Consider the following 72,089-nt stretch of genomic DNA (forward strand, 5'->3'; position numbering starts at 1 on the left):
AGCAAGAAAAAGATTCTGTCATTAGATCAGGTTAGAAGTTGCTGAGTCTTACTAAAGAAATATTACACATACAGACTGCAGGTCTAACCTTTAGCTCACATTTTTACAGTCCTGTGCAAAAATATCAATCAAGCCCTTAAGCTTTTGGGAGAGGTTATAAAAATTATGGAGATTATACTGATTTCAATATTTCTTGCAGACACAATAAAAGTTTACTGATTGAACAATGTTAGATGGAAATACTTAGGGGGGGGGGGGAAAGCAACTTCAGTGATTGTGTGTTGCTTGGATTTCCAGCATCTGCAGGTATTCTTGTGTTTGCGATTGGAACTTCAGTGATTCATTTGTTTCAGCAATAATATTGCAATCAGTTGACTGAAGGGAAACTGAAAGTACATGATGGGATTTGTAATGTGAAAAGCTGACACAAAATTGTGGCAAACATGGCAGCAATGGAAAACTAGGTTCAGTTATTTATTGAGACACGGCGTGGAAAAGGCATTTCGAGCCACGCCGCCCAGCAAACCCCACCCCCCCCATATTTAATACCAGTCTAATCACGGGACAATTTACAGTGGTCAATTAATCTACCAATAGGGGCGTTTTTGGACTGTGGGAGGAAACCAGAGCACCTGGAGGAAACCTACATGGCCACAGGGAGAATGTAAAAACTCCTTACAGGCAGTGGTGGGAACAACTAGCATGCTACCTTGCCACCAATTGTGAACATGCTACCTTGCCACCAGAGGAATAGATATATATATATAGATGGAGGGGATATGACTTCTTTCACTGAATAGTGGGTAAACAAACTATAGAATGAATTCTTTAGTTTGCTTTTTAAAATTTATTATAAATTGTGTAATATTATAGTATGCTCATTTAAAAAAAACAACAGGGATAATAAGCTTGATACCATCACAAGAAGCAGGACAAGTCCAACCCGTCAAATTACTGTCCCATTAATCTTCTTTTGATCGTCAGCAAGGTGACAGAAGGAGCAATCAATGGTGCTGTCAAGCTGCTCTGCCTTCGTGACAGCCTGGTGACAGAAGCTGGTGATCTCTTTACGGCCAAAGTCCAAACATGAGCAGAATAGCGAACTCCGAAGGTGAAGGGAGAGTAACCACCCCCAGGAGGTCAAAATTTATGGGGAGAAGGCGGGAGAGGGATAATAAATCAGCCATGATGGAATGACAAAGCACCCTCGATGGGCTGAATGGCCTAATTCTGCTCCTATGTGACCAGTGACATTAGATTTGGATTCAGATTTATTTATCACATGTATGTCGAAACATGCAGTGAAATGCATCATTTTCTTTAACAGCCAACACACGAGAAGGTGTGCTGAGGGCAGCCCGTAGGTGCCGCTACACATTCTGGAACGAATAACGCATGCCCGCCATGCTTGGCAGAACAGCACAAAACCGAACACTGCAAGCAACTAAACAGCAACAAAATAAGCCCCTTTCCTCCCGCCCGGCCACACGTACAGACGGGCCTCCAGCTCTGGGAAAGGCCTCTGGATCTCCATTCTCTGGCCTCCAGTCATTGAGCTATGTCTTCCAGATTTCAGCTTTAACAATTCAGGCTTCAATCTTCAGTCTTGACCCTCGGACCAGCCGACAATGGGACCCTGAACTCCAGGCTCGAACTTCGACTTCAAGGCAGCATTTAATTTAGTGTGGTATTTAGGGGCATTAAAGTGGAATCAACAGGAACCAGAAGAAAACTGTCCACTGGCTAGAATCATCATTTTATTTATTTATCTATTTATTGAGATACCATGCGGAATAGGCCCTTCTGGCCCTTGGAACCACGCCTTCCAACAATACACGATTTAAACCTAGCCCAACCTACCAGTACACCTTTGGACTGTGGGAGGAAGCTGGAGCACCTGGAAAAAACCCATGTGGTCATGGGGCGAATGTACAAACTCCTTACAGACAATATCAGGTGGATATGAACCTGGGTTGCTGGTACTGTAAAGCGGTGTGCTAACCACTATCCTACTGTGCCTCCCCAGCACAAAAATCAGCACCAAAGAAGGTGGTTCTGGCAGCTGGAAGTCAATCTTCTCATCCTTGGGACATGTCTGCAGGTGCTTCTCAGGATGGTGCCCTAGGCCCATCCACTTTCAGCTACTTCATCAGTGACCTTCCGTCATATCCGAAATAGGGATGTTCACAGAAGGTAGAACAAATTTCAGTAACTCTTGTAAAACCTCAGAGAATGAAGCAGTTCCCAGTCAAATGCAGGAATACGTGGATAACAACTAGGACTGGGCTGTTAGGTGTTAAGTAACTATTGTGCCACGCAGAGAGGATATACTACAAGGGAAAATCCAGGTATCATCCCCTGACTCTCAATAGAATTATCAACATTGCTTAATCCCCATTATCGACAGAAGAAAACAAACTGCCGGAGGAAGTTGGCAGGTCAAGGAGCACCTCTAGAGAAAAAGAAATTGTCGCTGTTTTGGGTTGAAACCCTGTGTCAGAACTGAGACTGAAGAGGGAATATGACCATTATAAATAGGAAGGGAATTTGAGGCACGCAGGCTGGTAGACCGAACCGAACCCTTAAGTTGTCTTTTCATGTTCCTGCACGCCCCCCACCATTCCCACAACAACCTGTCTTATCTACTTCTCGGGTGAAGCTGGATGGAAAATGGGGGCACGGTACCTCAGACTCTGCCTGGGTGGTCTACAGTCCAATGATATCAACAATTAATTTTCCACTTTCTGTGTTTGCACCTCCCTCCCTACTTCTGTTTCACCTCAGCTTTAAACGCATTGCAATGCACTGGGGGCCTCTGTTGGTCAGAGCTGACCATGGATACTGCCTCCTAGACATCTAGCTAGAGAGATACTTTATTGATCCCAAAGGAAGTTACAGTGTCACTGTAGCATTACAACTGCACGGATATAAATATTAGAAGAGAAGTAGAAAGAATAAAAACTAAGTTACCACAGATTGTCTAACGGGGTGGGGGGGGGGTTATCACATCCCTGACTATGAGCTGACTCATTACAGAGCCTAATGGCGGAGGGTAAAAATGACCTCATTTAGCACTCTTTGGAGCACTGAAGCTGTCTTAGTCTATGACTAAAAGTGCTCCTCTGTTCAGCCAAGGTGGCATGCAGAGGGTGAGAAACATTGTCCAGAATTGCCAGGATTTTCCGTTGGGTCCTTTGTTCTACCACAGCCTCCAGCGTGTCCAGTTTGTCTCCTATGACAGGGCCAGCCTTTCTAATCAGTTTATTGAGCTAGCTAGGTACGTACGCTTGGGCAGTAATGACATGGAGAGCAAGCTGTTGCCCATGTAGCAAACTCCCCCTCTCCACGCAAATGAAGACCCAAAGAGACAGTTTGATAACAGCAGCGATGCAGGAGTTGCCGGTCAGCATTGAACTCAGTGTAGGACTGCCTTAGGGACTCCGGCTCTGGACAGTTCCCTCAGGGTTTACTCCTGAAGCCTTCCCCATGAGGGGGTATAGCTGCAAGGCAGAGGAGGTTTAAATACACCATTGGAAATATTTGCCAGATAGTGGGAGCTTATCCCCATTACCACCCCTTGCTATAACAACCTTGAGGAACCGGCTTTAAATTACTACCCTCACATATAGTTAAAATATCCCCTTTTCAAGATTTTCCCACAAGTGGAGCTTCAAAGAGAATTATTATTTGCAATTTATTCCTTTAACTGCTAAATATTGCCAGTCTTCAATCATACCTTTCAATGTACTTGCCCAATCAACCACAGCCAAACACTCCTCTCACACACCATTATTTTGATTTAAGACCCAAATCTCATATTAAACTAGATCACTTTCAAACACAGTGCCAAATTAAGTTTCTGCTGCAGACTCACTGTTCCTTTCATCAATTACCATTCAGGGTAAGTCATGAGTAGCACTTGAATTATTTGAGTAATGGACTGTTTAAATGAATTGATACACTCCTTAGCATCTCGTCAGTTCTATATGTCATTCTTGCTCATGAGAAAACAACAATCAAATTTGACCTATTAATTGTTCAAAACAATAGATGTATTAACAAAAAAACCAATTTCAATATTAAAAAAATCAGATGATCTAGAACTTTTACAATTGTTCTTTTAATTCAACTATCACCTATTATTACCTCAATTTCTTCCCATTTCCCATTTGGCTCCCCTCTTACCCCTTCTTTTCTCATCACCTGCCCATTTGGTACCCCTCTTCTGTCTGTTACTCCCATAGTTCACTGTCCTCTCCTATCAGGTTCCTTCTTCATCAGTTCTTTACCTCTTCCACCTATCACCTTCCAGCTTCTTACTTCAACACCCCTCCCCCACCCACCAACCTATTCCCTAACCTATCACCTGCCAACATGTGCTTCTTCCCTCCGCCTCTGCATCTTCTGACTCTGATGCACCATCAATAACTCTCGGAGACGGGAGGTGAACGATAGGCTTTTATTAGCTGCAAGAGACCATGACACAACATCCTGGAGACTGAGGGAGGAGCAGTGCCTCCAATCGCCTTTATACAGGGGTCTGTGGGAGGAGCCACAGGAGCAGTCAGCGGGGGGTGCGTGTCCAGACAGGTATACATAGTTTACCACATTCATCCCCCCTTTGTTTTAAAAGAGGGTCCCCATGGGGTGAAGTTTCTTACAAGTATATTTACAGGTTAAGTCTATCAGGTGGTCGAATCTGTTGCTGCAATCTACGTGGCACCGGTGATGATTGCACCGGAGACGGTGGTTGTGCTGGTTCCAGCCTGACTTGAGGTGTCAGCCCGTTAGGCGTCAGTGATCCCTCATGCGTGTGCAAGGTGCCCGGTATGGGAATGTTGTGAGGAGTCTGTGTAGGGCTTGGTGTGCGTGGTGTTTTGTGGGTATACACCTTGGTGGGTACGGGGTTCATAGTCACCGTGGAGTGTTCAGGGTAGGGGTCTTGTGCTCCTGCGGGTGCCAGGTCGTGGACGGAGACCGTGTCCTCCCGCCCATCAGGTAAGACCACGTAGGCATACTGGGGGTTTGCATGAAGTAGGTGAACCCTCTCGACCAGCGGGGAGTATTTATTGCTCCTCGCATGTTTCCGGAGCAGCACTGGCCCTGGGGATGTCAGCCAAGCCAGTAAGGTGGTCCCAGTGGCAGACTTCCTGGGAAAAGAAAAGAGTCGCTCGTGAGGGGTGGCATTGGTGGACGTACATAACAGGGAGCGGATGGAGTGGAGTGCCTCAGGGAGGACCTCCTGCCAGAGAGAGACCGGCAATCCTTTTGACTTAAGGGCTAAGAGTGTGGCCTTCCACACAGTGGCATTCTCCCTCTCCACCTGTCCATTCCCCCGGGGATTATAGCTCGTGGTCCTACTAGTAGCAGTATCCCTAGCCAGCAGGTACTGGTGCAGCTCATCACTCATAAAGGAGGACCCTCTATCACTGTGGATATAGCAGGGATATCCAAACAGAGTGAAGAGCTGGCGCAGGGCTTTTATGACGGACGTGGCTGTGGTATCGGGGCAGGGGATGGCAAAGGGGAACCGCGAGTACTCGTTGATTATGTTGAGGAAGTAGACATTGCGGTTGGTGGAGGGAAGGGGGGCCTTAAAGTGGACACTCAGTCGCTCAAAGGGGCGGGTGGCCTTGATAAGTTGTGCCTTTTCAGGACGGTAGAAATGCGGTTTGCACTCAGCGCAGACTTGACAGTCCCTGGTCATCGTCCTGATTTCCTCAAGGGAGTAAGGCAGGTTCCAGGCTTTTACAAAATGGTAAAGTCGGGTGACCCCTGGGTGGCAAAGATCTACATGAAGGGCGTATAGCCGGTCGAGCTGCATGCTGGCACACGCTGCTCCCCGGGATAGGGCATCAGGGGGCTCATTGAGCCTTCCAGGCCGGTACAGGATATCATAGTTGTAGGTGGACAGTTCCATTCTCCAGTGCAAAATTTTATCATTTTTGATTTTGCCCCACTTTTGGTTGCTAAACATGAATGCAACTGAGCGCTGGTCGGTCAGCAAGGTGAACCTTTTGCCGGCGAGATAGTGCCTCCAGTGCCTAATAGCTTCCACTATGGCCTGGGCTTCTTTCTCCACCGTGGAGTGCCAAATTTCAGGGCCTGGAAGGGTACGAGAGAAGAATGCTACCGGCCTTCCTGCCTGATTGAGGGTAGCAGCCAGCGTGAAGTCGGAGGTGTCACTCTCTACTTGGAAGGGAATGGTCTCGTCCACCACATGCATCGTTGCTTTGGCAATGTCCCCTTTAATGCGGCTGAAGGCCACGCAGGCCTCGGCTGAGAGGGGAAATGTGCTGGACTTGACCGGGGACAGGCTTTGTCTGCATAGTGAGGGACCCATTGGGCGTAATGAGAAAAGTAGCCCAGGCACCGTTTGAGGACTCTGAGGGTGATGGGAAGAGGGAGTTCCAACAGGGGGCACATACGGTCGGGGTCAGGGCCAATGACCCCGTTCTCCACGACATACCCAAGGATAGCAAGTCGGATGGTTCCAAACACACACTTGTCCCTGTTATAGGTAAGGTTAAGAGCTTTGGCCGCTTGGAAAAATCGTTGGAGGTTGGTGTCGTGATCCTGCCAGTCGTGACCGCAGATGGTGATGTTATCCAGATATGGGAACGTGGCCTTCAGTTGGCATTGGTCCACCATCCAGTCCACTTCCCTCTGGAAGACAGAGACACCATTTGTGACACCGAAGGGGACGTGCAGGAAGTGATAGAGCCTGCCGCCTGCCTCGAAGGCGGAGTAGGGGCGGTCCTCCGGGTGGATGGAGAGCTGATAGTAAGCGGATTTCAGGTCTATGGTCGAGTACACCTTGTACTGAGCTATCTAATTGACCATATCCGCGATGTGGGGTAGGGGTTATGCGTCAAGCTGCGTGAACCTATTGATGGTTTGACTATAGTCCACGACCATCCTATTTTTCTGCCCTGTCCAAATAACGACCGCCGGGGCCCTCCAAGGACTTGTGCTTGGCTCAATGATCCCCTCCCTGAGCAGCCGCTGCACCTCCGACTGAATGAAGGCCCTGTCCCCCGCGCTGTACCTCCTGCTTTTAGTTGCCACAGGTTACAGTCGGGGGTCAGGTTGGCGAACAGCGGTAGGGGAGGGATCTTGAAGGTGGAGAGGCTGCAAATGGTGCCAGTAGCGCGGCTGTCGGCATGGTGTTGGGTGGGATGTGCGGGTCGGTGTGTGTGTGTGGTCAGTAGCGGGGTATATGACGAAGTCCCACAAAACTGAGGATTTTTGACAGTGATTGGTGGGAGGGACCCGTCATACTCCATTGTCACACTTTTCAGGTGGCTCTGGAAGTCCAGCCCCAATAGCACAGGGGCACACAGTTGAGGCATGACCAGTAGCGCAAAGTCCTGATATTCTGTGCCCTGCACCATCAATGTTGCTACACAACCCCTCCGGATGTCTGTGGAATGCGACCCAGAAGTCATGGTGACCATCTGGCTTACCGGCCGTGTCACAAGTCCGCAGTGTTGCACCGTGTCCGGGTGAATAAAACTCTCAGTGCTGCCCGTGTCAAACAGCTAGTCCTGTGCCCCTCACCATCATTGACCTTGCAAGCTGGTGTGGAGTGCTTTGGTCGAGGATTACGGAGGCCAGAGTTGAATCACCGTCTTGGTGCCCGGTAAGCACCCATGGGTTGGAGGCGGGGCGAGGTGGCGCCGACAAAGATGGCCGCTCCCATGCCTCGCACGAGGCGCTGCTCGACCCCGTTCCTGGTTTAGACTTACAGGCCTTGGCGAAGTGGCTCTTCTTTCCGCAGCTGGAGCAGGTCGCTTTTCGGGCCGGGCAGTATTTTCGGGGGTGCTTTTCGAGTCTGCAGAAGTAACACTGTGCGGACTTGCGGCTGGCAGCAGCCGTGGTCGATTTGCTGGAGGGTTGCGGGGAGTTCACAGACTCGCAAGTGGCAGCAGCCGTGGTCGATTTGCTGGAGGGTTGCGGGGAGTTCACAGACTCGCAAGTGGCAGCAGCCGTGGTCGATTTGCTGGAGGGTTGCGGGGAGTTCACAGACTCGAAAGTGGCAGCAGCTGTGGTCGATTTGCCAGCGGGTGGCGGGGTCTGCAGCGTCCATGGGACCGGCGGGAGAACGCGCGGCTGGACAGTGCCAGGGTTGTGCAGAGCAGCCTCCAGCATGTCGGCCAGCTCGATCACTGAGTGTAAGGTAAGATCGGCGTTTTCCAGCAGCCGCTGGTGCACGTACACTGACCTGATCCCCGTAACGAAGGCGTCTCGTACCGGGAGCTCCGCATGCTGTTCTGCCGTCAGTCCCCTGCAGTCACAGGCCCGCATGAGTGTCTGTAGGTCTCGGACAAACTCAGCGCTCGCCTCTCCGGCCCGCTGCCGCCGTGTCGCTAAGCAATGTCTTGCGTAGACGGTGTTCAATGGCAGCAGGTACTGTCTTTTGAGGGTGTCCAGTGCCCCTTGGTAGGTCGGCAGGTCCCTGATCAGGGAGTATACCCGTGTACTGACCTTGGAGAGGAGGATGTTGTGCATGATAGCAGGCTCAGTCACGGGAATCTCTTCCAGGTACGATTGGAAGCATGCAAGCCAGAGTTCAAAGGCAATGGCTGCTTCTGGAGCTTGAGGATCAATGTCTAATTTGTCTGGTCGTAAAATGCTCTCCATGTTTTAAAATTGCAGCTAATAAAATTGATGCAGCATCAATAACTCTCGGTGATAGGAGGCGAACAATAGGCTTTAATTAGCTGCAAGAGACCACGATTAGCAGCAAGAGACCACCACACAACATCCTGGAGACTGGGGGGGGGGGTGGGGAGCAGTGTCCCAATTGCCTTTATACTGGGGACTGTGGGAGAAGCCACAGGAGCAGTCAGTGGTGGGGGGGGGGGGGGCATGTCCAGACAGGTATATGCAGTTCACCGCAGACTCTGACTTCTTCCCCCTTTCTTTCCAGTCCCGCTGAAGGGTCTCGGCCCGAAATGTTAATTGTTTATTCCCTTCCACAGACGTTGCCTGATCTGCTGAATTCCTCCAGCATTTTACATGTGTTGCTCTGGATTTCCATCATCTCCTGTATTTATTACCTCAATCTTATCCTTACTTCTGATTTGCGACAGGGATTGATTATAGTAAATACTTAGCTTTACTGTGCAAAAGTACCCTACCCTTCCCCCCCCCCACGTGCGTGTGCGCACACACACACACACACACACACACACACACCCACGTACTGCTAACAGAAAAACCTAATTTCATGACACTTGTGCATGATGATAAACCTGATTCTAATATGGGTCTCTGTTGTGGGCTGAGAGAGGGGAGGGGGCAAGGAGCGGGGTAAGATAGTTGGGAAAAGGGGAAGGGAGAGGGAGAGGAAGCAGGAAGCATCAGAGAAACATTCTGCAATGATCAATAAACCAGTTGTTTGGAATCAAATGACCTTGCCTGGTGTCTCAGGGCTGGGTGTATCTGCACCCATACCGCTCCCCGCCACTATCACTCCTTCTCAGGCCCTCCATCTTCACCGTTCCCAACATGCTTTCCTCCCACCAGACATACAAACTCCCCCTCTGCTCCACGTTGACAAATACAGTACTGTGCAAAAGACCCACACCGACCAACACACACACAGCTAAGACTTTTGCGTGGTACTGTATAAGGGTGGACTATGGACAATTAATGATCATAGACAGATCTGTACAAACCTACAGATTATGGTTGTATTTCTTGAGTCAAATTAATCTATCTGAGTTTTGGTTGAGCAGTTAATTGACTGCTTATTCACGTCAGGGATATAAAATGGCGCTGACAACAGAAGACTCGTTTGTTTGCGGGCGTCTGGTACTGGAAGCTAAAGGGCCCTTAGGAAGTATTTTAATTCAGCAGTGAAAAGCCAAGCAGAATTAAAGTGCTGACATTCAGAACACAGAGAAGACAAAAGGTAAGGTTAATATCAGTTTCTAAAGGTATTGTGGGTAATAATAGAGAACACTCTAGGTGTGTTTAGGCTGTATTTTGATTTGGTTGGTTCACTTACCTCTTGCTCTCTATAACTATCTCTCTAATCACGTTGATTAGATCCTTGACGCCACATTGTGAATTAGCTGTTCTAGCTTAAGATTAATCATTTAATCTGGGCCATTGGAATGCATTGAAAAGGGATGAGATGTTAATCCACGATTTTATTTTACCTTAGAGAGCAAAGTTTGCACTCCCCTCTTGGTATTACATTGTTTGCTTCTCTGCAGTACCAGGTTTGTGAGAAGGGAGCAAATGCATTTCCTTCATCGCACTGACAGCCAGAAAGAAATAAAACCAGCAAGGTTTCTTTGCATTGTGACTTGTCCTCAGTTAGCCTGCTTCTCGTTAACATGCACGCCTTTTCTCTTGATTTCCTTAAAGGCTGTGATCTCCCCAAAATACAAGTCTCATGCCAGCTGTATTTATGTGTCCAGAACCTGCTGGAAAGAGAATGTGTTCAAACCGTCTTCAGTTTGATTCTGAACATCACTTATGTCCCTGTAATCAGACTATTGAGCTTTGGAGCGTGAGGTGATTAAACTGGAGATTGGAGCTCTCTGTTAGAGTGAACAGCAAGGGACATTCTTCCAGGGCAGAAATGGCTAATACAAAGGGGTATAACTTTAAGGTACACACAAAGTACACTGCAGATGCTGGGGTCAAAGCAACAAGTACAACATGCTGGAGGAACTCAGCAGGTCGAGCAGCATCCATGGACGAAGCAGTCCTGATGAAGGGTCTCGGCCCGAAATGTTGACTGTTCGTTTCTACGGATGCTGCTCGACCTGCTGAGTTCCTCTGGCTTGTTGTACATATAACTTTAAGGTGTTGGGAGGAGACTATCAGAGTTAGGCTTTCTACACGGAGAATGGTAGTTGAGAGGAACACACTGCCAGTGGTGGTGGTGATGAAGGCAGATACATTAGGGACATTTAAGAGACTCTTAGATAGGCACATGGATGAAAGAAAAATGTAGGGCTATTGGAGGGAAGAGTTAGGGGTAGGATACAGCAGGATTTTGGCGACAAGGCCTGTAGTGTGCAGCACTGTTCCACGTTCCATGTCCAATGTTCTCAACATCTTTGGACCAAAACTTTGCAGAGACCTATGCTTTAAACATTCTACTCTAGAAATTGTGTCACTTGACAAATGTAAGGCAATCCAATCACCAACAAGATTATGGACATACCGTTTCAGAGCCTTGTGCATTTTCCCCTCCTTTTCACAGCAGCCGGGCCTAAACAGTTATCGATAAACACTTAGCACAAGTTCCTTGCTTTAGTACTCCACAGCAAATGTTAATACTGCTCAGGAGTTGTATTTGGGTAAACTGGAGGTGCATAAAGAAGCTGTGATTAATTTAGGCTCATGGGGTTGCATGCAAACTATCTCCCCGGAAGAGGTGGGTTGTCTCTTTCAATGAGTTCACTGGTGATATCACTCCAGTGTTTTAAGGTGCAAGCTGTAGGTAGGACCAGATTTCAGAAACATATGAGAGGGATGGGATCGCAGCTACCAGGAACATTGTTTAGGTTTGAAGTCTTGATCTTAGGTGCACAGGGTGATATATACATTATTGGGACTGGGACTTTGGCCAAGTTATTCATGCTGACCTCGATGCCTTGCTGAGCTAAATCCATTAACTGCATTAGGCACATATCTTTCTAAACCTTTCTTATCCACGTATCTGTCCAAATGCCATTTAAATGGTATAATAATAATACTGGCCTTCCCATTTCCTCTAACAGTTCATTCCATTTACACTGTGTGAAAATCCACGCTCCCTCCGACTGCTGGTCCCTTCAAATATATAACTTCTTTTCTTAAGCCTATGCTCCCTAGATTTAGACTTCACTGTTGCGTATTTATTATTTCAGTAATACTTGAATAATGTTGTAAGTTGTGGATTAAGCATTCTTTATTTGTTTAAATAATTCATTATGCGTTATATGTAAGATACATGAATTGCATACATCATACGCTACCACATGATCTGTGCATGCCTTGCTTAAAGTAAAATTAAGTTAGACTAACATTTCGTATTCCCGTCTTCTTCCTTTTAAGTTACCTTAATGTTTTGGGATTACAAAACCTTACGTTCACTACCCAGTGAGACCATCACCTTATCTATGCCACTCATTATTTTGTCAATCTTGAAGTGGTCCTCCCCTCAGCCTCCTTCACTCCAGGGAAAGCAGTCTATCCAGTCTCTCCTTAGATCCTCCAGTACTAGCAACCTCTGTGTCAATCGTATATTTTTTGCATCCTCTCTAGCTTAGCCAGCCATGACTGAATGGCGGAGCAGACATTCAGCCTAATCCTGCTCCTATATCTGAGGGAACTAGGGGCTTATTCACATCCTCTAACACCTTTTTGCTTGGTAGATTAGAGGCTGTGCTGGTGCATTGAAGATGATGGCGAATTTCGTTATCGATTTCTGTCTTCACAAAGAAGTGGTGACTGATATATGAGAGTGGTTCACTTTCTGCAGGGTCTTCCTGTGAACGTTTATTGTCAGAGGCCAGGCTGGTGCAAAGGCCTTTTGCACACTTCAGTAGATTGTAAAGCAATAAACAGTAAAGTGGCTGCTATAGATTGCTCAGTTTCCCATTAGTTCTGAAGATTAGATTCACTAAGGTGAGAGGCACCATTTTGCTGAGTAAAGTTCAGAAGAGTACTGGGGCAATATCAGAGCCTCGTTCAACATTAGTTTTCCGTGAGATTGCTTCTGATGATGATTTGTTGGCTAGGGCCAAGGCTTGCGTACCACCATGAAGCAAAGGTAAAATGGATTCAAATTTCTGTTGCAATCAAGTACGAAGATAGGATTGTGAATTCCGGTGAGGTCCGGAAGAGAATGCTGAAGTTAGTCAAGTGAATCCTGGCAAGGTTGATGTGTGAATATAACAAATATTCATTCAAACAAGAACCAGGCTTCAGTTCTCATTGTAAATGTAAATAAGTTCAGGAAACTTGCAATTAGCTTTAAGTTTTTTGTAAATTGCAAGCAGTAACTTGAAATTAAAAATACAAGCTGCTTCATGGACTAAGGAGATTACATATGCAAGAGCCAAACATCAAGACAATGTTTGAATGTTTGTGTTAATTAGTTTCTCCAAAAAGTACTTGGACCTTCAGAGATGTCATATCAATTGCAACGTGTTTCCACTATGTACCTCAAAGGAACAATTTGTTAACCCAAAGTATTCAAGTAAGCAATGTCATTGAAACTATTGAAATTGCATTAAATTACCTACGTTACTGTAGGTAACAGGTACTAAAAGAGTATTAGAAAATGTCATGTACCCTTGGGTTTGTGAACTTCTACCAAGAGTGTCTCCAGAATGACATTTGCTTGTTGTGCTGAATAAAGACTTTGATATCACCAGCTTCAGTGTCTCTATGGTGACTTCCATTACACTTACAACACTCCCTATATCCATCTCCCCTAAATCTTCTTTGGTTAGACACTCTATTCAATCTCACCTCAAAATTTTGGTAAATCTCCTCTGCATTCCTTCCAGGGTTATCAGATTCCCCATGTAGTACAGAGGTCAAAACAATATGCAGTAGTCTAGCAGTGGCTGAACTGATATTTCATACTGTTCCACGATGACCCCCCCAGTCTTATATTCTGTGCATATTTGCTGTTTGCTGACTAAATTACCTTAATTATCTCCTCATACTATCAGGAATTCTTGGACAAACATTTCAAGATCATTCTGCCTTTTACCCTAATTATTATCTTTGTGCATTCATTGTATGTCCCCTTGTCTTGTCCATCTTCCTCAAATTCATTTGCTCATACTTCTCTAGAATGAGTTCATTTGGCTTGTTTTTACCCAATCTCCTTGTCCAGGAGATTTCCCTGAAGTCTTGAACTTTCATTCTTGTTATCAACCACATTGCTGATTTTGATATTGTTGTTAAAGGTCTTAATTGTGGTCCTATGTTTATGTCTGTACATACTAGGAAAAGTAAAGGGCCTATTTCTGTCTTGCGTATCCCACAAGCCTTAGTCACTAGATTGGAGATTGGAGATTCCACATGCTGGAATTAAGGAGATTGAGAGGGAATCTGATTGCAACATAAGATTATTAAGGGATTGGACAAGATAGAGGCAGGAAATATGTTCCAGATGCTGGGAGAGTCCAGTACCAGAGGGCATGGTTTGAGAATAAGGGGTAGGTCATTTAGGACAGAGTTAACTTCTCCCAGAGGGTTGTGGGGATCTGGAATGCACTGCCTCGGAAGGCAGTGGAAGCCAATTCTCTGGATGCTTTCAAGAAGGAGTTAGATAGGTATCTTATGGATAGGGGAATCAAGGGATATGGGGACAAGGCAGGAACCGGGTGTTGATGATGATCAGCCATGATCTCAGAATGGAGGTGCAGGCTCGAAGGGCCGAATGGTCTACTTCTGCACCTATTGTCTATTTCCTTCTGACCACTGCTTTCTCCCACAGAGCTGCTAAAACCCAACTTCCCTCTTTCCCTGGTAAATTATAGTGACTTCCCTGTGATTTTAGTCTCGGAGGTTGATGCGAGAGCATCCTTCAGGAGGGTGAAACCACGGAAAGCTTCCAGCCCAGATGAGGTACCTGGCCAAGTACTAAAGACCGTGCTGATCAATTGTCTGGAGTGTTCATGGATATATTTAACCTCTCGCTTTGGCAGTCTGAGGTACCCACTGTTATATTTTGTAGCTTCCAAATATTAAACTAATTCACAGGAAAACTAGGAAATCCGAAATAAGAATCTTGGTTCATGTATGCTTTAAGTGAGGCATCATGTATGATGTGGTTATGTCATGAAGTATGCAAGTCATGTATTTTTGCATATAATCATAACAAATTATTTTATTAAACTAAGAATTCCTAATCAAACAATATATTTATAAGATTACTCAAATATTACTGAAATCTCAAATATGCAGCATTCCTTCCTGCTTAACTATAAACTCCAACTCAATAGAGAATGTACCTCAACTGCTGTATGCAACTACTATACAGATATCCCCAGCATTGTCAGTTTTTAAATTGAGCCATTCAGGTCAAAAGATTTAATCGCTGTGGAGGCTTGGCAAATGAGACTTGTGGGTTTGAAAACAACCTCAGGTTCTGAGGTGGTTGTAGGAGTTGATTCTGAGAACATAGGGGTGGTTCAGACAGCTCTTTCTTATTTCTTTTACTAGTTTTTGCATCTTGATCTTGGGAAGATGCACTTAGTTCACTAGAGTACTCTATTATTAATCCTTCCATTGCTCCCATTACGATCTGATCTCTCCTCTTGGTTTCTGCATCCATGTCACCTGACGAATCCTCTGTTTTTGTATCTCCATTGACTCCTTCTGTTTTGGCCTTCCAATCATCCATCTGGGCTTTGGTCTTTGCATCTACTTTTATAAGCAGCTGCCTGCCACTTGAAGTTTATACAATAACCTTAATGTATGCAAAGTAGATTCTGGTTCTTTATACACACAAAAACTGATTGCTTACAACTTTCCTGAAACTCCTTGAACTCTCTTCCAGCTTAAAACCAAACCACTTTTCACAAATAAATGCCTGATTTACATAAGCTCTCAGAATGTATCAGAAGTTCTCTCTGATACATTGCCTAGAAAAACTGTTGTAGTCAGATCACCGCTTTCTTCACTTTCATGATTCCTCTGAGCAGCATGGACCTTCCTTGCTCCAAAATGCTTTCCAACCAGAGGCACATGTTCCATTATGAAGAAAGCGCAGCAGCATCTCTCCTTCCTTAGAAGTTTGTGAAGATCTGAAACTTTGACAAACTTCTATAGATGTGTTGTGGAGAGTAGATTGACTGGTTGCTTCAGAGCACAGTATGGAAACACCCACACCCTTGAATGGAAAATCTTACAAAAAGTAGTGGATATGGTACAGTCCATCATAGGTCAAGCCTTCCTCATCATTGGGTACATCTACATCATCAAGGACCGCCACTGCCCAGGTCATGCTCTCTTTTTGTTGCTGCCATTAGGAAGAATGTACGGGAGCCTCAGGACTCACACCAGTTATTACTCCTCAACCATCAAGCTCTTGAACCAAAGAAGGTATCTTCACTCAACTTCACTATTCCTCCAACCAATGGACTCACTTTCAAGGACTCTTCATCTCATGTTCTTGATATCCATTGCTTATTTATTTATTTATTTATTTATTTATTTATTTATTTATCTATCTATCTATCTATCTATCTATCTATCTATCTATCTATCTATTTATTTATTTATTAATTATTACTTTTCTTGTGTATTTGGACAGTTTGTCTTTTGCACATGGGTTGAACACCCAAGTTCATGTGGTCTTTCATTGACTCTGTTATGGTTAGTACTGTATTATAGATTTATTGAGTATGCCCACAAGAAAATGAGTCCCAGGGCTGTGTTTGGTGGTGTATATGTACTTTAATAATAAATTTACTTTGAACTTTGAACCCTCATGAACTTTAACCTGCCTTCATTGGTTGGCATACCTAGATTGATATAATGCAGTTGATGGGGTTAGAAATTGCGTGACAGGAATATACCTCTAGACATACACGTTACCCTTCCACTTTCTGTTCATTTGTCTATCTTCAGTGAATCATGAACTTAAAATTCAGATCTACACCTCTATTTGTAAAGGCAAAGATGTCAGAAAGCTAATTTGGCACTCTGAAAATGTCTGCTTGCTTTAACCTGCTAATGCTACAATTTATGGTTGAGTTATTTTCATAATTCCCCAGTTGAGACTACAGCAATTTGGACTTCAGATTGTTTCTAACAGATTTCTTTGGTCTGTTTCTTGAGCAGTCTCAAGTCCATTTATTTTCACTGGATGAACAACTTCCTTGAAAGTGGCCACAGTAGCATAGTGGTTAGCATGATGCTACTGCAGCTCGGGACATCGAAGTTCAGAGTTCAATTCCGGTGACCTCTATAAGGAGTCTATACATCCATCTTGTGGAATATGTGGATTCTCTCCAGGTGCTCTGGTTTCCTTCCACAGTCCAAAAACAAACCAATTAGTAGGTTAGTTGGTCATTGGGTTTGGGTAAATCAGGGGTTGTTGGGAGTGGCTGGGCTGTGTGGCTCAAAGGGCCAAAAGGGCCTAGTTCATCTGCCTTATATCCTTAATAAACAAAATAAATAAGTTACACAAACGTAAAATGTTCAGACCTGAACATTTAAGTAGAATCATTGAATTATAGAATTATTATGGTACAGAAAGAGGCTCTTTGGCCTGTCAAGTCTATGCTTGGCTTTGTATAACAAGTTGTTCACTCTCTGTCTCAATCTCATACTTGAGCCCCATAGTCTGCAAATTATTTTCTCTTAAGTGCCTATCCAATTCCATTTTGAAAAATCAGATAGCCTTTGTTTTGACTGTCTTTTCAGTGGTAAATTCTGAATTAGAACCATTCTCTGCCTAAAGATAATTTAACCTCACATTCTTTTCATGTCTTTTGCATCATTTTGAAAATGTGCCACCAATCCTCAGACTAATGGGAGAGCCTTCTCTGTCTCTCCGTCTAAGCCAGTCAGTTTGTCCTCCTTAGAGCAAGAAAGGCTGAGGAGAGATTTAGCACAGGAGTATGAGATCAGACAAGATTTCATACTTGATGCACCATCAATAACTCTTGGAAAAAGGAGGCATACGATAGGCTTTTATTAGCTGCAAGAGACCACCACGCAACATCCTGGAGACTGAGGGAGGAGCAGTGCCTCCAATCGCCTTTATACAGGGGTCTGTGGGAGGAGCCACAGGAGCAGTCAGCAGAGGGGCGTGTCCAGACAAGCACATAGTTCACCACAATACTCTTTTGTCAAATCTCCCCCTAAGCCTTCCTTGCTCTAGGGAGAATAAGCCCAGCTTTTGCACTCTGACCTTGGTTTTGAAATTCCTTGTCCATGAAATCATTATACTGTTCCCACACTCTATAAACATTTCCCATTTAGTTGATTTGTCTTTTCTTGTTCTTTGTACCAAAATTTATTACTTTACATTTCTCTGCATTAAAATTAGTTGATCAATTTCTAGCTATTTTATTGTTTAAAGATTAGGTTTTTATTTGTCACATGTACATTGAAACATTGAAACTTGCAGTGAAATGCATTGTTTTGCATCCATCACCAACACTGTCCTAGGGGTAGCCATCTAGTATCACTGTGCTATCAGTGCCAACACAGCATGCCCACAGCTTACAAACCCTGACAAATTGATCATTGTAAATTGTCCAGTGATTAGACTCAGGTTAAATCGGTGGGTTGCTAGGCAACGTGGCTTAGTGGGCCGCAAGAGCCCGTTCCACGCTGTATCACTAAGTAAAAATAAAAAACGATGTCTTTGAGATGTGGGGGGAAACTGGAGCACCCTGTGGAAACATACGTGGTTATGAGGAGAAAGTAAAACTCTTTATAGATACTGGCAGAACTTGAATTCTGATTGCCAGCTCTGTTAAAGTGTTCTGGTATCCATTGCGCTACTGTGCCACCTTACATTGTCCTTCTTTTACTAACCTCCTTATTGATTGCTGTAGTTCCACCTTTGGCTCCATTTGCACATGTTGATATTTTACTTCCCCTTCCGTGTTCAACATGATTTAAATGATAAAATGCAGCGGTCCTCCTGTAGAGCCCTGGGAACACCAATGTCAACCATGTTCTAGTTTGAAAAGCAAGCATTAAACACACTCTGCCTTCTGTGTCTGAGCCAATGCTACCACTGACTGTGGGCCTTGTATCTGCTGGTCAGCCTTTATGTGGGACTTCTCACTGATTGTTTCCTCTGTCTCTGAGAAAATTAGGAAAAATAATTTAGGGGGCTTGGGCATCAATTCTCGATTGTTCAGGAGAAACTGGTGGTGAGCTGCCTTATTGAATCACTGTAGACATTGTGGAGACGATGAATAGCAATGTATTTTTACATTGCTATGTGACTTGGAGGAGAACATGCAAATATTCACATGAGCATGGTGGCATTGTCCTTGGTGCTAATGACCATGAATTTGCAAGGCGCAGGCAGTTTAGATCCATTTCATTAACTGCAACTGTAGTTGAGGAAGTCAACATTTAGGATAGTGGATAGGTTGACCTTTAGCTATATTGTTTTCTCCTGGATGGTATCGGGCTTTCTTAAGTGTTGTTACAACTGCACCAGGTTAAGCAATTCCATCATTTTCTGAATTTGTGCCATGTATGGAAATCAAGAGACAAGTCACATACTACAGAGTATTCTGAGCACTGACCTGACCTCCACTTTCAATTCAGGTCTGCCTTGTCCAGTCAAGTTTCCGATCCTGAACGGAGATGGTAGATGGTAGGTGGTAACATATGGAGTCCAAGGTTAGATGTTCTCTTGTTGGAAACAGTCATTACTTGACACTTGTGTGGAACAAATCTTATTGGCCTCTTAATAGCCTATAGCTTAATGATATCTGGGTTTTGGTAAAAAATAGAAACACAGGCTGCTGCATTTTCTGAGGATTTCTGATTGAAAATATACTTTGTTCCCACTTCTAACCTTACGATGTAGGTTAGGCCAGAACACTGAGAAAACCAAACAACTATTAATGGTATTTTATTAAATTTTAAATATTGTAATGTAATTATTGTGAATACTAATTTTATGCATCTATAGAGTCTTCCAATAGATGTCCACTGGCAGATTCAGATTCAATTCATCACATATACATCAAAACATGCAGTGAACTGCATTGTTAGTGTTAACACCCAAGAATCTACTGCAAGAGTTGTTTCACATTCCAGTGTCAATGTACCATGCCCACTGTGACCCACAGAAGATCACGAGCAGCAACAACAACAGAAGAACAGGCTCCTTACCCTGCTCTCACACAGCAAGACCAACCTCCAACCGAAGGGTTGCTCCCCCCTCAGGACACCAGTCCTTGTGGCTGGATTCTCAGGCATCAGGCCTCCAGCTTCAGACTTCTCCCCAGGACGCCGATCACTGGTTTGACCTTTGGACCTTGGGCCAGGCCTCTGACCCCGGTGTCCAGGCCCTTGTGACTCAGCATGTTTAGGATAGTTTTGGCAATCGTCACGTAGAAAAGATGCTTCCACATATCTGTATTGGTTACATTAGTCATTAATAGAGATAATAAGCAATTTAAGAGTGGTGTGACTGAAGGAAGTGAGCTGCTTGGAGCACACTTCCAGTAAGAAATTTCCATTCTATCTGTGAGTCATGCCAACACACTTTTACACAATTTGCCAATGTTTGCTGCTGCTTCTGTTGTACTTGGACAGACAACAGGATTAAAGTAATGAAAAATAGAAATAGATTACATTTTCTGCTACAAGACGTAAACTTTACAATGAATTTAATTGAGTGTATATGTTATCTCAGAATGATTAAATACTGTGCAATGCTTTTTGTTAGTAATGCATGATTCAGTCTGAAGCATATTGTGATCAATGGATACTTTTCATCCACAATATTGTCTGAGCAATGATATATTCTCAGTGATTTGCATGCTTAATTTAATGCTGTATTATAGGGATCAATCCTTTTTGAAGAGTAAAATATATTATCAATGCGTCAACTGCACAACTTATCCAGCATCTGTAGTGTCCATAGAGTCTTGACCTCAGCACATCCTGACAGAAAGGATATTTAATCATTTAAGTCTGGTGTTTCCATGCAGCAGATTATACAGGACACACTGGTCCCCACTAGGCTGTAATTTGCTGTTTTTTTTTTGGAGACCTAATGAAACTCTGCTTTCTTCCCCTCTATTTATTTCAAAGGCTGCACACAGCTTCCTGCCAGAGCATCCCGCTGAGGATGCTGTGAGAATAGTTTCCTTAGGCAAGCTCTGTGAAAACCCACCAGAGGACAAGATGCTTGTGAGTACTGGAATCCTATTAACACGCCCACATAGCTTATTTACAGAACCGTTAAAGCACAGGCTGTATAGCAGACCCAGCAGAGTACAGGCAAGACTGTGAGGTTAAGAAGAAGGAAACCATTACGACTCAAGAAGAGAGCACTTCATTGTGTTGTGTAAGTGCGCCAATCTGGTTGCTTAATTACTTTGTTAATGGGTTAAGAATTATTTTTATATTTGTCCCATTTTGAGTGCTAAAATGTGTTGTACAAAGGCCACAAAGCCATCTTGTGTTGATGTAGACCTCACTGCTATAAAGATGTGATATGAAATATCTTTTGGAAATACCCTAAATGGAATCATTGTTGTTTGGTGTCCAATGCAGGCTCGTCTGAAACCTCACATGCACGACGAGTACAGCTTGACCACATGATCACACACAACTCCTTCCCTGAGAAACCCTAAGCAAGTCACAGTGTCTGATTCAAAGGTCTGGAATCCCGTATACGTGAAACTGCTAGCTTCAACAGTGGATCTCTCTGTGTACTATATCTCTGTTAGTGATTTAGATATGTTGGACTCATATCAGCTTTGTGAGAACTGATCGCCTCTGCACAAAACCATGCTGACCCCTTCTAACTAGTTCCTGTCTGAACATAATTCCTTTCCTTCAGAATCTTCAACTACTGATGTAAGGCTCACTGGCTTGTAGTTTCCAAGATTATCTCTGCCATTCTTTTTGAATGAGGGAACAAATTTCAACATCGTCCATTCTGGTACCTCATCCTTAACTAAAGAATATGCAGAAATTTCTGTCAGAGATCCCGGTAGTCTCCTCCCTCCCTTCCCAGTGCATTCTGGGATAGCTCCTGTCAGCTCTGGACAACTTTTTTCACTGCTTTCCTCAACAGATCAATGTGTTGTTTTCAGATGACATCAGATGCCATCTCCCATGTGTAGGAGAGTGGTCTGGTTCAGTCCTTAATCCTTCCAAGTACCCACTTTTGATCACCTCTGTAGTTCCTCACTAGGACTACTTGTCCAGGAGTGAAACATTGAACCTCCTTGAGCCATTGGGCCTTCAGTTTGTCTCAGCTGTTTGTCCTGCATACTTCTTCTGAGATTGGTTATGAGCAGAACCAAGCAAGGGATGACCCGGGAACAGCGTACATGGTAAATTGTTGGTCGTGGACTGTGCTGCATTGCGATATGCAAGGAGAAGGTTGGCTAGCTTCTGGTCCATTGTCAGTGTACTGTATTTTGCTGACATTGCTCGTAGTGTGCTCTTTACACCATGGACAAATTTTTCCGCCAATCCACTTGTAGCTGGGCAACATGGTGCAGATGTAATATGTCTTCTTCCATTCATTTTCAGGAATGACTGAAACCGTTCTGTAACAAACTGTGGTCTCTTGTCACAGACTAATTGTTCTTTGAGAAGAAACTTCTCAACACATCAACAGTGTGCGAGGCTGTAGTGGAGGCTATTGGGAACACTGCTGGCCACTTCGTAGCTCTGTCCACTGCTACCAAGAAATTTTTAATGGTCCAGCAAAACCAACATGAATTTTCTGCTAGGGAAATGAAGGCCATTCCCAGGAATCAATGAGCTGCTCTTGGCATCTTCTGGACATATTGGCATCCCGATCAGTGCATGGCAAACAGTTCAATCTGCTGATCTATCCCAGGCCACCAGATAAGACTTCAAGCTGATGCTTTCATTTTGACCTTGCCTAGATAACTGGCATGTAGGTCCTCCAACACTTTATTTTTCAGCTTGGATAGCTGTACATCTCTGAATCCCCACATAAGGCAAATTCCATCAAGGGCAAGTTCATCCTGGTGCTGGTAAAAATTGGGGAACTGGAGTTCCTGCTCCATATTCCAGGCAGTTTGGAAGGCCATGTACACCTGAGACATTGTGGGGTCTTTTCTGGTTTCCTTTGGATCATCTGTACTCTAAAAGGGAGACTTCTGATTTGCATTAGGAAGAATACATCAAGAGGAGTGTCCTCCTTTGTAAGTCTTTCAGTTACTTCCTTTCCCAGGAGTAAACCGGACAAGCCATCAACATTTCCATGATTAGTTGTCCTCTTGAATTTGATCTGGTAATTATTCCTTTAAAAAAGCAGAGCCTGTCTCTTCACTTGTGCTGCTGCTGTCGGTGGAACACTGTTCTGTGGATTGAAAGTGAACACTCTTGGTTGATGATTAGTATTCATGATAAACTCTTTCCCAAACTTGTTGAAATGTTTTACGCCTAAAACCAGATTCAAGACCTCCTAAACAGGAGAAAATCTGTAGATGCTGGAAATTCGAGGAACACACACAAAATGCTAAAATGTCGACATTTCGGGCTGAAGCCCTTTGGCAGGACTAAAATGTCCCGCCTGTTCAGCCCGAAACGTCGACTGTACTTTTCTCCATACGTGCTGTCTGGCCTGCTGAGTTCCTCCAGCATTTTGTGTGTGTTGCTTCAAGCCCCTCCTGTTGATCTATGTGTAATTTCTCTCTGCAGCAGTAAAGGAACATGATGCAAAGGCCATAGGGTGTTCAGGTGACTTGACTGCACCCATAACATAAGGCGAGGCATCACAGACAAGCTTTGCTGGACAATGTGTATCATGATGTGTGAGTACGGTCTGGTGCCACCATTTCCTTTGACTTTTGGAAAGCCACCTCACACCGCTGCCTGTTGCCATTCCTTCCCAATTTGTAGTAATGGATCAAAGGGGTGGAGCACAGCAGCCAGATTTGGCAGGGACCTGTTACAGTAACTAACGAGTCCTCCATAGCTTTCTGCCAGAATGTAGGTGCAGATACCACTCCAAAAATAAGCCCATTATTGCGACAAAGTTCTTTGAGAGTGTTTATAGTGAGATACACTCTGGACTATTCTTCCATCTCCATCTGTAGGTCAACCTCAGCTAAACTTACTTTGCTGAAGTGTTTCCCTTTAGAAAGGTTTGCAAAGATATCCTCTATCCCGGGCAGAGGGCATTGATCTACTTTCAACACCGGGTTGATGGTGACCTTAAAATCACCACAGATCCTGACAGACCCCTTCTCCTTGGTTACTGAAACCACTGACATTGCCCATGGACTCCACTCAACCAAGAAAAGGATTATTTTCAGCCTCTATATGATCAAGCTCATTGGCTGCTTTATTGTGGATGATATAAGGAACTGGATGGGCTTTGCAAAGTTTGGGTGTGGCATTTTCATTTAACACTTGATACATTTGTGTTTTCCAGTGACCTCATTTACTTTGTACAATGGATGGATCTCCAATCAAATGGTAGTTGTCTCAGCCATTCATGACCCCACAACTCCAGCCCTCCTGTTTTTACCACGTACAAGTCCAATGTGGCATGTTGGTTGTTGTTGTTCACTCTTGTAAATATCATTCCCACAGGAATAACCTTTTCTCCATATATGTTCTTAGTTAGGCTTCAGTTCAGTATCTTTGAAATGCCATTCAGGTAATCTTGTGGAATGACTGAACAGCTGAGCCAGTGTCCAATTTCACCACTCTTTTAAATGTAAGTTGTACATCAGTTAGGAGCCGTTTTTGAATACTTTCTTGTAAGTTTCCACAAATAAAATTATCTCTCAGTGCATTGTTAAGCCAATCATTGAAATGACAATGCTTTAACATTTTCTTGAATCTAGCCACATAAGCTGAAATGGACTCCCCTTCCTTTTCTTTCTGCTTATGAAACCTAAAATGTTCTGCCATCAACAATTGTCTTGGTTCTAAATGTTCCTGCATTACTTTTGTGATATCAGCAAGGCTCATTTTTGCTGGTTAGTCGGAGCAGTTAAACACCAAAGAAAACTGTAGGTTTACCATCTATTACTCTCAGCAAACCTGGCACTTGCTTTTCATTGGCTATTTCATTTTCTTTAGAATACTGCTCAATTTACTCAGTATACATATTCCAGTTATCCCTTGTGCAATCGAATGTGTCTATCTTTCCAATGTAGCCTGCCATTTCTGCTTCTTTAAAAAATTTAATATTATTGTCATCTGGTTCTCACTGTTTATGAACGAGTGAATTTGTCCTTTTTTTTGCCTTTTTTAAAACTTGAGTCTCTATCTCTTCCCCTTGTGAAGAAACAAATATGTTGTGCTTTTTAAAAACTTGAATGTCTTGCTGTGCTTCAACAGATAGGTAGTCAGCTTGGGTTCATTTTAAAACCTACTCATCACAACTTTCTGGTGCCAAACAGGACGGTTTGAGTATCTCAGAAACTGCTGATCTCCTGGGATTTTTATGCACACCAGTCTCTAGAGTTTACAGAGAATGGAGTGAAAAGCAAAAAAAAAACATAAAACATCCAGTGAGCAGCGTAAACTCATTGTTGGTAAGAGAGGTTTGTGGAGAAGGGCCAGACTGATTCAAGCTGACAGGAAGGTGATAGTAACTCAAATGACCATGTGGTGTGCATCTCTGAACCTTGAAGTGGATGGGCTACAGCAACAAAAGACCTCAAACACACACAGGGTACCTAATAAAGTGGCCACTGAGTGTTCATGTACTTTGATAATAAATTTTACTTTTACATTGATTCTTACATCAGGTATTTAAGCACCCAATTTTTAAAATTTGTTTTATTGTTCCTATTTTAATTGATTTGGGTTATTTGATAAATTATGTGCAAATACAGGTGTACACAAATCTGAGTTGATAGAATCTAGAAAAATATAGTATTCATCAGAACATGAAACAGAGACTAATGAAGGTAGTTTGAAGGTAAGCACAATATTTGACATTGAATTTCTTTGGTACTGCCATCACAGTTGGCATTTGTGTATTATCTCTAATGTACTGAAACATTTATGGTGCTTTATATAAGGATCATCAAACAAATTTAATGTAGTCACACACTGATATTAGGATGTTGGGGAAGGAAAGGGAGTAAGTTAAGATCATAAGACCATAAGCCAAAGGTGCAGAAGTCGGCCATTTGGCCATCGAGTCTGCTCCGCCATTTCATCATGAGCTGATCCAATCTCCCCTTTAGTCCCATTCCCCCATCTTCTCACCATAACCTTTGATGCCCTGACTACTCAGATACCTATCAATCTCTGCCTTAAATACACCCAATAACTTGGCCTCCACTGCCGCCCATGGCAACAAATTCCATAGATTCACCACCCTCTGGCTAAAAATTTTTTTTTGCATCTCTGTTCTGAATGGGCACCTTGCAATCCACAAGTCATGTCCTCTCGTACTAGACTCCCCCACCATGGGAAACAACTTTGCCACATCCAATCTGTCCATGCCTTTCAATATTCGAAATGTTTCTATGAGGTCCCTCCTCATTGTTCTAAACTCCAAGGAGTACAGTCCAAGAGTGGTCAAACATTCCTCATACGTTAACCATCTCATTCCCGGAATCATTCTCGTGAACCTCTGAACCCTCTCCAATGTCAGCACATCCTTTCTTAAATAAGGAGCCTAAAACTGCACACTGTATTCCAAGTGAGGTCTTACCAGTGCCTTATAGAGCCTCAACATCACATCCCTGGTCCTATACTCTATTCCTCTAGAAATGAATACCAACATTGCATTCACCTTCTTCACCACCGACTCAACCTGGAGGTTAACCTTAAGGGTATCCTGCAGGAGCACTCCCAAGTCCCATTGTATCTCAGAACTTTGAATTCTCTCCCTATTTAAATAATACTCTGCCTGTTTATTTCTTCTACCAAAGTGCATGACCATACACTTTCTGACTTTGTTATGGAGAGATGGGCAGGATTTGAGGGTGAATTCCTGAGCTTGGTGTGGTAATTAAGTACAGGGACGATCAAAAAGCCAGAACAGGAGAATAGTTGATGGCTTTCAGGGTGATGGGACTGGAGGAGATTATAAAGGAGACATTTGAAAACTGATAGCAGTAAAGTCAAAACCAGCTTAGCCAGCAGCCAATATAAGATCAGCAAGTGCAACTAGAGTGCAGGTAGAAGAATTTTGGTTAACCTTAAGGAGAGCAATCCTTGTGTTGGAATGGTTAAACTAGCCATAATTATAGTTCATGAGTATTGAGATTAAATCTTTGAGCTTAGATCAGTAATTATCTGTACCTCAAGGAAACCGAAGGCTGTGGAAGGAGCAATATCTGCCTGTCCCGTGTTAGTGAGAAAGAGGGAGAAACCCTGTGGGATGGTAAAATGTTGGAGTAAACAGTTAGCTTTTGATGGAATATAGACCATGGTCAATCTTTGAGGTTTTATTGTTGCTTGCATGGTGGGTGGTGTGAATCTTGATGTTTTATGGTAGAATAAATGGTGGGAGGGAGAGGGAGAGGGATGATGCTTTTGCTGCTGCTTGTGTATGGGAGGGGATTCTTACGTTTTTCTGTCATTCACTCTTTGGGGGAGATTTTCCTCTGTTTCATGGATGTCTGAAGAGTAAGAATTTCAGGTTGTATATTGTATACATCCTCTGATATTAAGTGGAACTATTGAATGATTGAATCAGGGAACAACCTCAAAGGGGGAGATAGCATACTCCTGCTCCTATTTCTTCTGTTCTTATCTCACCCCTTTACAAAATGCCACAGGGCACTGAAGCACACATGAATCTTCAGCCAAAATATCTTCAGCTGCTTCATTAATGGCCTATCTTCCACCATAAGAAAACATAAGGATGTGAATGAATTCAAAGCAGAGAGACCCACAAGAGATAAAAACAACAGTGAAAAAAAATTACCTGAATGTAAAAAAATCTAATAGAAAAAGTAAAAAGCATGGTATCAAAAGGCAATAAAAAGAACAGTATAGCTGTTGGGTGCAAGGAACAGTCAAACGATGAAGTAAATATTGTGAAAAGCAATTTAGATTTATCCTCACCATAAGTAGTGCCTTCAAGCTAATGTAACACGATTGGAAACATCAATATTATTGAGATTTAAGATTTGGTTGGTAGATTTCTACAGTCCCCTTTGAATTGAATTGAATTTATTACTTGCATCCTTCATATACATATGGAGTAAAAATCTTTATGTCTCCATCTAAATCTGCAATGTGCAGTTATAGTAATTCATAATAAATATTATGTACAACAAGATAGTCAATATAACATAGAAATACGGTTGCGTCAGCATGAATTAATCAGTCTGATGGCCTAGTGGAAGAAGCTGTCCCGGAGCCTGTTGGTCCTGGCTTTTATGCTGAAGTATCGTTTCCCAGGGAGTAGCTGCAGGAACAGTTTGTATTTAGGATGACATGGGTCTCCAATGATCCTTCGGGCCCTTTTTGCACATGTGTCTTTATAGTGTAAATATCCTGAATAGTGGGAAGTTCATATCTACAGATGCACTGGGCAGTCTGCACCATTCTCTGCCGAGTCCTACAATTGAGGGGAGTACAGTTCCCATACCAGGTAGTGATGCAGCCAGTCAGGATGCTTTCAATCGTGCCCCTATAGAAAGAATTTGGGGGGTCATACTAAACTTCTTCAATCATCTGATAGTATGTACAGACCATGTGAGATGCTCGGTAATGTGTTTGCCAATGAACTTAACGCTTTCACACACTCAACCCCAGATCCATTGATGTCTATAGGGGCCAGCCTGACTCCATTCCTCCTGTAGTCCACAACCAGCTCCTTTGTATTTGCGACATTGAGGGAGAGGTTGGTTTCTGGACAACTGTGTTAGGGTGATGACTTCTTCTCTGTCAGCTGCCTCGTTATTATTTGAGATTAGAACAATCAGTGTAAGTATCGTGAGCAAATTTAATCAAGATTGGAGCTGTGGGTAGAGACATAGTCATGGGTATACAGAGAGTAAAGGCTGGGGCTTAGTACACTGCCCTGATGAGCACCTGTGTTGAGGGTCAGAGGGGCAGAGGTAAGGGAGCTCACTCTTACCACCTGCTGGCAATCTGACAGGAAGTCCATGATCCAGCTGCACAAGGCAGGGTGACGGGCCGAGGTCTCTGAGCTCCTTGTCGAGCTTGGAGGGAATTATGGTGTTGAATGCTGAACTGTAGTCTGACAGCATTCTCGCATAAGCCTCCTTCTTCTCCAGTTGTGTAAAGGCGGTGTGTAGAGCTGTGGCTATTGCGTCATCTGTCGATCGGTTGTGTCGGTTCACTGGAATGTGAAGCCATTGTAAGAAACTACAACACCTTGAAGATGATTAAGAAGCATAAATGTCTCAGTTGTTGTTCTGCTAAAATGTCCCTGAGGTTTTTACATCTCTAGAACCATTCAGTGTGCCTTCAATGTCTCCCGCCCCTTTATAGTAGGTATATGTTATCTTAGCTAAGGGAAGCAACCCAAGACACACTATATGTGTCTCACCAAGGGCCTAAACAATTGTAATAAGACTATCTTAATTCTCTGTTCAAATCCTCTCGTACCTACAGCAAACATCTCAGTTGGCCTCCTCATCACGTTGCATTTTCATGTTGGCTTTCAGTGAATTGTGGATCATTTTGAACATCAACACTACCCATTCTCTCAACCATTTAAGATACATATTTTCAGATGCTTCTTGCAATCGATCTCTGACACCAAGTTCCCAAATGAAATAAAATTGCTGGAAATATCCAGCAGGTTGAGTAACATTTACGTATTGAGAAATAGAATTAAAATTTCAGTTTGAAGACCCTCTGCCAGCACTAGAAAAGTGAGAAATCAGATTATCAGGTGTGGATTTGTGACCTGCTGGTCTCATTCAGGAATGGTGAAACGATGGCACATGTGCCCAAGATAGCACGTGCAGAGAATAATTTTTTTTGTAACCAAGAGCAGTAAGATGTCTTCACAGGAAACATCTCATGTTGTCTTGGCACCGTTAGATGATTGCAAGATTACATGATGTTAGATTATGTGTTTTGAAACCTTTGCAGATCTGGTGTACACATCAACATTTGGGTAGAAAACTGACAATGGAGATGCATAAGAGTTGTGAAATGCAGGACAGAGTTCTGGCAGAGAACTGAAATCAAAGGCAGAGTAGTAGAAATGACCAGCAGGTCAGCCAGAGTCTGTCGAGAGAGAAATAGGGTATTAATATTACAGAATAATTGGCCAGTTTTGATACAAAGAAAATGAGTTATCTGACATTGTTGAGTGCGACATTGATTCCAAAATCTTCAACGTGCCTAGAAGGAAGATGAAGTCCTATGTCACAACTTATTTTGGGACCTTCTGAAACAATGCAGATATGATGAAGAAATAAAGTGAAAGGCAGTTGGAAGATCAAGTTTGCTCTTGTGGACTGAATGCAGATTGATCAGTCACCCGATCTGCATTTGGTTTCTCCAGTGTAGAAGGGACTACATTGTAAATGCAGTTGGTTAGGTTGGAATTTTAAGTGAATTATGTGTCTAATAGCAGAGGGTATGCATTGAAGGTGAGAGGGTGTAGTTTCATGGGGATGTGAGGGGTAAGTTCTTTGCTCAGAGTGTCGTCGATGCCTGGAATGCACTGCCTGGTATGGTAGTAGATACAAATGGATAAAAGGCTTTTAAGAGACATTTAGATAGCTGCATGAATGTAAGGAAGATGGAGGGATAGGGACATGGTGCTTGTAGGAGGGATTAGTGTTTGGGTCTTTTAAATTTGCTTTTAGCTGGTTCAGCACAACATTGTGGGCTGAATGGCCTGTTCCTGCACTGTACTGTTCTATGTTCTATGATACTTCACCTGAAGGGACTGTCTGGGTTCCGGGATGGTGGGAAGGGATGAATTAAAAGAGCAGTTGCTCTAAAATCCCCTTGCACTATGTTAAAAATTACTTTATAACCCTTTTAAGAGGTGCCTTGGAATATTATGTTGTACTAAAGATCCAGCTAACTACAAGATGTTCATATTGTACAGAAACTATCAAATTTATAAAGTTACTATGTCCTTTAACTATCTTTGTTTATTGTACTCATCTCCTCAAAATTGTTATTACATCACATTTTGATTGCTGTGTATTCAATTACCAAATAACCCAAAGAAGGAAACTGAACAATGGGAAGAAAACAAAGAAGGATGTAAATATCAAATTTAGGAGTCTGTGTTACAATGGGAAGATCTTCCACTATCTTTCCATTGGAAAGATGGCACTGATAAGGGGAGACTCATTGTGTGCAGCTCCAATGGGAATCATCAAATATTCCCATTCAGGGCTACTATATCTGAAATCTACACGGGCACTTCAGTAAGTAACATAATTTTAATTAATTTAAAACAACCTATTGATACTCAAGATCAAGTGATCCCGGAGTGCAAACTCAGGTCATGGGTGCTGTTTCCCTTTCAGAAAAAGGAAGTGAGAAAATTGTGCTAGGTTACAGGTAAGATTGAAATACAGGGGCTTTGGACCCTCCCTCCTAACTATCCTTTTGGCAAATGTACAGTCGCTGGAAAATAAACTTGAAGACTGAGCAAGATTGCTGCACTAGAGGGACATCCGGGACTGCTGTGTACTTTGATTCATAGAAACATGGCTATCTCACACCATTTCGGATGCAGCACTGCAGCTTGATGGTTTCACCATTTATCATAAAGACCGGACAGCTCAATCTTTTAAAGGCAGAAGAGGTCGAGTATAATTAACTCATTGTGGTGCACAGATGTGGCGGTTCTGTCTCATTACTGCTCACTCAACTTGGAACAGTCAAATGTTGTTCTTTTTATCTGCTGAGGGAAATTTCTGCCATCATCCTGGTAGCAGTGTACATTTCACCTCAGGCCAGTGTCAGGCAGGTCCTGCAGGAACCAAGCTCTGTAATCAACAGGCATAAAATAACACACCCGGCTACTTTCCCTATCATTGTGTGTGGGGGTGGGGGGAGGAGGATTTCAACCGGGCCAGTTTGAGGAAATCTCTGAACAACTACCACCAACACACCACCAGAGAAACCAACACACTTGTCCACTGCTATACCACGTTCAAGGATGCCAACCGTTCCAACCCACACCCACACATTGGAAAGTCCAGTCACCTAGCTATACTTCTAGTCCCAGCTTTTAGGCAGAGACTAAAGAATGCAGCACCAGTGGTGAGGACCAGGAAGGTATGGTGAAAGGAGGTGGAGGAATGCCTCCAGGACTGCTTTGAGTCGGTGGATTGGACAATATTCTGGAACTCATCTTTGAGCTTGAATGAATACCCCACAGTTCTCACTAACTTCATCAAAACGTGTGGATGAGTGTATACCAGATATACCCAAATCAGAAGCTGTGGATGAACTATAAGATTCCTTGTCTGCTGAGGGAATTCAAGAATGGCAATCCAGACCTGTACAAGATGCCCTGGTAGGACCTACAGAAGGCCATCTTAAGACCATAAGGCTATCAGACATAAGGAGCAGAATTAGGCCATTTGGCCCATTGAGTCTGCTCTGTCATTCAATCATGGCTGAACCTTTTTTCCCCTCCTCAGCCCCACTCTCCAGCCTCCTCCACGTAACCTTTGATGCCATGTCCAAACAAGAACCTATCAACCCCTGCCTTAAATGCACCCAACGACCTGGCCTCCACAGCTGCCTGTGGGAACAAATTCCACAAATTCAACACCCTCTGGCTAAAGAAATTTCTCCACATCTCTATTTTAAATGGACACCCCTCTATCCTGAAGCTGTGCACTCTTGTCCTGGACTCCCTCACCATGGGAAGGATTTTTTCCACATTTACTCTGTCTAGGCCTTTCAACGGTCGAAAGGTTTCAATGACATTCCCTCCTTATCCTAAATTCCAATGAGTACAAACCCTGAGCTATCAAGCATTACTTGTATGATAACCCTTTCATTCCTGGAATTGTCCTAGTGAACCACCTCTGGACCCTCTCCAATGCCAGCACATCTTTTTCTAGATGAGGCATCCAAAACTGTTCACAATACTCAAGCCGTGGCCTCACCAGTGCCTTATAAAGCCTCAGCATCACATCCATGCTCTTATATTCACAACCTCTTGAGATGAATGCTAACATTGCATTTGCCTTCCTCACCACTGACTCAATATGCAAGTTAACCTTTAGGTTGTTCTGCCAAGGACTCCCAATTCCCTTTGTATCTCAGGGTTTTTGGATTTTCTCCCAGTTTATAAAATAGTCCGCATATTTATTTCTACTAGCAAAGTGCATGACTATGCATTTTCCAACATTGTATTTCATTCTCCTAATCTGTCTAAGTTCTTCTGCAGCCTACCTGTTTCCTCAACACGACCTGCCCCTCCACCAATCTTCATATCATATGCAAATTTGGCAACAAAGCCATCTATTCCATCGTCTAAGTCATTGATATACAGCATAAAAAGAAGTGAAACAACACTAGTCACCGGCAGCCAACCAGACAAGGATCCTTTTATTCCCACGCACTGTCTCCTACCAATCAGCCAATGCTCTAACCATACCAGTGTCTTTGCTGTGATAGCAAGGGCTCTTAACTTGGTAGGCAGCCTCACATGTGGCACCTTGTCAAAGTCCTTCTGAATGTCCAAATATACAACATCCACTGCATCCCCTTTATCTATCATACCTGTAATTTCCTCAAAGAATTCCAACAGGTTTATCAGGGAAGATTTTCCCTTAAGGAAACCATATTGACTTTGTCCTATGTCACCAAGTATTCCATCACCTTATCCTTAATAATTGACTCCAACATCTTTCCAACCACTGAGGTCCAGTTAACTGGTCTATAAGTTCTTTTCTGCTGCCTTCCTCTTTTCTTAAAGAGTGGAGTGACATTTGCAATTTTCCAGCCCTCTGGTACCATGCCAGCATCCAATGATTTTTGAAAGATCATTGCTAGAGCCTCTACAATTTCTACTGCTACCTCTTTCAGAACCCTAGGGTGCAGTTCATCTGGTCTGGTTGACTTATGTACCTTCAGGTCTTTCAGCTATTTGAGCACCTTCACCCTTGTAATAGTAACTGCACTCACTTCTCTTTCCTCACACCCTTCAACATTTGGCACACTGCTAGTGTCTTCCACAGTGAAACTGATGCAAAATACTCCTTTAGTTCATCTGCCATCTCCTTTAAGAGTAATAAACAATTGCCTTTGAGGTTAGAGACAGAATCGGATGCACGCCTGTTACTGTAGGGTTTGCAGGCTATTACCTTCTACAAAGTGAAACCTAATGTCATGAATAGCAGTGATCAAATCCTTTTATACTTGCTTTGAAAGGGAGAATAAAGCTACATCTATGGAAATCCCTGTAGCATCTGGTGTCTTTGTGATCTCTGTCTCGGAGGACAATGTCAAAACATCATTCAATAGATTGAGCCCTTGCAAGAGGTCAGGGCCTGATGGTATACCTGGCAGGGCTCTGAAAACCTGTGCCAATCTACTCGTGGAGTGTTCAAGGACATCTTCAAACTTTCATGGCAGCAGTTGGAAGTTCCAACCTGTTTCAAATGGGCAACAATCATAAAAGTGCCCAGGAAGAGCAAGGTGAGCTGACTTAATGACTACCAACCAGCAGCACTCATATCTGCTGTGATGAAGTGCTTTGAGAGGTAGATCATGCCTAGGATCAGGTCCTGCCTAATCAAGGACCTGGACCCACCGCATTTTGCCTGTTACCACAATCGGTCTACAGTGGATGCAACCTCACTGGCTCTCCACTGGCCTTGAATCACCTGGACAATAACAATGCCTACATCAGGCTGCTGTTTGTTGATTACAGCTCACCGTTCAACACAATTGTAACCCCAGTTCTAATCACTAAGCTCCAAAATCTGGGCCTCTGTGCCTCCATCTACAACTGGATCCCTGACTTCCTCACTGGAAGGCCACTGCTTGTGTGGATCAGAAATAACATCTCCTCCTCAGCATCAATCAACACTGGCACACCTTAAAGAATGGCTGCTTAGCCCCCTGCTCTACTCTCACTACACCCATAACTGTGGCTAGGCACAGCCCAAATGTCAGCTATAAATTTGCCAATGACACAACTATTGTTGGCAGAATTTCAGATGGTGATGAGGAAGTGTAAAGGAGCATGATAGAGTGGCTAGTTGAGTGGTGTTACAACAACAACCTTGCACTCGATATTAGTAAGGCCAAGGAATTGATTGTGGAAATCAGGAAGGGGAAGTCAAGGGAACACACACCAGTCCTCATTGAGGGATGTGAAGTGGAAAGAGGAGGCAGGTTCAAGTTCCTGGGTGTCAACATCTCTGAGGATCTACCCTGGGCCTAGCATATCGATGAAAATACAAGGAACTCATGACAGCATCTATATTTCATTAGAAGTTTGAAGAATATTGGTATGTCACCAAAGACACTTGCATACTTCTACAGGTGTAAATGGAGAGCATTCTAACTGGCTGCATCGCCGTCTGGCACAGAAGGACCACTGTACAGGATCAGAAAAGGCTGAACTCGTCATGGGGACTATCCTTGCCGATATTCAGGAGACCTTCAAAAGGCGTAGCCTCAAAGAAGCAGCATCCATCATTAAAGACCCCCATCACCCAGAACATGCCCTCTTCTTATTGCTACCATCAAGGAGGAAGTACTGGAGTCTGACGCCACACACTTAACGATTCAGGAATGGCTTCTTCCCCTCTGCCAGCTGATTTCTGGATGGCCACTTCCTCAGTATATTTTCCCTCTCTTTTTGCACTACATTTTCAATTTATATTTTTCTGTATACGTCTTATTGTAATTTATAGTTTTTATGACTATGTATTGTAAATTATCGCAAAATAACAAATGTCACAACATTTTTGGATGCTGGCAATATGAAACTTGATTCTGATTTTGATTCGTCAGTTGTCTGCACCCTGGACTACCCTGCTTTATGTCGAGGTGTCATCTTCCACCAGTCACTCTCAGTCCTTTGATGCTTCCCAGAGCAGTACAGGCATTTTTTTTCCCCGTGTAAGTGGCTGTGTGTGCTCACAGAATGGCTGAACAACTGGCCCCAGGAGCACCAGCTTCAACATTCATAAACTTCAAAGACATTTATGATCTGTTAACCAATAAGAATTCAGAACCAAATATTATTTAAAAATAATATTAGAATAAAATTAAAACTGCTTACTGTTTGCCCTTTCCACTTCACAGCCCTCAATGAGGACTGTTCTGTGTTCCCTTGACATAAAAGCAAGTGTGCCTACATGCAGGAACACATATTCCCAATAAAAACAAAAGATGTGAGCCAACTCAAATGAGAAACTTACCTTGTGGTAATCCCAGTGAATGGGGCACAATATCCTCCATTCACTGCAGTAGATCAACCAGATTTGCACCAGGCTGAGCAGGTCAAGAGAATGGGAAGGAGGGCAGGGGTTTGTGGCTGCCAGTGGTGTCAGCAGGAAGATCTGTCGGCCCATTTGTGGCTATTCCTGTTGCCCATTTTGGTTCCATGAAGAAGTTCCATTAGAAGTCCCTCAGAGATACACCCCTGAACAGAAGGTTGTGCTATTTGAGAATAGACCTATATGCTGGCAGATCCTATTGCATTCTGTAGGTCAGGTTCAACCACTAATGATTAATTTATAATGGATCTTATCTTTATTTCCAGTGTACGAAGTGCTTCATCCACATTCAGATATCTAACGTAACCTGCCTGTTAAATTTTACCATTCTGTTTAAAATCTATCTCTTATTCTCGTGGCCTTGAATTATGTTCATAATTATTTGTTCATGTATCATCTTTTGCTGCATTTTAGACATGTTTAATTCATGATAGTTAATAAAAAATCACATTAAAGCATAGATGTTTGGCCTCTAGTTGTCATGAACTTTGCTTTTCTCTTCAAGCCATTCGAATTTTAATATTTATCAAATAGATCGGTGACTCTGGAAGTAAAACTGCCATATTAAATGGTGAATATTTTATGACTATAAAATGGACCTTTTTTAATGTGATTGGCTAAAATTAGACTGTTCCATCTGAAAGGTGCATTGTGATATCATTCGCAAGGCACTAAATATATATCGGTTTGAACCTTGCAGTGAACTGTAAGCAATTCTATGATAAAATTATTGCTTTCATCAGTGCCAGTATATTCAAGCCTTGGGTGCTTATATATCTAGACATCAAGTTCCTGAACTTGATGACAGATTGCCACTTGTTGAGATTCCTCAGCAATCATTGGCAATTCTCTTCACACATCGTTTTAGATTTGGCATCAAGTTGGTGGGCCATGCAGATTAATAGATGAAATAGTGGCAGAATTTTGCAGCTGATGGAATCATTGCCTCACATCTGCAGCAGAGGGGTTTTGTCCTGACCTTGGGTGTTTTCTGTGTGGGATTTGCAACCCTCTCCTTGTGGCGATGTGGGTTTCCTCTTGCTATGCTTGTTTCATCCCACGTCCCGGAGATCTATCAGTTGGTAGGTTAATTGACCTCTGTAAGTTGCCCCCTGCTGTGTAGATGGTTGGTAGAACCTGGGAGTAGAGGCTCAGATTCTGCAGATACTGAAACCTGGAGCAACAATCTGCTGGAGGAACTCACTGAGTCAAGCAGAATCTGTGGGACAAACGGAATTGTTGACGCTTTGGGTCAGAACCCTGCATCAGGACTGAGAGTGGAGAGGCAAGACAGCCAGTGTGAAGAGTAGAAAGGAAGTGTCAAGAAAGGATTCCAAGGTGATTGGAAGACTGAGGAGGGGTATAAGATGCCAGGAAGGGAGTTCTAGGTAGGGGAGGTGTGTGGGGTAGAGTTGGAAGACAATGGCAGGTGTATTGGATTGGTGTAGGATTAGTGCTTGATCACGAGTTGGTTAAAGTACCTGCTTCCATGGTATATAACTCTGACTGTGACTTGACATTTGGCTAAGCTGGGGACAAAGCTGAAGTCCTCTCCAGCACTTTTGACTGGGGTACTTTTCTCTTCCAAGTTACATTGAGCCTGGCTCTGGGCCTCACTAATTATGTGTAGGATGCCCTCAATAGTTTGCTTGACCCTGAACATAAAACAGGTAAGTGAGGTAAAACAGAGCTTAGAGCAGTGAGCCAAGGTCACGGGTCCCTTAATGAAATTCACCCCAAGGCTTAACTTATAGAAGAACTGTACACAACATTCCAGATGTGATTTAGTCAGTCTTTGTGTTGCGATAATGAAATATGATGTTTATATTTTGCCCCTCTGGTTATAAAGGGTAATTTAATATGTTTAGAGATTTCATTCTGTTCCCATTTCACTAACTGATATTGAACTTCTAAATTCATTTCTACAGCTACAATGGTACAGAGGGTAAATTGGATGAATTCATTCACTTAAGACATTAATATTAAATATTTGTCAAGGTCACATTTTCCCCTGCATAATGCTGCTTATCTCATTTACTGATGCTCCAGGAATTTTATAGACATCCTGCGTAAAGTCAATTAACTAATCAGACTTGAACAATTTACTTACTTAATTGAGTGGACTAAATATTCTATTTAAAATCAGCCTTGGTTTGGTACTGTGCTCATCAATCTTCAAAATTCTTAATCTCTCTTTCCCTCTACCACCTGCAGGATAAACTACAGATGCCTCATTCATTTTCTCTTGCACGACTTAAGATATATTCTCCTCTGAAACAAAATTCAAGGTAGTATGATTAACAATGCAGTTTATCAATTTCTTTTCATGTAAGCATAATGCAAATCATAAGAGTGATGTCGGATTTTGCACAATGCATGTAATTCATGTGACTGTTGTTATTATTTTAGATGAGATCGAGATGCAATTCAAATACTAAATTATACGCCGTGGCCTCCTGTATCTAACAAAGTGGTCACTGAGTGTATGTTCATGGACTTCTTCTGCTGTAGCCCTTCCGCTTCAAGGATTGATGTGTTGTGCATTCAGAAATGTTTTTCAGCACACCGCTATTGTAACATGTGGCTATTTAAGTTACTGTCATCTTCCTGTCAGCTTGAACCAGTCTGGCCATTCTCCTCTAAGCCTCTCTCATTAACAAGGTGTTTTTGCCCACAGAACTGCTGCTAACTGTATTTTTTTTTGTTTTTTTGTACCATTCTCTGTGAATTCTAGACAGTGTTGTGTGAAAATCCCAGGAGATTAGCAGTTTCTGAGATACCCTTCTCACCTTTTCTTTCACCGTTCATTCCACAGTCAAAGTCATTTAGATCGCATTTCTTCCCCATTCTGATGTTTGGTCTGAAAAACAATTCAACCTCCTGACCATGTCTGCATACTTTAACGCATTAAGTTGCTGCCACATGAATGGCTGATTAGGTATTTGCATTACCAAGCTGGTAATGCCCACTGAGTGTACACAAAGAAGGGGAAGAAAGTCAGTGCTTTACCTGGAAGGAATGTTTGGATTCCTGCACAGTGGGAAGGGAGATGGTAAAAGAACAGATATTGCATCTCTTGAATGGCTTCTGGAGGGTGTCCCGCAAAAGTGCAAAAGGGTCGAGGTCTTTTGGTAAATAGATGAATGAACCAGAGTGGGGAGCACAAACTCTATGGAGAACGTGGAGGAAGAGGGAAAGTTTGGCTAGTGGTGGCATCGTATTGAGAGCAATGGAAACTACAGGGGATGATCCTTTGAATTTGAAGGGTGATTTCATATTCTGGTTTTTGGCGGAATCAATAAGGATGAGTGGAGAAATATGGGTAATTGAATGAAAATGGTGGAGAGGTCTGAAAATATGGTGGTAGGGCACTTTCAATTGAAGAAAAGGGTAATATATTAGAGACATTAGTATCAGAGGCGACATTGTCAGAAAAGATGTTGCTGAGGCAAAGAATCTGGGAGATGGAATGGAGTCCTCAGAAGAAGCTGAGTGGAAGAAAAGTTAACGAAAGTAGTAGCAGAAGTCAACAGGTGTGTCAAGTACGAGCTCCCTGTTTTAATCCTTGAAAGCTGGTCTTCTCCATTGAAATTAGTTAAAATGGTGGTTTCAGCAAAATGGCCGGTACTGGTGGTGGAGAATCTCCAGAACTTTGGTTTGTCAGATTCTAATGTTAGGATGCAGCTGAAGTAATCCTGTAGGAAGTCTGCAATTTCCATCTATAATTGCTGTACCTACTTTTTAAATAACACTTCAAAATAGAATTCTAATTAAATAAATAACTTGCATTTATGTATTGTAAAGGTTTTTTTAGTTTCTGGGAATTCAGAATCAGGTTGAGAATCACTGGCATATGTCATGAAATTTGCTTTTTTGCTGCAGCGGTAGGAACATTGCAATAGATAACAGTGGTTAGCGTGAAGCTATTACAACTCGGGGCATTCCAGAGTTCAGAGTTCAATTCTAGCTGTCTGTTTCCTCCTGCAGTCCAAAAATGTTCTGGTCAGTCGGCAATTGGTCATTGACTGGAGTTGACTGAGTTCACACCTTTCTGCAGCTTTTTTCAATCATGTATAGTGGTCTCTCCATGCCAGATGGTGACGCGACCGGTTAGAATGCTCTCCGTGGTTCGCTTGTAGAGATTTGTGAGTGCCTTTAGTGACATACCAATCTTGCTCAAATTCCTAATGAAATATAGCTGCTGTTATTGCCTTCTTTGTAATTGCACCAGTATGTTGGGTCCAGGATAAATTAGATCCTTAGGGATATTGACAACCAGGAACTTGAAACTGCTCACCATTTTCATTTCTGATTTCTTGGTGAGGTTTGGTGTGTGTTTCCTTGACTTGCTCTTCCTGAAGTCCACAACCAATTGGTATTTACTGGCATTGAGTCTAAGGTTGTTGTTGCAACACCACTCAGCCAGCTGATCAATCCCGTTCCTGTACACCTCCTCGTCACCATCTGAAATTCTGCCTACAATAGTTCAGTCATTGCCAAATTTATATGTGGTGCTTGAGCTGTGCCTAGAGGAGAGAGGGAGCAGAGCAGTGAGCCAAGCATGCATCCTTGAGGCGCGCCAGCAGTGTTGATTGTCAGTGAGGAGGAGAAGTTATTTCCGTTCCACATTGACCTGTCTCATGGCGAGTAAGTCAGTGATCCAGTTACAGAGGTTCAGGTTTTGGAGCTTGTTGGTTAGTACTGAGGGTATGATGGTGTTGAATGCTGAGCTGTATTCAGTAAACAGTAGTGTGGCATACGTACTGCTATTGTCCCAGTGATCCAAGGCTGAGTGGAGAGCCAGTGAGTGTGTAAACCTACTGTGGCAACAAACAAATTGCAGCGGTCCAGGTCCTTGCTTAGGCATGAGGTGATTCTAGTCATGACTAACCTCTCAGGGCACTTCATCACAGTCACTGAGGCACTCGCCCTGCTTTTCTTATGCACTGGTATGTTTGTCACACTGTTGAGGCAGGTGGGGACCCCTGACTGCAGCAGTAAGAGATCGAAGGTGTCCTTGGACACTTCTGCTATTTGAATGTCACAGGTTTTCAATGGCCTCCCAGGTACACCATGAACATCTGATGCCTTGTGAGGGTTCACCCTCTTGAAAAATAGCACCAGTAGGTGGTGACTTGTTGCGTGCAGCTCTGATCTGAAGCATCAAATATCCCTGATTAGGTCTACTACAGCTGAAATCCACAGGCACAGCCATGGGTACCTCAGTAAGCAAGATCATTTTAAAATGCTTAAAAAAATCTATCAATACTTAAAATCAGCACACCACAGACTGCAGACTCAGGTTGTGAGTGCAGTTCTCCTTTAACAAAACAGAACTGCGGAAAGTCTGCTGGGCTACAAGTACGATTGAAACACAGAGGAATTAGACACCCCACTCCCAACCATTCTGCTGGCGAATATACCAACTCTGGAAAATAAAATTGAAGTCTTCAAACCGAGGTTGCAGTACCAGGGACTGTTGTGTACTTTGCTTCATGGAAACATGTCTCGCTGCCACCATTTCAGACACAGCCCGATGGCTTCACCATTCTCCACAAAGGCAGGACAGCTCAGTCTAATAAAGGTAGAGGAGATGGAGTATGCTTTCTGATTAACTCACTGTGGAGCACAGACATGAGGTTCTGTTTCAGTCCTGCTCACCCATCCTGGAACTTCAGGTGGTCAACTGGCTTCTGCTTTATCTGCCGAGGGAGTTTTCCACCATCATCCTGGTACATTAAATGCCAGGCCAACGTCAGGCGAGGTCTGGAGGAGCTGAGCACTGTGATCGGCAGTCATGGAAAAGTGCACCCTGATACCTTCCCGGTCATTGCAAGAGATTTCAACCGGGCCAGCCTGAAGAAATACCTGAACAACCTACTACCAAGATCTCACCTTTACCAACACACTTGACCACTGTTATACCACCACCTCGTTTCATTGCCGCCACCAAGGAGCCTGAAGGTACACAGTCAATGCTTTAAGAACATCTTCTTCCCTTCCACTGTCAGATTTCTGAAAGGACCATGGATTCATGTACACTACATCAATTTTTTTTGCTCTCTTTTCGCACCACTTAATTTTAACAAAAATATTTCTTATTGTAGTTTATAGATGTTTATTCTGTATTTTAATTCTAATTTAAAGATGTATTTCTTATCGTAATTTATAGATTTTTATTATGTTTTGCAAGGTATGCTGCTGCAAAACAACAAATTTCACCACACGTGAAACATGATTCTGATGCACCTTGGTGTCCAAAGTACCTTACAGCACATCACCATGTGTAAAGATCTTCGGAAGTGTATTGCAAGAAAAAGCATCAACTTGTACTCAGCAGGAAAGTACTGATAAATAACCTGATGTCGATTGAAAATTCTGATTGAGATAGATGTTGAGGTGTGGTGAAATCACTCCTGATGAAGGTGTTTCAGCCCAAAACGTCGTCACTACCTCCTCCCATAGATGCTGTCTGGTCTGCTGAGTTCTGCCAGCATTTTCTGTTTTTACATACTCACTCTGGATATAGACCTTTCTGACATAGCAGTAAGTCTGAAGAAAATTAGTGGTAGATTTGGGATCCAAGCTTAACTCCAAATCAGAAAAGTATAGTAGCAACCAAAAAAGGGGAATTAGTATTTTTAATTAGGATGAATTGTTACAATGCATTCTTTCACAGTATTGTGACATGAAACTTCTGTGTGATATAGAATACTCATGAAAATTTCCTTTATATTTGAACCAGATTCATGCTTTGTTGGATGCTTATATTATGATAGTTTTGACCCTGTTATCAATGCTGGGTAATGAAAATATGTTGGGATTGAGTCATATTCATTGTGGTAAGTAACTATTCATCACGGCCAGGGTTCAAACTGATGGGTCTAAAATTGAGCTTTCCTAATCACTCTGAAGACAATGAGTAATGAATTCTTTTTTCCTTCATTTATGTCATGTTCCAAAATAGCCCTCAACTGATGAACTATAGCACACAATGAAATTAGAAAGTTGAATGGGTATAAATCATATGGGCTGTTTGATATAAAGTGATATAATAAAGGACTGAATTGGAATGAACTTTTTAAAAGTGCACAAAGCAGCATTGACTTATCTGTTATACATTTTTGTTTTCATTTGCCAATATTTAACACATTAGTCTATTAGTCAATAATTCACCATTTACATTGAACATTAATCCTTGTAATGCTGGTATTTTTCTATGTCCACAATGCAGGAATTCAATATTTAATAACATCTACAGCTATTGAATGGAATGTTTTCTGAGCTGTTGTTTCTGCCATCTGTTGAATCTCTGTCTGAATCAGTGGTAGAGAGATGTAGCCTGCTGGAAAAATCTAAATGGAGTGGAATATTTCTTGATAGCTTGCAAATTCTCAAATATCTCCACAGATTTGTATTTTTGAGAGCGGTGAACAGGATTCTCAATGCTGATTCCAGTAGAAGTGGTAGAGGCAGGTTCGATTTTGTCACCTAAAAAAAAAAATTGGATAGGTATATGGACAGGAAAGGAATGGAGGGTTATGGGCTGAGTGCAGGCAGGCGGGACTAGGTGAGAGTAAGTGTTTGGCACGGACTAGAAGGGCTGAGGTGGCCTGTTTCCATGCTGTAATTGTTATATGGTTATATCTGAAATATTAACTCAGTTCTCTCTACAGATAGTCCCTGAAATGTTTCATTTCTTTTGTGTTTCATGATTGGTAATATTGAGCATCCAATTTGTCAGTCAGTTTCTGGGTACCACAGAAAGGTAACTGACACTAATTACCATGGTTTGAATTCCAGCCAGGGAGAACTCAGTTTCCATTGATTGGTTCCTGCCTATTTGGAAGATCTGCAGTTCTTTATAGGAGAGAACTTTGTCTATAAGAGGAGAACTGTCTCATAGGAGATTCAACGTGAACATTCAGAGAGCAGAAAGAAACACTGCTACTTATGTAATTCAAATAGCTTATATTGATTGAGAAATTTTTCATGGGACCGCTGGACCTTGAAAATACATTGACAGAAAATAAGATTAACATTTCAATATTCGTTTATAATGTGCACATTGAAACGTACAATGAAGTGCATCATGTGCATTAACAATCAACTGAGGGTGTGCTGGGGGCAGCCTGTAAGTATCGCCACACATTCCAGCACTAACGTAGCATGCCCACAATTTGATGCAGCCAGTCGCTATCACGAGGCTTTATATTTCAGATATCTTAAGGCAAATTGATGCCCGGTTGTGTCTCAGTTTGTGGTAGGACTGTCCCTTCTGAGGGTAAGCCAGCTTTGGTGGGATTAACACCTGAGGATATTCCAGACAAAATGGCACTATTCAGGAGTGAGGAGGTTCCACACTGCTAAGCAATTGCTTTCCAAATGAAACATCAAGCTGAAGTCCCGGCTGCCCTTGCGCAAGCTGTGGCAAGGCAAGGATTAAGATAATGTCCAGGCAAGAATAGTTTACAGACAATGTGCAGTTGACCGAGGTGAGGGAGGACCTTGAGAGCATAGATCCCCTATCCACCGCAAGAGACTGAAGGCATTTGGTATACCAAGGCAAGATCAGCATGCAAAGCAGGAATTCTAGGGTGACATTTACTAGGGTGCAGTTACTTTACTAATTCTGAAGTATTGTTGGCCTTCAACGCCGAGATTCCGTGTATTGTCATCGTGTGACGGGTGATTGGTTATGCAACTAAGGAATCTGACCGTTGACAGGGTTCCCAATTGGTCTATATCTGTATCTAACTACCGGTAGTCACTTTCTGTAAAAAAAGTGCCATTTCTTTGTTTAAATTTTGTTCAGTTCAATTCAATTCAAACTTTACAACAGTTAGATGACAGGGGTCACGCTGCTCTTGTGCACAAGTAAATAATGTGGGATTTAGGAATGAGTGCAAATTTTCAGAGTCACCAGTTAATTGGTAACATCATTCTCGCAGGTGGACATAGAAGATTCAATGCAATGTTTGAGAAAGAGCACAAGTGTTCTCCAGTTTACTGGCCAACACTCATTCCAATTCCACAATCAACACTGCTGCAAAACAGATTTTTCCTGATCATACAATTCGTTGCTTTTTAATGCTCAAATGGGCTGCTGGTTTCTTTACGTTATGCCCACAGCTCAGGTGTAATCACAGGAACTGAAGGGCTTGAGGTAAATGCAAGTTCATTCTTTCTAAATTATGATCTCCAACATAAATCAGAAACCTGTGATTATTATCGGGAATGATTTACCAGTGAATGATGTTCAGGACAAAAAGTAGATTCAGGCTTTGTGATTTTCTACTCAGTCGCTCTGCAGAATAGATCATAAAGGAACAGAATTAGGCCATTTGGCCCACTGAGTTTGCTCCATCATGGCTGATTTATTAACCCTTTCAGCCCCATTCTCCTGCCTTCCCCCTGGAACCTTGGACACCCTTATTATTATTCTTCATGGTGCTTTATTCTGCAAATAACACAATTACCTACAGGGAACACAATTTAGAGAACCTACCACCTGTAGTTTTACTAATTCCCAGGATCAAGTACAGCAACCAAGGGCAGTATTTAATGCTAACAATGACAAGTTATTGATCACGAGCTATCTGATGAACTTTTTCTCTTCATGGTGCTCCCTTTGGATCAGAGTTCCAGAGTTTTGATTCGGTGATATTGAATGAATGAAGAGTCAGGACGATGTTGGGCTGGTTTAGAGAAGTGTTCTCCAAGAAATAGAGGGTTGCAGCTATTTACCTTGTAGATGGCATATACCATATTGACAACAAGCCATCGATGGAAGGAATGGTTATTCAAGATGGCAGCTGGGTAATCAAGCGTGCTGCTCGATCCTGAGTGGAGCTTCTTGACTGATAATGGTGCTGTATTTATTCAGATGAGTGGAGAATACGCTATCAATCCTTTGGTATGTCTTACACAAAGTGGAAAGGGTTTGGAGAAGAGAAAATGCAGTTCATTCATTGTGAAACACCTGGTCTTTAACCTTCTCTTGTAGACCCAACTGAGTTTCAGCAGTGACTTCCATGATGTTGATTAAGGAGGATTCATTGACAGAAATCATTGAATGAGAGTGAATTTGTTATCTAAGTACATATATATATTACCATGTGTTACCTTGGGGTTTATATTCTTGCAGGCATTCACTGAATGACATTAGGAATGATTAGAATCTCTCTATCCAATGTTTATCCTTGACAGATACCATGAGATATTTTTGGTGTCTAGAGTCAATACTGAGGATTCACAGGGCCATCCTCCTGGCTGTATGCTACTGTAGTGCTGGCAGCAACCAATCCACACCCTATTGTTGATCATGTCACCCAACACATGGTCTGTATACACTCTCCAGATTGTACTTACCAACTCAACAGGCGCTTGTTACACTTCTTGACCTCCAGCTCAGATACTGAGCCAGGGCCAACATCTGGCAGAAAACCCTTTACTCACCTTTACACCTGCATAAGGTCTTGATCTACCAGCGTGGTTCCGTCCCTCACAGTCTCTTGGTCTTAATTGCGTATGAGACTTGGCTAAATTCCATTGCATGTTCTATGATGGTGCGTAATGTACCATGGAAGGACAGACTGTATCTTAGGCCACGAGACAGTGTCTGATGTGGAGAATGAAAGTAACAAAAGCCTACTCAAGTGTCAGTACTCTTACATATTGCTCTCAAATACAGGGCAGCAAAGTTCATTTCTCTCTGAGTGCCATAGATATTAAGCATTTCTTTTTCAATCATTTTAAATATGATCTTCCTGCAAATACTTTAATGTACTTTTTCATTTATAATGGACATCATAGACATCTCCCATTTTTTAATTTCCCATTTTTTAGTAACTGAAGTCTTTGAATTTTAAACCTATTTGTTTTCTAATCATTTTGCCAGCAGGGCTTTCACTCCCTAACTTGTCAACTGCCATTACTGATGAATATTCATTTGAATAATCACCTGCTACTTAGGTCAGGGCTATACATTACTTGTCCATATCTGTGATATTGGAGTTTTATAGAGTTTTATAGAATTATAGAATAAGATGCAAAGGCACAAGCCAATAAACCCTTATTTGATGCCAAAAGAATTTGATGGAAAGTCATTGCTTCCTTTTGAAAAATTATCAAAATTATTGAGGTTGCAACAACTTTTTATGATGTTATAAAAAGTATTTCTAAAGTGGATGGCAGAGTATAATTGTTTTTCTTTACAATGGAATACTTGTCGTATGTGAAGTGACTTTTTGCTTCCTTATTTTATCCCCAAAACGTTGAGGAATAAACTGAATGGCCCTTCAAATGGGCTCAGTTATTATTTTGCCCAATTAAATCAAACTTGCCCGCTTCGTTGTTCTCAGCTCGTTTCATGCAGCTTGTTGATATCAATGACTACATCTTGCAGCTCATTCTAATCACTCGGTTCATTGGCTGGATGCATCCTTGAGGGGACCGACATCATAAGAGATGGTAAGAGCTGGCCTGTAATGCTGAAAGCAGCCAGCACATCTCAAAGGAGAGGTACTGGGTAAATGGAGTTGATACTGGCAGCCAGGCAGGAAGTGAACTGGAGAATGGCTCTCTGTTGTACTCAAAAGCTGCCCTGGACGTAAGTGTGGAGAGGCTTTGAGTGGAAGAGATGTCCCATAATTACAGAGGGCCAGAAGACCTCCAGTCATGTATTCAGATGGCAGTGACAGCGAGCAGCCACGAAAATCACTCTGAGAAACGGAACACAAAGAACGAGGGTGAAATGCCAACAAGAAATTCAAAGACCATATGCAACAGTGTGATTTTCATTTATTTGTCCCGCCACAAAAGCTGCTTAATTCACTAACCCCATCACTCACTTTCCCAAAATCTCCATCAGTCAGGTCTTGGAACCATCAATAACTCCTTTACACCTTTATGGGCAGCACAGTAGCAGAGGGGTTAGCGTATTGCTATTACAGTGCCAGGGACCCACATTCAATTCTGCCGCTGTCTGTAAGGAGTTTGCACGTTCTCCCCATGACTGCCTGGGTTTCCTCCAGGTGACTCTGTTTCCTCATACATTCCAAAAACACACGGATTAGGGTTAGTAAGTTGTAGGGATGCTTTGTTGGTTCCGAAGGATGGCTGTAATTGTGGGCAGCCCCAGCACATTATGAATAATGATGCATTTCACTGTATGTTTCAATGTTACGGTGTATATGTGACAAATTAAACTAATCTCAGAGGGCGCAATTACACTTAGCAATCAGGCTTTGGATAAAATTTAGCATAGTACTTTAAAAATGTGATTAATTGTGTAATTAAAAATATACTTGTGAGCTCATTGGAATTTAATCACTCTGTTAAATAACTAGAGAATGCATGTTTAGAAATCATTTTGTTAAACATATTTAATTTGTTTTCAGTGTTTTTACATTTCTAGCTGTTTTATATTTTGTTTTAAAAATTGAAATACTTTAAAATATTAATTATTATTTTAAATTATTTTTAATGTGTTTAAGGCATGTCCGAGACTTTCAAGGTATTTTTAACAAGTTTGACAGACAGCAAGGCTGGAGGAGCTTGTCAGAGTGGTTTTTGTTTGATGACGTACTGAAGATGAAGAATGGAATGGGAAGATGTGAGTTATTCTGTAAAAGCAGAGAAGTTAGCTTTAAAATCCAAGGGGAAGTGAATAAGCACTTATTGGTGGAGTAGGTGACAGTGCTTGAAGACTGCGTGGGAGGGCAGAGAGAGCAGGGAACCATCATTTAAAAATCAAAGCCTACTTGCATAGCTTGCCAGCTGCCTGTATCTAATAAAGCTGTGCAGTACTACAGTTTGGAGACACCATGAGGACAGTCTGCACCAGAATAACAGTAGATGTAGAAGGAGGCGGTAGGGGCTCCCACCCATCAGAATAGGTGATAGTACAGATGAATAAATGGCTGAGGGAGTGGTGCAGGGGGTGCAGTTTCAGATTACCAGATAGTTCGAAACTCTTCTGGGGGAAGGTATGAGCTGTACAAAAAGGACAGGTTAGACCTGAATCTGAGGGGGACAAATATCCATGTGAGCCGGTTTGCTAGAGCTTTTGTGGAAGGTTTAAATTAATTTGGCAGGGAAATGGAACCGGAGTGAAAGGGCTGAAGTTCAGACAATTGGTATGCAAGTATGTGCAGTGTGTAGTGAGACAATGAGGAAGGACAGGCAGATGATAGGGCAAGATTGCAGTCAGTGGGATGAGTTGAAGTCTAGCGGGGGGGAAGTCAAAAGGGTAATGAATACAGGACTGAAGATGATATATTTGAATGCACACAGTATGTGGAATAATGTAGATCAGGGGTGTCAAACTCATTTTAGGTCACGGGCCGGATTGGGCAAAAGGCAGCTTCATGCGGGCCGGATCAGTCGGGCGCATGCGAACGCAGCTTTCTTTGCCTCCGTTTTTTCAGCCTGTTCTCATGTGTCTCAGTCTCTGCTATAATTACAGAGTGTTTCACTTCACAAATTCCATTTCTTATGAAGAAGACAGCTGAGCAAGCATTATTTTTATGATTGGTATTAACTTACAATCATAGGCTTCATATCGCTGGGCCATTAATAATTAAAATAATAGATCTATCTAAAATGATCTCGCGGGCCGGATATGGCCCGTGGGCCTTGAGTTTGACACCTATGATGTAGATGATCTTGTAGTTCAGTTAGAGATTGGCAGGTATGACATTGTAAGCATCACTGAGTCGTGGCTGAAAAAAGATCATAGTTGGGAGCTTAACATCCAAGGATACGTCTTGTATCAAAAGGACAGGCAGGTAGGTAGAGGCGGGTAACTCTGTTGGTAAGAAAAATGAAATCAAATCCTGAGAAGAGGCAACATGGTATTGGAAGGAGGAGAATCTTTGTGGGTAGAGTTAAAAAATATAAGAGCAAATGACCCAGATGGGAATAATATACAGGCTCCCAAACTGTAACCAGGATGTGGGATATAAATTCCAAAGGGAGATAGAAGAAGTATATAATAAGGGCAATGTTGCGAAAATCATGGGAGACTTTAATTTGCAGGTAAATTGGGAAAATTAGATTGGTGCTGGATCCCAAGAGAGGGAACTTGTAGAATGCTAATGAGATGGTTTTAAATAGCAGCTTGTGATCGAGCCCACAAGGGGAAAGACAATTCTGGATTTGGTGTTATGTAATGAACAAGATTGGATTAAGGAGCTTAAGGTAAAGGAACCCTTAGGAGATAATGATCATAATATGATAGAATTCACTCTGCAGTTTGAAAGGGAGAAGATTAAGTCAGTTGTATCAGTATTACAGTGGTAAAGGGAATTACAGAGGAATGAGAGAGGATCTGGCCTAAGCTGATTGTAATGGGGCACTATTGGGGAGATGGCTAAAGTCACTGGGGGCAACTTGGAAAGCGTAGGATAGGTACATCCTAAGATGAAGAAGTATTCTAAAGAAAGGATGACCCACCCATGGCTGGCAAGGGAAAGACAGCATAAAAGCAAGAGAGAAGCTATACAATATTGCAAATATTATTGGGAAGTTAGAGGATTGGAAGCTTTTAAAAACCAAGAGAAGTCAACCAAAAAAGGTCTTAATGAGAGAAAAGATGAAATATGAAAATAAGCTAGCCAGTAATATAAAAGAGGACACCAAAAGATTTTTTCAGATATGGATATTTTCTGTCTGTTGTCACTGTGGAAAACACAAGCACTATGCCAGAAATTCTAGAATGTCAGGGGACAGAGGTGGGTGTAGTTGCTATCACTAAGGAGAATGTGCTTGGGAAACTGAAAGGTCTGAAGGTAGGTAAGTCACCTGGACCAGGTAGACTATGCCCCAAAGCTCTGAAAGATGTAGCTGAAGAGATTATGGAGGCATTAATAATTATCTTTCAAGGATCAATAGATCTTTGGAAGTATAATGCAAGGAAAAGCAACAGTCAATTTGTACTCAGCAACATTGATGCACTATTAATAACTCCAAAAGACTAGGAGTAGAGTAAATACTGAAAGGCTTTTATTAGCAGTAAAATGGACCACGTCCATGCTGGATGACTGGCCTGGACTGTGGGAGGAGCAGTGACACAATTGCCTTTATTCAGGGGTCTGTGGGAGGAGCCACAGGAGCAGTCAGCAGAGGGGCGTGTCCAGGCAGATATACATGGTTTACCACAAGCATCTAGTAAAAAGTACTGATAAATAATCTGATGTTGATTGAAAATTATGATTAAGATAGACGTTGACCAAGACAATGGAACATTTCTGAGTAGTGCCGTGGGATTTTTTATACCCACTTAAGAGTTCAAGGGACTGCTGTTTTAATATGGTTCTGGAGGAAAGGAAAATTGAAATTGTCATTCCACTCTTTATGAGAATTGGGAGGTAGAAGAAAGGATATTATAGACCAGTTACACTGACTTCAGTGGTTGGGAAGATGTTGGAGTCCATTAATATGAATGAGATTTCAGGATTCTTGGAGGCACATGATAAAATAGGCCAAAGCCAGCATTGTTTCCTCTAAGGGGAACTCTTTCCCGACAAATCTTTTGGAATTCTTTGAAAAAATATCAGCAGCATAGACAAAGGAGAGTCAATGAATGCTGTTTAGTTGGAGTTTCAGAAGGCTTTTGAAAAGGTACCGCACATGAGGCTATTGAACAAGATAAGAGTGCATGGTATTACAGGAAAGAAACAATCATAGATAGAAGATTGGCTGAGTGGCAGGAGGAAAAGAATGGGAATAGTGGGGACCTTTTCTCATTGGCTGCCAGTGACTAGTGGTATTCCTCAGGAATCAGTATTGGGTCTGCTTCTTTTCATGTTATATGTTAACGATTTGGATGAAGGAATTGATAGCTTTGTGGCGAAATTAATGTATGAAATGAAGATAAATGAATGGGTAGGTAGTGTTGAGGTAGCAGGGAATCTGTAAAAGGAGTTAGACAAATTGGAAGAATGGGCAAAGAGGTGGCAGATGGAATATAGTGTAAGGAAGTCTATGGTCATGCATTTTAGTAGAAAGAAGTAAGATTAGCTTACTTGTTGAGTCTGTGGTAAGAAAAGCAAATGTAATGTAAGCATTCGTTTTGAGAGGACTAGATGTGATGCTGAGGCTTTGTAAGGCATCGGTCAGACTGCACTTGCAGTATTGTGAGCAGCTTTGGGCCTCTCATATTGGCACAGGAGATGGTCCAGAGGAAGTAAACAAGAATTCTGTGAATGAAAGGATTAACATAAGGCTCTGGGTGTCTCTGGGCCTATACTCACTGGAGTTCAGAAGTATGTGGGGGGATCTTAACCAAACCCATTGAATATTGGAAGGACTAGATAGGGTGGATGTGGAGAGGATATTTCCTACGGTGAATGCGATTAGGTCCAGAAGGTACGGCCTCAGAATAGGGGGACATCCATTTAGAACAGAGGCAAGGAAGAACTTTAGCCAGACGTTGGTGAATCTGTGGAATTCATTGCCATGGGCAGCCCTGGAGGCCAAGTTGTTGAGTCACTTTAAAGTGGAGTTTGATAGGTTTTTGATTAGTCAGGGCATCAAAGTTTGTGGGGAGAAGACAGGAGAATGGAATTGAGAGGGAAACAAAATCAGCCATGATGGAATGACTGAGCAGACCTGATGCGTGAGTGGCTTAATTCTGCTCCCATGTCTAATGGTCCTATGGCCTTATCACACCCCATCTCATGAGAGTGAATGGTGTTTCATATTGGAGCAGTAGAAGCCTTTTCAGGAAAATCTTTAACGTAGCAGAGGTGGAAATACTGGAGGTTGCTCAGAGAGCCTACAGTGCAAGAACGCGATAGCTTGGCAACAGAGCCTGGAGAATAAAGTCTGTCCAACAACCCAGATAGCTACAGGATTGTGTGCCAAAGTAAAGCACATGGAGACTGAATGTTTCCTTGGATGGTTCTTATGGCCTTTCTTTGATAAAGGAGGGGTGCAACACACTGTTGCATGTAAAATAGTAGCAAATAGTCATTGCTATTTTAAGATTTTGCCAATTCAAAGATTGTATCACAGTCTGAAATCAGTGCTGTTGCAATAATATCTACTGAAGGAGGTTTTGGAGTTGGCTTGTTTCTTTGGAGAAAGTCACACTAAACCAGATAGCTGGTCATAAATGGTGACGAATGGCAACATCTTACAGGCAGCTTACAAAACTACTGGATGCTCAATTTCTTCCAGGTATACTTCTGCCTCTTCTTCTGAATTGCCATTGACTGCATCCTGTAATTTCTCTTTTAGAATGTCTTTTTTCATCGACTGAATGATCTGGTGCTTCCCCTGGGGGATCCGTCATGGAGTGCAACTACGCTGCCCCTGGGGGCAGCTGTATCTATTCCTAATGGCAGGATGTGTACCTTCTCCATTACTCCATGCTGATTGAAGCAGCGAGCAAGATTAAAATCGACGGGGATGGAAGTGGAAAATGAACGGGTGTTCAGTGACGTCTACCTGCATTTGATTGGTCTCCCTCTCGCTGTTGCCGGTGGAAGGCTTGGGCCCCAGGCTGCAAAGTTCAGTCGTCTTTGCGACTCATGGAGGAAGACACTCTTTTGGCTGCAGTTTGATGGCTAGTGTCCTCGGCTCTGAACATGCTTTACTGTTCACACGATTTGATTGAGGTGCTTTGTCGCGGAACTGGATCTATGGCTGCAGTCTGAGGTTACGGGACAGCTTTGAACTGAATGACGCAGTGGCTGTGGCCTCAGCCATCATCTCCTGGACTGGCTTCCCTCACCTCATCGTCTCCTGGACTGGCTTCCCTCACATCATCTCCTGGACTGATTTCCCTCACCTCATCATCTCCTGGACTGTCTTCCCTCACCTCATCGTCTCCTGGACTGGCTTCCCTCACCTCATCCTCTCCTGGACTGTCTTCCCTCACCTCATCATCTCCTGGACTGTCTTCCCTCACCTCATCCTCTCCTGGACTGTCTTCCCTCACCTCATCATCTCCTGGACTGTCTTCCCTCACCTCATCATCTCCTGGACTGGCTTCCCTCACCTCATCCTCTCCTGGACTGTCTTCCCTCACCTCATCATCTCCTGGACTGTCTTCCCTCACCTCATCCTCTCCTGGACTGTCTTCCCTCACCTCATCATCTCCTGGACTGTCTTCCCTCACCTCATCGTCTCCTGGACTGGCTTCCCTCACCTCATCCTCTCCTGGACTGTCTTCCCTCACCTCATCATCTCCTGGACTGTCTTCCCTCACCTCATCATCTCCTGGACTGTCTTCCCTCACCTCATCGTCTCCTGGACTGGCTTCCCTCACCTCATCCTCTCCTGGACTGTCTTCCCTCACCTCATCATCTCCTGGACTGTCTTCCCTCACCTCATCCTCTCCTGGACTGTCTTCCCTCACCTCATCATCTCCTGGACTGTCTTCCCTCACCTCATCATCTCCTGGACTGTCTTCCCTCACCTCATCCTCTCCTGGACTGTCTTCCCTCACCTCATCATCTCCTGGACTGTCTTTCCTCACCTCATCATCTCCTGGACTGTCTTCCCTCACCTCATCATCTCCTGGACTGTCTTTCCTCACCTCATCCTCTCCTGGACTGTCTTCCCTCACCTCATCGTCTCCTGGACTGTCTTCCCTCACCTCATCATCTCCTGGACTGTCTTCCCTCACCTCATCATCTCCTGGACTGGCTTCCCTCACCTCATCATCTCCTGGACTGGCTTCCCTCACCTCATCCTCTCCTGGACTGTCTTCCCTCACCTCATCATCTCCTGGACTGGCTTCACTCACCTCATCCTCTCCTGGACTGTCTTCCCTCACCTCATCATCTCCTGGACTGTCTTTCCTCACCTCATCATCTCCTGGACTGTCTTCCCTCACCTCATCATCTCCTGGACTGGCTTCCCTCACCTCATCATCTCCTGGACTGGCTTCCCTCACCTCATCATCTCCTGGACTGTCTTCCCTCACCTCATCATCTCCTGGACTTGCTTCACTCACCTCATCATCTCCTGGACTGTCTTCCCTCACCTCATCATCTCCTGGACTGTCTTCCCTCACCTCATCCTCTCCTGGACTGGCTTCCCTCACCTCATCATCTCCTGGACTGTCTTCCCTCACCTCATCATCTCCTGGACTGTCTTCCCTCACCTCATCCTCTCCTGGACTGGCTTCCCTCACCTCATCATCTCCTGGACTGTCTTCCCTCACCTCATCATCTCCTGGACTGGCTTCACTCACCTCATCATCTCCTGGACTGTCTTCCCTCACCTCATCATCTCCTGGACTGGCTTCACTCACCTTGATGGCTCATAGCTGTGGACTCACTTTCTCACTGTTGAGGATTCTGAAGTTTCTTAGTCACGTGCACTTGTGTGGCTGTTAGACACCACACTGTGCTTAGAGCAAACAGTTTGTAAATAGCATCAGTTGTGTGTGCTTGTGTTATGTTATCCATTCAGGCCCACAAACGCTGAATCAAAAAGCAGTGATTTTTGATAACTTAAAAATTTTTTGACTTAAAAACTTTCAGATCTTCATCAAGATGCCAGGAAAAGGTTTGAAAATCAATTACCCTACTGACCAAATTAAAAGCCATCCACCTAACACCACTCATCATCTTGGCAGAGGTAAGTGGAATACTGAAACCAACAATTGCACACAAAGAAGGCAACCCATTATCTGCACTGGTTTTGTTCATTTACAGTCAATTAACACAGCACTGTATCCTGGAACAATTCCTCTACTAGTAAGTATTAGGAACTAATACAGTTTGTTTCGCCCTGTGGTCGTATTGGCAGTGTTGCAATGTGTTCTGAATTTTATTTAAGTCAGTGAATCCCCATGAGTCCTATGGGGGCGCTAAGGGAAATAGAAGTCATGGGGGGGGGTGGAGTTGTGATAAGCAGCACCCTAATTTGAGGAATGAGACCAGACCAACTGTGTCAACTCGCTGCTGTCATCAACATCCAATAGGCATTCTCAGATTGTGTTAATTTTAAATTTTAATTTAGCTCCGCTAATGGTGGATGAATATGTATGGTGTGGTCTCTATGAATCTGAAGGCAGCGATGCCTTGAATTCTGATCCTGTTAAGAAACAGAAACTACAGAGAGTGTGTCAATACAATGTTACATACCTGGAGTATGGTTTTATTCTGTTCCTGTCAGATCAGCGACACCCCATGTGTCTTATTACTGACACTGTACTGTCTAATGAAGCCATGAAACCATCAAGGTTGCAAGAACTCTCTGTAAAAGACACCCTGAAAAGGCTACTTATGGTATTACTCAGTACCAGAAGATGAAAGAAGCATTTGAAAAGCATTGCGCACTTGAGTAATTTTCCAAAAAAGTTAAAAATGAACTTGGTAGTGGTCTCATTACTTCTTATAACATTTCCAAAATGATAGCAAAATGTGGAAAATCTCATACAATTGGTGAAAGATTCGTAATGCCTGCTGTATCAGAAGTGCTCACCACTGTCCTCAAAATGGATCCCAGTAGTTTAAGATCAGTTCCTCAGAATAATAACTCTGTAGCTTGTGGTATTGATAAAATGAGTGAAGACATCGAGTATCAACTATTCACAGAGCTACGAAAAACAGAATTTGGGTTACACCTGGATGTGTCAACTGTGCGAGACAATGAGGCTTTGCTAACAGCATATGTATGGTTTATCAAAAATGGAAAAGTTTATGAGAGACAACACACACAAAATGCTGGTGGAACACAGCAGGTCAGGCAGCATATATAAGGAGAAGCACTGTCAACGTTTCAGGCTGAGAACCTTCGTCAGGACTCATGTTTATGAGAGATTATGAGAGATTCTCTTTTGTAGAAAGTTAAAAACAAATATCAATGCAGAGTCAATGTACAATGAGATTAAAATGTATTTTGAGGATAAAAGTATTCTGATTAGGAACATGAGCACCTTAAATGACAACTTGCCACGCTGCTTTAGTGGCATTTATGAAAAAAGAAATTCCATGTCTATTTGCAATCCATTGGGTAATTCATTGTCAACATCTCACAGCCAAAACACTCCAGCTAGCAAATTTTTTTCAAGCATAGTTCTTGTAATATCTGCTACCAACAAAATTAAAGCTCATCCATTAAATAGCAGAATATTTCACCAGTTATGTCAAGATAACAATGAAGAGTTTAAATGTTTGCTTCTTCATATTGAAGCATGTTGGCTGTCATAAAGCTGCTGCTTAAAACGTTTCTTTGATCTTTTTGACAATGTGGTTGAATTTTTCCTCAAAGTTGACAAGAGCTAGGGAAACAAGATTGAACTGCATGGAGATGTGGCATACCCAGCCGATCTGTATGAGAAAATGAACATTCTACATATGAAACTGCAGGGTGAGAATTTCAATTTAATCCTGGCAAAATGTGCAGTGTCTACTTTTATTGAAAAATTAGAAATATATAAGCAAAATATTGGGAGAAGTATGTTCTTGCAATTCCCCTGTATGGAAAATATAGCACTCTCTTTCACAGATGAGGATTTGCAAGAGTACTGCTTATACCTGTAGTCACTGACGAAGGGTTTTCTGAAGCGATCAAGGATCTGAATGATCTAGAAATTCCAGACTGTGAAATTAACCCATTTTTTTGCAAGATGGAAGAACAGGAAGAGAGCTTGCAGGAAGAAATGATCAAAATTCAGAACGATGAGGAACCAAAAGTGGTTTTAAAAAATATCGACTTTTGTGGTTTGTGGCTACACTGTCATATGAAGTTTCCTGGTCTTTGAAGAAGAGCCAAACTGCTCTTCATTGCATTTCCATCCTCCTACCTTGTTGAAAGAGGCTTCAGTCCAGTGAACCACCTACTCACAAAAAGCAAACCACAGGGACATTGTTACACGTGGGGACTTCAGGCTTTTGCTGTCACAGCTTGAACCAAATAGTTCAACTCTTGCTAAAACCCATCAAGCTCAAGGATTACTTTGATATTGAAGCTGCTGTGCAGTGCACAGGTAATATGCAAGCTAGGTTTGTAGATACATAAAAATTTAAAGCAGAATCAATTTCTCATGTTAGCATAGGTTTTTACAATATGGGGGTGCCAGAAAGTATATTGTGCCTAAGAGGGGCATTGGCAAGTATGGAAGTGCTTTAGGGGGGCATGGGGCTAAAAAATGGTTGGGAAACATTTATTTAAATGATTTATTACCTAGTTAACCAGTCGTTTGTCTTTTTTATACCTATTTAACAATTTCCATGAAACTTCGGCTTATTTGGGTAGCTGTTTTAATTGAGCAAATTGTACTGGTCCCGAAGTGTCCCAATTAACCAGAATCCACTATGTTTCTTATTGTCGTTTATAGAGTTTGCTTTTATATATTGCACTCTACTGCTGCTGCAAAGCATCCAATTTCAGGACCCATGTCAGTAATTCAAACCTGACTCTGGTTCTGAATTGTTGATTGTCTCTGATACGTTGGAGAGAAGTATTGAGACAATTCCCTGCCCTGAGCTCCTCAGAAAGTAACTTCAAACACGCTTACTGGGGATCTCTAGACAACAGATTTTTACACAGAGAGTGGTAGTTGGGAGGAACGCACTGCCAGTGGTGCTGAAGGCAGATACATTAGGGGCATTTAAGAGTCACTTGCATAGTTGCATAGATGAGAGAAAAATAGAAGGCTAAATGGGAGGGAAAGGCCAGATTGTTCTTAGAACTGTTTAAAGATACAGCACCCATTGTGGACTGTAGGGTCTGTATTGTGCTATACTGCTTTATGTTCAAGCAGTGCCAAACTCACCTTCAAATTAATCCCAGACTTGAGGTCTAATGTCCTAATCTGGAGATTAAAAGAGACCTACGTCCTGAAACAGGGAGTTCTTTGAGCACAGTCAGGTTATTTCCTCTCAATCCCTTGCACCTTTCAAGTTGGTTGACACTGACCCTCCTCGCCACCTCCCTCCCCCTTCTCCCCTCACAAACCACTGTCCTCACCTTCATTCTGAAACATCTACCACTCTGTCAGTGCTGAGATCTCCCCATTACCCCAATTGCATTTTATTGCAATCTTGGCACAGAATGAAAGATTTCCCTCTAACTTTCCACATCTATATCAGTGAAGTGAGCTTCCATGCATCACAAGAAGCAATTTCTGTTTGATATGCCCAATCTAGAAGGAAAAATGCTGGCGTGCTGATGCAGAGAAAATGAAATGTACTTCATCAATATTGTGATGTTTTAAATAATTATCACATCTGTGAGTCGGCTCACTGCATTAAATTGTCACTTTTTTTTGTTCAGCTTCAAGGACGTATGGATAACAAGTTAAAAACAACTGTGTCAGATGGCATGCTGCAGAATTACTCTCATAACCTGTGCTCCTTCAAAGCTCCTGATAAAAACTCAAGCAGGTACATCCAAGTAATATTTATGCCCCTGTGCCTGTCAATTATTAGCTGCTATATTTATCAGAACACTTGACCCCTGCCTGCCCTTTAAAAACCACTGCAGCCATACATCAAAGCTCATAGATACAGGTCACCCTGGTTTTACATTGAGGTAGGAAGGGCACCAAGATTTTCTTTCCACTGATGCGTTTATTATTGCACAGAAGGATGGTTCTGAAAGATGGAGCTCTTCCCCATAAAAGGGGCTGAACACTCCCAGGTCATCTAGAGTCCACATTAAACCCACAACAAACTTTATGTTAAGACAATGCTTCTGCAGCAGCACCACTGTGGATTTAAAAATCAATACACGCAATCCATTCAAGGTAATAAAATTGCAAAGTTAGTTGCAAACACTTGAGATCTATTTTTGAAGAGTAATTAGCCTGCTGCTCTGAAGGAGGGTAATCAGCAATATATTCTTAAAGCCAATATACAGTATAAAACTTTCTGTTGTGAAACTTATCAACTTACAGACCTTAGAAAGATACAGTTCACATAGTAGAGGCCACGAGGTAACTTATCATAGGTGACAAAAATGATGAAGTCATGGAAGTAAGAAAACGTGATGTATTCCATGATTTTCACAAATATTCACTATGTTCAAAATTAATGGTGTTAATGCACCCTGAAACAAATGCTGTACCTTGATTGTATGTCTATTTGATGGTGAATGAAATGAATCTCAGGGTCAAAATTTACAGATTTCCTGCAGACCGACTCAAAATACAAAGTAAATTTATTATCAATGTTCTGTCTGTCTCCGAACAGTTCAAGAACAATTTCAAGTTTAACTTTCATTCAATCATACATAAATAACAATGAACATGGTCAAATAAAGCAGTATTCCTCCGGGGCCAAGGTGCAAAACACAGTAGCAACAGTCATACACAGCACAAGGCACATATAGCACATGTAAACAGCAGTGAACACAGAGTCACACAAAAATATAATACAGTCTCAAGGCCCTGAGTCCATGGATGTTGTCAGCAAGAACTAATCTGCAGCAGTCTGCAGAGAAAGCACAATTCAGCTTGTCTTCCACTGAGCAAACACTGGAGGGCAGTACAGAGTCCAGCACGGACTACACCACCTCCGGCATCACCTGTCCTCTCTCTACTGTCCATAATGCTGCTGCCATTTAGGGCAGCAATGAAGATCCTCTATCTCTGGTGGTGTTCAGGGCTTCCTTCATCGTGTCAGTAGCTCGGTTTTCACTACCGTCGGTAACGCAAGTTCCAGGTGGAGACTCAGGAATACCCTTGCACACAGATGTAGAAGGATTCCCCATTGCTGTCTCCATAACAATTTCATTTTACCAAGCTTGTCAGCCTTGAGTTGAACCCTGAACTTGGAGGACTGGTTGACCACGCTTAATCTGACATCTCCTCTTGGACCTGTTTAGCAAGGATAAACCTACCAAGAGTCAAGGCACAAAACCACGACTCCAGCCAACATAGCTCTCCAGGTCATTGAGGCACACAAGCCTCCAAACCACAACAAGGCTGTGGTCCTCTTATAGGATCACTTCTCCTGGACAGCTGGAACAGGCGACGCCGTGGAGTGAGACCTAGTCTGCATGACAACCGAGGCCACTCAGCTCCCCCAGTGATGGACCCGCCAGTGAAACAGTGAACCAGACTTACAGCATTCCACATTACCAACGTTCAACAAGGTCTTTCAATCAGAAGAAAAAGACTAAGACAATCACTCGCTGTTAGACTGAAGACCTTGAGATTCATTTCCTTGCAAGCACTTACAGGAAAATAAAGAATTACAACAGAACTTATGAAAAATTATACATAAAAAACTGACAAGCTACCAATGTGCTGGTCAAATCGTGGAAATAACTTTAAAAAAAAGTAAATAAATAACATCACGCTAGTGTAGTGATTAGCATGATGCCACTACAGCTCGTGGTATTGGAGTTCACAGTTTATTTCTGGCATCCTCGGTAAGAAAAGTCGTATGTTCTTCCCGTGCATGTGTGAATTTCCTCTAGTTCTCCGGTTTTCTCCCACAGTCCAAAGACGTAACAGTTAGTCGGTTAATTAGTCTTCGTGAGTTGTCCTGTGATTAGGCTAGTGTTAGGTAGGTGGGATGCTGCGTAGCATGGCTCATTGGGCTGGATGGGCCTGTTAACACTGCATGTCTAAATAATAAATAAATTATAATACTGAAAATATGAGTTGGAGAGTCCTTGGAAGTGAGTCTATAGACCGTGGAGTCAGTTCGGGATTGATGTGAATGAAGTCATCAGGCTGGTTCAAGAGCCTGATGACTGAAGGGTAATAACTGCTCCTGAACCTGGTGATGTGATACCTCCTGCTCAGTGGCAGTGGCCTGGATGGTGTGGGTCCTCGATGATGGATGCTGCTTTCTCGTGTCAGCGCTCCCTGTAGATGTGCTCAATGATGGGAGGGCTTTGCCTCTGACGGACTGGGACGTATCCATCACTTTTTGTTGGCTTTTGTATTTCTGTGACATGGTTACGAACACTATTAGGGAATTTACTAAATTAAATTATGGCTCAAAGTTTTGTAAAACATTGAGGAGTAAAATGATTTACTATGTTTTCATATCCCAGCTAAATTTTCAGGAGCATTTTACTGAAATACATTTGTCACGGTTCCAATTTGGAGACAAGATGAGGATGGAAGGGTAGGGTTGGGGGAGTGGAGGAGCAACAATTTTCTAGTTTTGAGTACTTAAATTCAAATTGCCAGAAACTATGTCCTTCATAGAATTAAATTAAATTCACAAAAAAAACACACATCAGTTTCTCACTGCTGTTAGATCATATCTGATCCACTTAGTCAAGGAAAGGCCTCAGGTTTTGTTATGTCACTGGCTTTTAAATCAGGCTCAGCAGATCTGCAATTTGACTCTGCTCTACCTGAGCAGAGGCAAAGAGGCCAACTGTAATAGAAATGTATAAACTCAACATGCAGAAGGAAGACTTTCAGCTCATTGTTCCTGAAAGTGAATTTTCCAACTCTCGTTTTGTCTTTTTCATTTTGAATATTTATTCGCTTTGTTCTGACCCAAAAGTCATTACAGTTTCATCATCCAGGACTATTTCTGGTAATGTATTCTGTGACCTAACAATCCTGTATTAAATTTTATGAGCAGCCATTGCCTGCGCTTCCTTCAGAACCCAGTCAAATTTATTGCCTACTTAGCAGCATTGGTGATTAAACAGGTTATTAACTGTGTGAGATTCTGCATGTGACCAGTGCAGAAAGCTGATTGGCTTGTTGAGTGAAACTATCGGATTTATGGGATACAAATCTGACAAGGAAATCCAAATGAGTGAATTAATATGTTTTATCTTTGAAAGTAATGGTGTGTAAAATGAATGTCCTTTGTGTAACAGTAATGAACTAACTGTACTAAGTGTTTGAAGGACAATGTATTTCACACCAGAAATAGATCAACTAAATGGACAGTTGGCAGTATTGCCAACCTTATCACATTTTCTATTTGCAGAAACATATTACTTTTGGCCAAATCCATGTTGCAAAAAGCGTCATTTATTAGAGATGAACTCCAAAGTAAATTTTGATTCTTAAGTAAACGCACCTGCAGTGGCCACTTTATTAGGCAGCTCCTGTGGTCTTCTGCTGTTATAGCCCATCGACGTGTTGTACATTCTCTTTTGCACACCAGTGTTGTAACTCGTGGTTATAAGAAGTACCATTGCCTTCTTGTCAGTTTGAAACAGCCGGGCCATTCTTCTCTGACCTTTCTTTAACAAGGTGTTTTTGCCCACAGAACTGCTGCACACTGAAGTTTTTTTTGTTTTTGCACTATTCTCTGTAAACACTAGAGACTGTTGTGAATGAAAATCACAGGAGATCAGCAGTTTCTGAAATACTCAAACCACCCTGTCTGGCACCAACAGCCATTCCACAGTCAAAGTCACCTACATCATATTTCTTTCCTACTCTGATATTTAGTCTGAATTACGACTGAACCCCTTCACCATGGCTGCATGATATTATGCACTGGGTTGCTGCCACAGGATTAGCTGATTAGAAATTGCTTTAACGAGCAGGTGAGCAAAGTGGCATGTATATGGGAAATACCCATTCACCTGGATCAGATAAGACTTGGATCATGTTAAGACAGAAAGAAACTGGCATTAATGCTGTAACTTCCATGACATTACAGAGATGCACAACAAATAAGACACTACTGGAATGATAACAGTATTGTGAATGCACACCAAAAGCCCCAGCAATGTGCTTTTGACCAGATTGCGAAGTGGTGTGCTGTTGACCGAAAGATAAATATTAAACAGAACACAAGGCATAAGCCCTCCTTTGCTCTGAAAGTGCCACAGGATCGTTTATATTCACCTGAGTGAATAGATAGTGTCTTGATTTAGCTTCTCTGTTAAAAGTGGACACTTCCAAAGTGTCACTCGAGTCGAGTATGAAGGGATTGGGTCCTCAGGTAGCTGTGGAGGCTGATCTGTGATTCACATATTCTGGTGCGGTGTGGGCAACAGGAAGTGGTGGCTGTGGCTAGTGGCCAGGACTTTTGGTGCTTTAGTCTCTCTTGTTGCGGATGCCGCTGGTACACTGCGGCACAGGGGGTGTAGTTCTCATGTAGCGCAGCTCCCTCGTGAACAGATTCCCTCCAGGTGTATCTACCGAGTGCCATGTCTTCCCGGCCCTTCCCATGTTGAATTTCTTCAGGTTGATATTGATGATGTCGTTGAAGTGTTTCCTTTGCCCACCAAGGGTTCGCTGACCTTCTTTCAGCTGGGAGTAAAGGATCTGTTTGGGGAAATGAGAGTTAGACATCTGGAAGACATGAGCAATCCATTAGAGTGGGCATTGCTTTATTGTGGCGAATTGTGGTTAATTGTGGTTAATTGTGGTTAATTGTGGCCTCCTCAAGTATGCTGGCATCTGTCCTTCCAGCTGATCCAATAAATCTTTCATAAGGATCTTTGGTGGTATTGTTCCAGGGCTTTCAGGTGCCTACTCTGATTGGTTCCAATGGTGTGACACTTCCCCACTAGTACACAGGAGTGTTAGTTCCAAGACTGGGTAGGTCTGTAGTCTAGTGTAACTTCTTTCTGTGTTATTTTTTACGTAGTTCAGTCCAGTTCTTGTACTGTGTCATGTAACACCATGGTCCTGAAAAAACATTGTCTCATTTTTACTATGTACTGTACCAGCAGTTATAGTCGAAATGACAATAAAAAGTGACTTGACTTGACTTGACTTGGTTTTCAAGCGGAGAGACTAGGGTGCTATCAAATGAGCCACAGCAAACTACCGATCACTGCAAGGCAAAAGTAAGCAGGTTTTGAGGATTTGGACCAATGAGGGGGAAGGAACGTTTCAAAGCTACTGCAGAGAGTCTAAGAAGTGATAAGAAAATCATATAAGTATATTCAAAACACTGAAACAACGCGCAAAATAATTGATATCAGAACAAGATCAACACTCTTCAACTAAGTAAGGCAAAGGGTTAACAGAACCACAGGTCTAAAACAGAGTACAGTATCTTTGATATAGTGGCAAGCCTCAAGCCCTTCTGCTCATCGAAGACTCTGATTTACGAGGACTGGACTGGAAACAAAGGTGCTTGGCACTGATTGTGATTCCTGTCCAACGGCAGCAGTTCGGGGCGCCTGCTCACTGCTCGCACTCAATCAAGGAAGCCTGCGCTTCTTTTCTAATCTCTGTATTCCTGTCAGCTACAATTCTAAAATGATCCATTTCTGAATGATTGATGTATTGGGACGATTTTACATTAACCACTGAGCTCGTCTCATTTGTTTCTTGAAAACAGTTTACCTTATCATACTACATTCATTTACATTATGGCTTACATCTGCATGCTTCAAGGCCTCGTGAATCAAAACTTTATGTTTTACAACTTCTAACTAACAGGCTTGCTTATTGTGAATATTGCGAGAGGACAAGTTCGTTCGAGGTAAAAATGTCTGTTTCTTACCCTCTCATTACAATTAGAGGATGGTTATGATTTTCCCAGTGAGGCAATACTTTCATCGTCTTCAGAACCAGGAATAAACAGTTTAAAGCCTAAATGTCCCATCAGGTAACTCAATAAATTAAACGGGAAAATAAATCTCAAACTGCAATACACTAATTACTGAGCAATCCACAAATTACGTTTCCTTACTTGCTTCTCTGTGTCTGGATGATAATGCCCAGACCTTTTTGCTGCCCTGACTATTTTATGGATGGCTTGGGCCTCATAGGCTGAGGTGGGCCTTTGCTACACATCTGTGGCCAGTTTCAATGATACTTAGAGGAATTTAAAGGAGCAGGTGCCAGGCTTTGGTCTTGGCTACTGTGACCTCATGGCAAGTTGCTAAATTAAAATTTCACCATTCGTTTCTGCTCATCCATGAACACTTCCTCCAATTTGGAAATCTGATTTGCCCATCCCAGTGATGAGAACTGCTCTCAACAGCTGGTCACCACCCCATCCAACAGTCAACCAATGCAATCCCCTCATCCCTCTGACTGACCTTGTGACCCTTCACCCTCCCCATTATCCTTAGCCTCTCTCCTTTAATCCACCCCTATTGTCTCTCCACTATGGCAATACACTTAGCCTTTCCTCTGCTAATTCTCTCTGCCACAGCTAAGGAAGGAACTAAAAAAATCCTTTGAACACGCTGGCCTAGTTCTATGCCCACAGTGACTAAGTTTTGGTCCTATAGAAAATATTGTGCAATGGTCTGCTGCTCCTTGCCTGTTTTAAGCATTTTACAGACACCAAGGAATATTTAGACCATTATGCTTGTATCTAAATGGACCCTTAAATCTTCATATCCTTCAGTCTAATCTTTTGAGCATGACATTAGTATTGTAATAGTAGACCTATTTCTGACTTTTCAATACCTCTACTACACATTATTGCAGTTTCACTGTATGAGCTGAATTAAAGCTGATCGATGGATGAAGGGAAAGATATTGATTCTGTGTGGGAGGATTGCCAATTTGTAGTCTTGTTTTACTTTCAAGATGTAATTTAAATTCACTTTGGGAATATGTTTATGACGAAAGCAAACCACAATGGTACTGGTACAGGGTTATGAGCACAATAGATTCATTAAATAAGTTGCATCCTGTACAAAGAGGCAATGCTTCACAAAGATTATAATCTATAAAACCATAGGGCATAGAAACAAATTAAGCCAATCGGCCCATTGATTCTCTGCCATTCCATCAAGGCTGATTTATTGTCCCTATAACCCCATTCTCCTGCCTTTTCACTGTAACATTTGATACCCTTACTAATAATGATCAAATCAGTCTGTAAATACACCCAATGTCTTGGCCTCCACAGCTGTCTGTGGTAATGAAATCCACTGGCCAAAGGAATTGTCGCAGTCTGTTCTATGAAATCTCAGATACGTACCTTCGAGTGACATAGTGGTGGATCTCCTGCGTCCTGTTCACTCCAGCTCCCTTTCTTCCAGTTGTGTTAGCTCTCTCTCTGTAGTCCCACACTTTTCACCCTGTTTATCTTTGGCCTTACCTGATAAATACTGATTTCCTGAGCTACCTTACTCCTATTCCTTCTTAATTCTTCCTCACATTGGACCGTTCATTATCTTTGTTGCTTACCTTCTAGCAGAGGGGGCTTCCTCTTGAATGGAACCCTTACACTTGTTTAGAATCCTGTGACCAATCCTGTGACCAATTTTGTTCCCAACATGGCCCCTAAGGTACTTCAATCTCTTCTTTGCTCTCTGCTTCTTAATCAGTTTTCTGGCCTATTTGTTTCAACTACCATATCTGTAAGATTGTATTTATTTGCTCTAGCCTTGACTCTCCATCTGCTTCCCATGTAGCACTGGAGTTCCAGTCTAAGTTGGTGACCTGATGATCAGATTCTGCCATTTTTAAACATAATTTTACCTCAGCACATTCTTTGTAGTTAATATAATTTTTAATTTAACAGGCTATAATGATTGTTTCTTCATCCAGAATAGACTAGATGTTTTCCCCGGAGAAAAGGAGGCTGCGGGGAGACTTTACAAAGGAATAGTTAGTAAAATCTTGACGACGTAGATAAAGTCAGCGTCTTCTGCGCAGGATGGTGAAGTCTTAAACAGGAAGATACGAAATTAAAGTGAAAGGGAAAGATTTGAAATGTTTCTGAGGAGAAACTTCTTCATACAGAGTGTAGTGAGTCTATGGAACAAGCTGCCAGATGAAGCTATAGAGCACATTTAAACAACATTTGAATAGGTACATGAATTGAAAAGGTTCAGAGGGACTTGGGCCTTATGCAGGCAAATAGGACAAACTTAGTTAAATATCTCGGAAAGCTTGTATGAGTTGGCCAAAGAGCCTGTTTCCTTGCCCTGTGACTGTGGGAAAAAAATAGGGTTGGATTCCAGTGGACAACTGAAAAGAATAGCTTTTGACATCAACGGCAAGAAACTTGGTGAAGCTGAAGTGAATGGATATCACGGGGAGCACAAAGGAGATTCAGGAGAGTCACTTGTTACAGAATATCCAGCCTCAGTCTCATCGCATCTCACAGTGTTCAAAGTGACCTGATTCAGTGAGGAATCCCAGGATATGTTGTTGAGTGACTCTGTGAAGCTAACGTGTTGCATTTGAAGTACGAGTCTGTGTTTGCTGGAAGCCAATGCTCTCTTTGACCTGGGTCGTTGTTGGTTGAGTTCATCAGGGCAGTGTCCCAGGCTCGGTCTTCACCAGCTGCTTCTTCAACAATCTTCCCTCTACTTTGTCAAAAATGGGCATTTTTCCAGATCAGTTCCATTCACAATAACTGGACAACGTTCAACTTGGGTTAATGGGGCAGATACCATTTATGCATGTATTCCACCAGGCTCAGGGACAGCTTCTAGCCTGCTTTTGCATAAAATGGACCTGCTCTCCCAATCTACCTCTTTGAGAACTTGCACTGCCCTTCCTCTGTAGCTGTTACACTTTATTCTCATTGTTATTGTATTAGCTTATCCTAGTTCTGTGTAATGAACAGTATGCAAGACAAGTTTTTCACTGTACCTCGGTACATATGACAATAATAAACCAATTTCAATTTCATTTCCAATGTAGCAGGTTCACAGTTGACCGGCAACTTAATTAAACTAGTTGGTCTATCAGTGCAGCTGAGAGGCAAATTATTTTGCAACAAATGATTCTCCAAAGTCAACTACAGATCAAGTCAGGGGCATAAAAGAAGTAGCAGAATATTAGAAAGCAGATGGGATTGTGATGTATTTGTGGGCGTTCTTTAGTTGGTCTTAATAGCTGAATTTTTGCTTTTATCATTTTAGATCTGGAACTTCATATAAAAGATCATAAGGCAAAACAAGGCTTAGGAGTAGAATTAGGCCATTCGGCCAATCAAGTCTGCTCTGTCATTGCATCAGTGCAAATTTATTATTCCTCTCAACTCCATTCTCCTACCTTCTTTCTTTGTCACCCTTACTAATTCCCAACCTCCATCTTAAATATACCCAATGAGTTGGCCTCCACGAGAATGCATTAAAGGCAGTGATAATTGGCCTTCTCAATTGTAAGCTACTCTTTGAACAATAATATACCATGGATAGGAACATCTTTAATGTGTGGTGTTTGAGGGTGCAAGGGTATTGAAGTCTTGGCATAGATGCCATGGGGTTTGGTGAAGCCACATCGAGAATGTTGTTTGTGATGCTAGGCTATCTTTGCTGATTTCTAGGGTGACAGACTTGTCTTATAAGGAGCGACTCACTGGGTTGGATCTCAGAAGCTTAGAAGAACAAGTTGTGATTTTAAAGTATATGGAGGAGATCTGTTCAGCAATACTACAGTGCTGTTAAATTATAACTGTAATAATCTTCAAGATACTCTGGGAGTTTCAGACCAGGGGTGTAATGCAATAACCAATGTCACTCATGGAACGGTAATCTCAAACTAAACATCCAGGGCTTTAAGAAGAAAGGCTTATCCTCAGGCTTCCTTTTAAAAGACATTTAAAAATTCTGTTTACCACCAACTTATCCTACTGTATGCAACTTACATGGCTTTATATTGTAATGTCTTTCCTTTGTGGATGAACAGCATTGAAATCTGTGTTGGCTGTACTTCCAAAGTTCAAAGTAAATTATTATCAAGGTGCATATATATGTCACCATATACAACCGTGAGATTCATTTTCTTGTGGGTATACTCAATAAATTCAATAACCATAACGGGATCAATGAAAGACCACACCAACTGGCTATTAAACAATGCGCAAAAGACAATAAGCTGGTCAAAAAAAAATAAAACAATCAAGAACATGACATGAAAAGTCATTTGAAAGTGAGTCCATAAGTTTTGAGAACAAGTTGAGTTGTTATCTCCTCAGGTTCAAGAGCCTGATGGTTGAGGGGTAATAACTGTTCCTAAGCCTGGTGGTGTGGGTACTGAGGCTCCTGTACCTTCTCCTGATGGTAGCAGTGAGAAGAGAGCATGACCTGGGTGGTGGGGGTCCCTGATGATGGATGCTGCTTTCCTGTACCATGTTCTGTGTGGATATGCTCAATAGTGGTGAGGGCTTTACCCATGATAGATCTATCTATCCAGCACTGAGACGAGGTTAAATTGCCTAAGAAGGTCACCGCTTGAATAATTGTTGGTTTAATCATTATTAATGATAGCATTGCTCACTAACAATTCATCACAGTAATATGCTCCAGCCATTATTTCAAGAGGAAGTGGGGATAAAGGTCGCCACTCAGTTTGAGAACAATATAAAAAGACTCATGTTGACAGGATTAACCAAAGCATGCTCTGCTAACGAGAATAATTCAGTTGATTCCGCAGCTAACCGCAACAGTTAATCATAATCATTTAGGACAATCATTGCCAAAGGTCTTTTTTTTAACCCTGCAGGTGGTCTTTCTAGCCCAGAATTGACAACGTTACATTCCCTGTTAAATTCAATAGAAGTCAGAGCAATTGCTTAGTCAGCCTTTCGGCTCATTTTCTTAAAATAACATGCAATAGCTCAATAAATAATAGTATGTTTTCTGTAATTTATAATAGAAATTATAACCTATCAAAAGGAACAAGGACTTGAATCAGTAGAATGGCTGCCCTCGTAGTCCTAGTGACCTGGGGTTATTTTAGATCTCTGGTGCTGTTCTTCCTTAATCATCGTTAGTTTCCTTGGCACATTCCAGTTTCCCTTCACATTCCAAGATGTGCCAGTTGATAGGTTAATTGCCCCGGTACGTCAATGAACTGCAGACCCTGTGTGACGAGTAGTTGGGTACATGGGGAAAATAAAACTGGCTTGGAGCAGGTGTAAACGTAAGTTTGATGGTCAGCACGGTGTCAATGGTCTAGAGGGCATTCATCCTATATGACTCTGAGGCTATAATGATGTCTTTTGTGATATGGTGGTCACTGCCGATGGTGGTGAGGAGTAATTTCAGCTGAAGGTGGAAGGAGTAGAAAGACAAAGTGCCTTTAGATAAGAATGTTTACATTGTCATATGGCTAGTGGAAGCAGAAGCTTGAAACATCACAGCATAGGAGGCTATAGGTCAAATGTTGGATGGTGAAATTAGTATAGGTTCATGCTACATAGAAGCAGGCTTTTTAGCCAACTTGTTGGCTGGATGACTGTGCTAGACATTTATAGGAACCTTATTTTGTTTTTTTTTTAGCTCCACCCACATAGCTTCAATGAAGAACCTTCTAGCTCAGCCATTCTCAACGGGGGCCATATGGTCCCCTTGGGGGCCCTGGCACATTTGAAGGGGGCCACTGACAGAAAACTGTGAGAAAAGGAGCTCCAAGTGTTTATGGGGGGCCCTGGTAACTGAAGCAATGAAATACCCAAGCAACACTGTGGGAAAAAGCCCAAAGATTTTTTACTGCCTTTCCCTCAACATACTTGGTTGACAGTGGATTCTGCAAGGTAGTTTCCTTGACAAAATCCAGGAACAGAATTGACATCGCAACAAGAGGTGACCCCCGACAGTCATTGTCTAACTTGGAGCCCGATATCATGAAACTTGCAGAAAAGCACCAAGCTCAAGGATCGCATTAGGCCCGATAGATGTTTAATTTCCTACAGTCTTTTTTAAAGTTTTGTCCAGTATGTTGGAATGTTCACGTTTTCTTAGTGTTCAATAATAAATGATTTTCTGTCTATCTGTTCGTGTTGTATTCCTGTTTGAAAGGGGGGCCCTGGAACCTGAGAAGAGCTTCTAAGGGGGCCATGGTCAAAAAATGGTTGAGAATCACTGTTCTAGCTTACTCCTTAAGCCCATAAAACAAAGGAGCAGAATTAGGCCATTCAGCCCATCGAGTATGTTCCGCCATTCCATCATGGCTGATCCTGGATTCCACTCAACCCATACACCTGCCTTCTTGTCATATCCTTTGATGCCCTGACCATTCAGGAAACTATCAACTTCCACCCTAAGTATACCAACGGACTTGGCCTCCACCACGGTCTGTGGCAGATCATCCCACAGATTCACTTCTCTCTGGCTAAAATAAAAATCCTCCCTACCTCCCTTTTAAAAGTTTGCCCCTTGATTTTGAGGCTGTGCCCTCCAGTTCTGGATACCCCCAACATGAGAAACATCCTCTCCACACCCACCCTATCAAGC

The sequence above is a fragment of the Hypanus sabinus genome, chromosome 5 (genome assembly GCF_030144855.1).
Source record: "Hypanus sabinus isolate sHypSab1 chromosome 5, sHypSab1.hap1, whole genome shotgun sequence".
Taxonomy (NCBI): Eukaryota; Metazoa; Chordata; class Chondrichthyes; order Myliobatiformes; family Dasyatidae; genus Hypanus; species Hypanus sabinus.